Source organism: Symphalangus syndactylus, chromosome 3, assembly GCF_028878055.3.
Source record: "Symphalangus syndactylus isolate Jambi chromosome 3, NHGRI_mSymSyn1-v2.1_pri, whole genome shotgun sequence".
In the NCBI taxonomy this organism is placed as follows: Eukaryota; Metazoa; Chordata; class Mammalia; order Primates; family Hylobatidae; genus Symphalangus; species Symphalangus syndactylus.
The window spans coordinates 66,125,484-66,197,572 of record NC_072425.2 but is presented as its reverse complement, the minus strand read 5'-3'; the positions used below and the strand labels follow the sequence as shown (position 1 = coordinate 66,197,572).

The 72,089-nt window shown below is 39.2% G+C and overlaps 1 protein-coding gene across 18 annotated transcripts; it reads left to right on the top strand.

Annotated features, from left to right (window-relative positions):
* Positions 1 to 30,126: 30,126 nt before the first annotated feature.
* CEP78 (centrosomal protein 78) lies at positions 30,127 to 67,033 on the top strand. Of its 18 annotated transcripts, none has more exons than XM_055272193.2 (17): positions 30,136 to 30,702; positions 35,153 to 35,325; positions 35,422 to 35,494; positions 36,839 to 36,942; positions 38,604 to 38,778; positions 41,789 to 41,902; positions 43,411 to 43,475; positions 43,881 to 43,992; positions 47,002 to 47,137; positions 48,326 to 48,371; positions 50,017 to 50,145; positions 57,933 to 58,010; positions 59,488 to 59,654; positions 60,708 to 60,879; positions 61,193 to 61,240; positions 61,780 to 62,041; positions 66,174 to 67,033. In XM_055272193.2, exons 1-17 carry the CDS (start codon positions 30,450 to 30,452, stop codon positions 66,182 to 66,184), a joined length of 2,118 nt encoding a protein of 705 aa, XP_055128168.1. In that variant the 5' UTR covers positions 30,136 to 30,449; the 3' UTR covers positions 66,185 to 67,033. The 18 variants fall into 18 exon arrangements, with proteins under 18 accessions (XP_055128170.1, XP_055128164.1, XP_055128168.1 ...); XM_055272192.2 differs by having other exon boundaries at positions 30,172 to 30,702; positions 46,999 to 47,137; XM_055272195.2 differs by lacking the exon at positions 61,193 to 61,240 and having other exon boundaries at positions 30,127 to 30,702.
* Positions 67,034 to 72,089: the final 5,056 nt, after the last annotated feature.

Genomic DNA, 72,089 nt, shown 5'->3' with positions numbered 1-72,089 from the left:
ATTAAAGACTTAAATGTAAGACCTAAAACCATAAAAACCCTAGAAGAAAACCTAGGCAATACCTTTCAGGACATAGGCATGGGCAAAGACTTCATGACTAAAACACCAAAAGCAATGGCAACAGATGCCAAAATTGACAAATGGAATCTAATTAAACTAAAGAGCTTCTGCAAAGCAAAAGAAACTATCATCAGAGTGAACAGGCAACCTACAGAATGGGAGAAAATCTTTGCAATCTATCCATCTGACAAAGGGCTAATATCCAGAATCACAAGGAACTTAAACAAATTTACAAGAAAATACAAACAATTCCATCAAAAAGTGAGCAAACAATATGAACAGACACTTCTCAAAAGAAGACATTTATGCGGCCAAGAAACATATGAAAAAAGCTCATCATCACTGGTCATTAGAGAAATGCAAATCAAAACCACAATGAGATCCCATCTCATGCCAGTTAGAATGGTGATCATTAAACAGGAAACAACAGATGCTGGAATGTGGAGAAATAGGAACACTTTTACACTATTGGTGGGAGTGTAAATTAGTTCAACCATTGTGGAAGATAGTACAGCAATTCCTCAAGAATTTAGAACTAGAAATACCATTTGACCCAGTAATCCCATATTGGGTATATAGCCAAAGGATTATAAATCATTCTACTATAAAGACACATGCACACATATGTTTATTGCAGCACTGTTCACAATAGCAAAAACTTGGAACCAACCCAAATGTGCATTAGTGATAGACTGGATAAAGAAAATGTGGCACATATACACCATGGAATACTATGCAGCCATAAAAAAGAATGAGTTTATGTCCTTTGCAGGGACATGGATGAAGCTGGAAACCATCATTCTCAACAAACACAGCAACAATAAGCAAGCACCTCATGTTCTCACTCATAAGTGGGAGTTGAACAATGAGAACACCTGGACATAGGGAGGGGAACATCACACACTGGGGCCTATCAGGGGTTGGGGGGCAAGGGGAGGGAGAGCATTAGGAGAAATACCTAATGTAGATGATGGGTTGATGGGTGCAGCAAACCACCATGGCACATGTATACCTATGTAACAAACCTGCATATTCTGCACATGTATCCCAGAAGTTAAAGTATAATTAAAAAAAAAAAAGAACTATTTAGCTACATAGCATGACATACTAATCTGCCCCTTCGCCCTTCGTTTTGTCTCTAGATATTTTATCAAATGTATTGAATAGGAAATGAGCTGACCTTGTGTCATACCAGTACAATTGCAAGGAAATTACACAGGACTCAAAAATGATGGAATACATCATGATGAATGTGTATGGTGGTGCATTTGATGTTGCATATGGTGGAAATACAGTTTTCTCCATTAGATGGGGAGGTGTTAAAATGTACAAAAATAAACATATTTCACTATTTTTTTGAACGTTAACTTTCACTAGTGCTAATATAAATTTCATTTTCTCTTACATCTGGTAGAACAAAGCTCTAAGATGCCATTCTTGCTTGTGTACTTCTGAGAAAATCATTCAGGAGCAGGGTTGCAGCATATTACCAAAGAAAAACAGCCCTGAGAATGTTTATGATTAGGCCACTTGTAATAGATAATTTCTATCTCTATTCTTGACATTTATTCCCCGAATATCAACCTGGGGGTGGTGGTATATCACTCTACTCTCGATTTTGGAACTTTGAGATATTTTAAAAACCACATCTCCATCTGTGATCTGGGGATAAGAGAATAAACTAATAAGCATTGTGCCTGAGTTACAATTTCTAATACTGTGAAAAGAAGAGGCCACATCAACTGGAAAAGGAAAACAGTCTCGTGGGAGCAACTCTGAGCCTCGTTAATGTAACTTATCATTGGTTCCAAAATAGAACCAGCGGGAATCGTACCAGCCCACTATCTGGAAGCAAATAATTATTCACTGGGAAAGGTAATTAAAATGTGGCAACAAATGAGCATATGTAAGCCATAATATCAGATAAAAAATATACTGGAAACACAGGAAATAAAGTATAGAATTAAAAAAAGACGCTATAACAATGTAAAATTTCCTAGTTATCTCTGCTAGTTTTCTCCTCCCAATTCCAAAATCAATTAAAAATGAAAATGACATGGATCACTTATCAAAATAATATGAAACAAAAGCCTGTTCATGTTTGTAAATACATTATAAAAACCTAGGATTATACCAGTAACGTTGAAATACAGTTGACAAAATATTAAAATAATATGCAATATGTACTGCTTTATTAATAAATAACAAGATCTAGCAGCTGGGGTAACTACCATAATTTTGTTGTAAATTATAATACAAGCTATCTGCAAAACCAGTATGTGATGTGAGCATGTGAGTCTCCATTCTGTGTCTCCTGACACGTTTTTCCACCATCAATCTGAGGGCTAACACATCTGTTTCTGATATGTGGACTCCTGAGAAGAGAAAGCACTGAGAAGGGTCCTGACCATTTCTGTCCTCCCCTCCAAGGTCTCTGAAACTATGATGGAGCAAGTCATTTTGATTATGAAGTTGTTTGTGGGTGCAACCAATCATAAAAGTTTCCTTGAGACTTTTCACAAAATAAGCCCCAAGACTCTTCCAATTCCTTTCTCACAGTTCAGTGCAACCTAAAAGTTGACACTGGATTTAAAAAACCCTTGTAACTATGACATGTGACTACTAGAGAGTCAGACTGCCACAGTGATTTCACTCCCACGTGGAAAGCTAACTAGTCTCTGATGCCTGCCTTGAGAGAGTTGGGGATTGGCTAAGCAGTGAGGCTATCCTCATGGTGATAAGGAAACCAACTTATCCCCATCCATCATTATCCTTCATCATGAGTGGCCAGATGTAGATGTCCATCCAATATGAACTAGTAATTAGAAGACTTGTTCCCTCTCATGCTGACACACACTTATGATTGCAGTTGATTCTCAGTGGGTTCTACGATCCATTCTGCATGGCCTAATTAACCAAGAATACAGAAAAAGCATGGAGAACAAGTCAATGGCAGGTGCCTAGAGCAGTAGCTCTCAAACTGCCACATGTCGCAATCACTTAAGGAGCTTTTGAAAAACTCTGAGTTTAGAACATGCCCCCATACCAAATAAATCTGAATATTTGGGGCAGGATCCAGGGATCAGTACATTATTATTACAATTATGAAAAAAAAGGAAGACAAGTAAAACGACTATCTCATTACCTCTTTGGGTGGTAGGACCACGCATTACTTTTTTCCACTTTCTAATTTTCTTTGCAATTTGAGCTTTTTGTGATAAACGTGTATGGCTTTTATTACATGTAAGTCGTCAATCAACTTTTGCTTTAACAAACACATTGTATTTCATTTTTTGAGGGTGTAAGCAAAATAGTAATCATATCAACCAGTTTTCTCAGTACTTTTATGCCTCTGTGGATGAGCCCAAGAAGCTCATGGAAGAAGTGGAAAAGCTGATCCACACCTTCAAAGATTTAGTAATGACGACATCCATGAGAAATCAAATGAGGATCTGGTTTCCATAGGGCCCCCGATGAATAATATCTCAAGAGTAAATGAATATTGCAGGTGGCTAGTAAATGGCAGTTGCAATGATATCACCTGCAAATCCTTCAGGTTTATACCTGATATGAAATTATGATTATGTGACAAGAGCAAATCTTTCTTATGCAATTGGCTGTTCCTTGAAGATTTTGACTGAGGAATCAAGATACAATATATATTGCATTTCAAAGTGAGTTGCTAAAACAAAATACAAATTTTCAGAATAAATATCTGAACACCAATGACAGAACTCATCCCTCACACACATTAAAAATATAAAGAGGATGAAGTACATAGAGGCTGAAGGTGAAACTGGGAGGAGGATTTTGGAGATAGATGTTGGAGTGCTAGATACCTCAGCAAGGGTGAGGAATAGAAGATATTTCCCACTTAATGGTTTTAAGGAGCCCACATAGAGAATTCAAGATGTGCTACATTCAGTTTAAGGCAGCAGTGTCCAATCTTTTGGCTTCCCTAGACCACATTGAAAGAAGAAGAATTGTCTTGGGCCATACATAAAATACACTAACAGTAGCTGATTAGCTTTAAAAAAATTTGCAAGCAAATATCATAATGTTTTAAAAAGTTTATGAATTTGTGTTGAACTGCATTCAAAGCCATCCTGGGCTGCATGCAGCCCATGGGCCACAGGTTGGACAAACTTGAATTAGGGGACTATATTTGTGTCTGATTCCCACTGAGAAATGTAAACACAGTGAGATAGAAGTGTTTAGAAGCTGATCTAGGAGAGGTGGCTGTGGCCAAAGAAAGTGTATTTCCTGAGGAAGAGGTTTGTACCACTCTTGAGAGGCAGGCAGTCTGGGAGCATCAAGAATCTTTCTGAGGGCTATCTGAAGACTAAGAGAACATCAGCAGAAAGAAGCTAGCCGTGGGTCACTGGATGGTGAGAGGTCGCAAGAGGAGTTGCCAGTGACCAGGTAGAAGAGACATCATTTGCCCACATCAAAGAAACGGAAAGAGAAGCATCCCCCAACAATGGCAGCTTTCATGAGAACCCACAAAAGATGCACATAAGAGAAAAAAACAGCTTCATGCTCCGGCAAGCTGAAGCCATCCACTGACAACATTAATCAAATAAGAACTTTCTCACCCTTTTCACTTCCTTCCCCACCTCCCAGTTCCAGCCTAAGGAAGTCAAGACAGCCTTTTACAGGCGGCCTAATCATAGCCTTGATGGGCAGATGGAGGGAAAGTGCTATGGGTAGGATGGAGAAGTTGACCTTGTCCTGAAACAGTACCACAGTGGGAAAGGCAGGTTGATTGACCTTTGAATGAAGATTAAAGTTTTGATCATCGCCTGGGACTGTAGGAGTTTTCAATCAGGAGAGAGGAAGAACGAAACAGTTAAAGGGGCACTGGGAAATAAGAAATTGTTTTACAGTTACATCACATGAGTTGTCTTTATTCCACATAGTGGTTACACAAAAGAGGGCTTTTCAAATGCCCGTATCCTTTGACTCAGTCATTTCACCTCAGAGAAAGTGTCCTGCTGTAGCTTTGTAGTCGAAAGCAGCTTTTTTGCTTGTTTGTTTATTTGTTTTCAGGATAGATGTTCATCTTTGCTCTTGGAATGTTACTCTGAGGTTTTCTTGGTTAGGCAAATCTAAAGAAGGAATGAAGACTCCATTGTCTGGTAATTAAGATATACTAAGACTTTTATCTCCAAAGGAAAATGGAGCAATACTCTCCCCACGCCAGCCTACCTTTATGAATTAATGAGGTCCATGAGGCTAGGTTGAGAGCCAGTAGGAGGCTAGCCAATAGAGTCATTGAAATAAATTAACCGTGGTACTTCTGGAGAAGTGGTTATCCCTATAAACCCAAAGCGCTAAAGCCTGGGACTCAAGCCTATTCCAGCCCATGAGAGTATAATATAGTGGGGCTGCCTTCTCTTGCAAGAGTGCCGAGGTTACGGAAGGGCTCTAGTCCAGCCCAACAGGGAGCTCCAGCAGCTTCAGAGACACCTTCCCTGTGTAGCAGTTTTTACTTTCATGAGGGCTGGACTTTCAGGTGGGAGAAATTTAATGGAAGGCCTTGGGACTTCCACCTTAGTGACTCAACCAAGTCCCAGTGCCATCTTACCTGGCACTTATTTCAGCTCCAAGGGACAGTAATACCACAGCCTTACTGTGGTTCCATCCCCTGACCTGGGGCCAGGGTGCCTTAGATGCTTTACAGGTGGTCAGATGAGCACCTTAAAGGGCCTTCAGAAGGGTATCATGTGTGCCTTATCTCTGAACACAACCTATGACTTCTAATACACTTTCTCAGCACCACAGCTGCTCCATGAGTGTGGGACTTCACTGCAACTTCTACACTTCCCACCCAAAGCTAGTGTGTAGTGGGCAATGGCCCTGCTGCAGGGTCAGCACACCAAGGCCCTCAGAGTCCCATGCTGGGACTCCTTCTTCTCAAGGCATCTGCAAGACTAGTTCTCACAGAGATAAGGTGACAACCTCTGCTTAATAACCATCTTCAAGTGTATGAGCCTGCTATTTTATTTTAACTTCAGTATTACTTCCCTGCCTTACACAGGTGTAAAATTTCAATCTCCTGGCTACCCTTTTATGGCTTGATGGGCATTTAAGATGACCTCTCTGTGGTTCAGCTTGGCCCAGAATTGTTTGCTTGCATCATTGATGAAGATGAATTTTGTTTACAGCCCCTAGGCTTCATTCAGGCAGACCCTATTTCCAAACAATCCTTTTACAGAGCTAACTGGGAGGCACTAAAGAAAAAGCATGTCACTTAAGTAGGGAACTCATACTGTTGCAGGGGATTATTTCTTGTGGAAAGTAAAAAAAAAAAAAAAAATGCTCTCCTTGTGCTGAGAAGTGTTGGGAAGGACAAAGAGTAGGCCAAGTGGGAGGGCTCAAAATGAGCCTGTTCTCCTCTCACTTCTGTGGAAGAGCTAAGCTTTTCAGTAAACCACATGAGATTACTAAGGCTAGTGCTTAACTTGGGGTTCATGAGGTTTGTAGGCTCTAGCCAATTCTGAATTTCCGTTCTTTCACTGAAGTTGTGTGAAAGTATTGAGTTTATATGAGTGTTTTCTGGGAAAAGACTTGATTCTCAAGGAGATTCATGATCCCACAGCTTCAGACTCTTGCTATTTGAAAGTGTGATCTGAGAATTATCTGTACGGAAACCACCGTATTTGTTAAAATGTAGGTACCAGGCCCACTCATTCAGAACTTTTTTTGATAAATAACAAATACTTTTTTTAGTATCAGTAGTTGCAAATTATTGCAAGGATCATACTTATACTAAAAGTGTATTCATTGTTTATCTGCAATTCAAATTTAACTAGCTGTCCTGTATTTTGATTGACTAAATCTGGTAACCCTAACTGATAATGGGATGGAAGAAACTCCTTTTTTTAAAAAGAACCTCAATGCAAGGGCTGTTTTTTCATAAATAAAATTAATACTACACCACTGATCATTGGACAAGTGAGATTATATCACTTGTTCACTAAGGCCTGGAATACACTTCTAGTCCCAGCCTAGAGAGGATTTTTACAGTCATTGGAAGCAACCATGTGCTTTATATCATAGAGTTTTGCAATGTACAGTGACCAGGGGAATAAGTTTTCGTTTGTGCGCTCCAATCTTGGAATTTCTGACATTACTGGTGTCTCTTTGTGGTCTTAAACCAAGAAGTCTGGTTAAAAAGTTGCTAAGGATGGGTCAAGAAGGCAGCGTTTTCCTTTCTGTTTTAGAGCAGACGCTACTAACCGCCCTTTTGGTAAAGGAACATTGCCACCTAGCAACAGAATCGAGTATTTTCCCCCGGGCTCCAGACAAAGGATTGACCCCAACTGCACATTTTCAAGTGCACACATTTGTGAATTTGGGTTTTGGTTGCCTTCCACGTAGCATTCAGCATTTGTAAGCTTTCCACAGAATGCAGGGAGAAAAAGGCATTTGTCAGTAGAGCCTCAGTTTGTAAGAGGCAAGTGGGAAGGATCTTTTAAAAAAGCCAGCAATATCAATAAGAACGGATTCTCCTTAGTATATACTGGCAAATAGGAGAATAAAACAAGCAAAACTGAGTGGACTTTGTGGAAAGAAACTTCTTTCTGCCAAAAACTGTGTGGATGGAATTGCTATTTATGTTGCAATTTGTAAAATGACTGAGTTTTTGATGCATGCACAAAGCTGAAAAAAATTACTAGTAAATAGTACATAGAATCATATATAAAAATAACGTTACTCAGAAGCATTAAATTTGGCCCCCACTTGAGATCTGAGGATCAACTAAGTGCTCCCTAAGTCCAGCTAATTCTGCAGTCTTAAAACCCATACCATGGATTCATGGTCTCACGGTCTCACGCGTGTTTCTAATATAAGGCATAAATCTTGCCATCACAAAAAAGAAACTATTTAGTTAGAAATTCCCAAGTGTTAGATGTAGGGCTTTTTTTTTTTTTTTTTTTTTTTGTCTTCTTTTGCTTAGTAAGGGGGCTATTGCTATTCAAAAAAAATTCAACTTACAAATTTAATAGTCACTCTTGACTTAGGGCCACCTGTTTTAATAAATAGGCCCTTGTGAGCTGTGGCAACAAGGATTATGTTGCTGTTATAAATATTTACCGTCCCTTACTTGATGCTGAAAATCCAGATTCCAGAGTAGCGTAGTCTTACAGTTGGTTACTAAGTATGGAAGTGTTTTGCAAGTTTATACAACCTCCATCAATGAGGTTATTTTACATATTAAGAGAAAAAATAATTTGAACATTTTAACTTTCAATTAAAACAGTCACCTATTACTTCTTGAACACTTCAAATAAGCCAGATCTTGAGCTACAAGCATACATAAATGAGATAGGTATCCTTATGCCCATTTTACGCATGGAAAATAAAGTTTGGAGAATTTGAGGAATTTGGCTCAGATCGCACAACTAGAAAGTGTCAGAGTTACACTTCTGTGCCACTGGTTGGTCCTCCAGAGGCCCGGAGAGCTACCTTATCAGCAAAAGAAGTAGTTAAATTCTTTCAGTACTTAGCTATATCTTTTCTTAAGCCAGGCTGAAGCTGGTAACACCTATGTATCTAGCCAAACTGCTTCATACTATGTCCAGAGAGAAGGACGGTTGAACTCAAAAGAAACCCATAGCAAGATCACCAGGTCGTGATCGCATGACAAAAGGTGACCCTACCACAGGAGATTCCAAATGTCTCAGGTAGGTCTGTGGACATTGGGTAATGTTCCGGTGATTGAATGTTACATAACAAACCACTCTAAAATTTAGTGGATTAAAAAAGCAACTACATATATTTTGCTCACGAATCTGCATTTGGGGGCAGGGGTGAGTGGGGGTGGTTCCTCCCTGCTCTACTGAGCTTCAGCTGGCACAGCTCAAAGGCTGGGGTTGGAATCATCTGAAGGCCCATTCCCTTAAATGTCTAGCTGTGGGCTGGGGCCTTCGCTGGGGCTGTCAGTTGGATCTTTTGTATGTGGCCTCTTTATCTGTTCTAGGCTTCCCCGCAAAATAGTAGCTGGGTTCCAATGGCGATCATCTATTAGGAGAGAGATTCAAGCAGAAGAGGGATTTTCTTTTATGACCTAACCTTAGAAATCTCACCCCTGGAACCTGTGAAGGTGACCTTATTTGGAAATCACATTTTTGCAGATATGATCAAGTTAAAATGAGGTCATACTGCATTAGAATGGGCCTTAATCCAATGACTGGTGTCCTTATAAGAAGAGGAAAATTTGGACACAGGATACACATGGGGGATAATGTCATGTGGCAGTAGAGGCAGAGATTGGAATGATGATCTACAAGCCAAGGAATGCCAAGGATTACTGGCAACCAGCAGAAGCGAGGAGAGAGGCATGGAAAAGATTCTCCTTTGGAGCCTCCAGGGAAAGCTGGGAACCAGCTCTGTGGACACCTTGATTTCTGACTACTGGCCTCTTGAACTCTGAGAAAATAAATTTCTGTTGTTCTAAGCAGCTTCAGAAGTAACCAACCCTGCTGACACCTTGATTTCAGATGTCTAACCTCAGAAACTGTAAGAGAATCCATTTCCGTTTTTTTTTTTTAAGCTACCGAATGTATGGCACTTTGTTGCAGGAGCTTTAGGAAATGAATGCACTCATGTCTGCTGTATTCTATTCACCGAGACAGCAATAGATTCCACCCAACTCTAAAGGAAAGGTAATATGTCTTCAACATTTGGTGGAGGGTAGCAAAGTTCTGGAAGACAATGAGGGACTGGAAATAGTGCTATGGTTATTTTTAGAAAATACAAGCTATATCCTGGGACATAAAACGTGATTGTGTGCATGTATACATGCTTAACAATGGGGATAGGATCTAAGAAATGCATTATTAGGTGAGTTCATCATTGTTTGAACATCACAGAGTGCACTTACACCAACCTGGATGGTAAAACCTACTATACACCTAGGCTATCTGGTACAGCAGATTGCTCCTAGGCCACAAATCTGTACAGCATGTTACTGTACTGAATCCTATAGGCAGTTGTAACACAATGGTATTTGTGTATCTAACATAGAAGAGTGACAGTAAAAATATGGCATAAGAGATTAAAAATGGTACACCTGTATAGGGCACTGACTGTGAATGGAGCTTGCAGGACTACAAGTTGCTCTGGGTGAGTCAGTGAGTGAGGGGTGAGTGAATGAGAAGGCCTAGGACATTATTGTACACTATTGTCGACTTTATAAACACCGTACACATAGGCTACACTAAATTTGTTAATTTTTAAAATGCCTTCAATAATAAATTAACCTTAGCTTACTTTAACTTTTTTAATTTAAAAACTTTTAATTTTTTTTAACTTTTTGGATTTTTTGCTTAAACCACAAAGGATCGGCCGGGCACAGTGGCTCATGCCTGTAATCCCAGCACTTTGGGAGGCCGAGGTGGGTGGATCATGAGGTCAGGAGATCGAGAGCATCCTGGCTAACACAGTGAAACCCCGTCTCTACTAAAAATACAAAAAAAAAAAAAAAAAAATTGGCTGGGTGTGGGGGCGGGCACCTGTAGTACCAGCTACTCGGGAGGCTGAGGCAGGAGAATGGCGTGAACCTGGAAGGTGGAGCTTGCAGTGAGCCAAGATCGCACCACTGCACTGCAGCATGGGCAACAGAGCAAGACTCTGTCTCAAAAAAAAAAAAAACAAAAAAACACAAAAGGCTGGGCACGGTGGCTCACACCTGTAATCTCAGCATTTTGGGAGGCCAAGGCAGGCAGGCCACCTGAGGTTAGTAGTTCGAGACCAGCCTGGCCAACATGGCAAAACCCCATCTCTATTAAAAATACAAAAATTAGTGGGGCGTGGTGGTACACGCCTGTAATCCCAGCTACTTGGGAGGCTGAGGCAGGGAGAATTGCTTGAACCCAGGAGATGGAGGTTGCAGTGAGCCGAGATTAAGCCACTGTTCTCCAGCCTGTGTGACAGTGTGAGATTGTCTCAAAAAAAAAAACAAAAAAACAAACACCACAAATACTTTGAATATTTTCTTTCTTTATATCTTTATTCTACAAACTTCTTGTATTACTTTTTTTTTAATTTTTAAAAAAGTTTTTGTTAAAAACAAATACATGAACACACATGTTAGCCCAGGCAGGGTCAGGATCATCAATATTACTGTCTTCTACCTCCACATCTTGTCCTAATGGAAGGTCTTCAGGGTCAATAACATGCATGGAGCTGTCATCTCCTATGATAACAATGCCTTCTTCTGGATACTTTCTGAAGGACCTGCCTGAGGCTGTTTTACAGTTAACTTAAAAAAATAGGAGTATACTATAAAATAACAATAAAAAGTATATAGTATAGTTAATACATGAACTAGTAACATGTCATTTACTATCATTATCAAGTATTATATACTATATGTAATTGTATGTGTTATACATTCATAGCTAGGACAGTAGGGTTTTTTTTAATATCAGCATCACCACAGACACACAATCATAAAACATGATTGTGTACTTTTTTAGTTCCATTATAATCATATTTGCCATCCATTTTTGGCTGAAAAGTCATAATGCAGCATGTGACTGTCTAAGTTTTAGTATATTCTTAACTGCATGTTGAAAGGTACTGGAGTTAGAATTCCTTTCTGCCCAGGCTAAGTGCTAAGGTTAGTTTCATAGGAAGGGGTTTATTCTGGGAATGCATATATCCAAAGGCAACAAGAGCTGCAAATGTTTTTCATGTGTGTCTGTTGCTACAAAGAGAGCTTTGAATGGACTTCAGTGATATGGTTTGACATAAAACTAGTGACAATCTGGAACAATCATCCACTTGCCTATGCTATGTTAAATGAATCTGTGGTCCATGTAGCTGGGCTGTGAGGAAGCTGGGCTATGAGGATGCTGAGGGCTCTTCCCTCCCAAGGTGCCTGCCAACTCACGCACTGGTTGCCCTGACATTAGTGTGAGATGTGAGGTTTGGTGATACAGAACTCCAGGGAGTCCATTCCTGTGTGCTCAATGTCAGTGACCCCCGCTGAGGTGCAACTTTTGCACTTTCTGTACAACCCTGGCAAACTGAATGATAGCGCCTGGGTTAATACCTCTGTGAGCCCTGGGTTTGTGCACAAAGCATTTACAAGTTTCCCTAGTAAAAAGATCGTCCCTCACCATTATTCAGCTGGTTAGCTTTTCTGCCTTTACATTTTCCCATGTGGACAGGCACTGGGGAAGGGGAGGGAGCACAGCACTGAAACACCTCTCCTGGACACGTGCCCATCTCCAATGGGGACAGGTCTCATATTAGCTCCCTGAGCATAAAAATCCTGTCTGATTGCTTCATCTGCTATGCGTCTGTGGGGATACGCAAAGATACGAGATCCAGTTAGTCTCTGGCGAGTCGTTGCCTTGGCCGGATGGGGACATGTTGCCTGCTGCGCCCCCTCTTCGCGCTCTCTCGTTTCATTTCCTGCAGTGCGCCATCAGGATGGCCCACAAGCAGATTACTCGGACAAGTACTTCGACGGGCACTACAAGTACCGGCATGTTACGTTACCCAGAGAACTTTCCAAACAAGTACCTAAAACTCATCTGATGTCTGAAAAGGAGTGGAGGAGACTTGTGTCCAACGGCGTCTAGGCTGGGTTCATTACATGATTCATGAGCCAGAACCACAAATTCTTCTCTTCAGAGGACCTCTTCCAAAAGATAAACAAAAATGAAGTTTATCTGGGGATCGTCAAAACTTTTTCAAATTTAATGTATATGTGTATATAAGGTAGTATTCAGTGAATACTTGAGAAACGTACAAATCTTTCATCCATACCTGTGCATGAGCTGTATTTTTCACAGCAACATAGCTCAGTTAAATGCAACTGCAAGTAGGTTACTGTAAGATGTTTAAGATAAAAGCTCTTCCAGTCAGTTTTTCTCTTAAGTGCCTGTTTGACTTTACCTGTTACTTTTGTTCAATAAAGTTTGTATGTTGCATTAAAGAAAAAAAAAAGATATGGGATACAGAAATGACTGTGTCACCAAAGGGCATTCCCTGAGCTCTTTGAAGCCACAAACTCTCCTTTGATGAGAAGTCCTTGAGCCTCAGGTACATGAAAAAAACCACAGCCTGGGAGTCTCATCCCTTGAGGTCTCTAGTCCTGGCTTTTCTTCTAATGGGTGACTGAGTACTTTATTTTATTTTATTTTATTTTTTGTTTTTTTGCCATCTTTATGCAGGATAGTTTGGGAGACAGGGAGCTACAAAAATGAACATGACACGGCCCTTCCCTCCGAGGACTTTGTACTGTAATGTAGGATCAGAGGTTTATGGTCAAGGGAAAATTAAATAAGACGTGCAAGCAAATGTGGTTGTGACAGCCTGATTGGTGACTGCTTCATCCTGTTCACTGTCCAGTTGCTGGGTGACAGCTGAGGATTCTGACTATCTACCCTTTACCAGAAACTGCATTCCCTCAGTCCCCTCCTCCTTGATGCCACCACCATCACCACCTGTCAGAAAAACTCCTTTCCGCAGACTTGAGTAGTTTTCTGCCCTCTCTAGCTTCTGTGTAACACCTCAGCGTTAAAGTGAAACTTCAACCCTATAAGCTTTCCAACTCAAGTTCTACCTTGGTTTTCTGCTCCAGTCTGTCTCCAGATGACCAGCTGTGTGGTACTAGGGTCACAATCCCAGAGGTGAGGCTGTGGCAGTGTGAACGAGGAGATAGGGAAGAGGGGTGACAGGGAGCCAGATGATGCAGTCTTGCTGTGGGTGGTTAGGGAGGCACAGGGCTGTGGGTAGGGGCGTAGGATGATGAATGACATCATCCGACTTAGATTTCAGGTCATTCTAGCTCCCGTGTGTGGAATGCGGGGGTGGGGGTGGTGGGGTGGGCAGAGTGAATGTGGGGAGAACTATGAGGAGGTCATTGTAGTAATCAAGGGGCAGATGCCGGTGACTTGGACAAGAGTGTTGCCTGGCTGCGGGATCGAGGGAAGTGGAGAAAGGTGCCATCTCCTGATGGGAAGATCTGTCAAGAATCTGTGGCCACATTTAATCTACCACAGCTGGGAAGACTAACGAGAAGAAGGAGGTGACTGATCTAAGACCACACATCATCTAAGTGTTAGGATGGGGGACCGAGCCTGGGTTTTCCGTCTTCAGTCCTGTGTGGTTCCTTCCACACCCATGCCGCCTCTTTTGGAAGGAAAGACAGAAATGTGTGCCCAGGAAAAAGTGAAAGCCTCCATCAAAGCCCTGGATATAATGAAATCAATCACATCCTTGCCATCAGAAACCCCACCTGATATGGTGTGGCTGTGTCCCCACCCAAATCTCCCCTTGAATTGTAGCTCCCATGATTCCCATGTGCTGTGGTAGGAACCCGGTGGGAGATAATTGAATCATGGGGGTGGTTTCCCCCATACTGTTCTCATCATAGTGAATAAGTCTCATGAGATCTGATGATTTTATAAGGGGAAACCCCTTTCTCTTCATTCTCATTTTTGCCCTTGCCTGCTGCCCTGTTAGACATGCCTTTCACCTTCCACCATGATTGTGAGGCCTCCCCAGCCACGTGGAACTGTGAGTCCATTAAACCTATTTTTCTTTATAAATTACCCAGTCTCGGGTATGTCTTTATCAGCAGCATGATACCCCACCTATGTGGCACTCACAGAGATTTCTGAGAGGACAGGGAAATGGACCAGACTGTTCATGAGAAACAGAGGAAGGATGGGCTGGGCAAAGGTTTTGATCTCTCCATTTGTGATGCCAGAGGAGAAAGGAGGATCTGAGCATGGTTACTGGGCCCCTCCAGCCAGGCTTTGGCAGGCATCGGGTGACTGAGTACTTTAAATTTGTATTTGGAAAAATCAAATTCAATGATGGGTATTCAGTTTTATTAAATAGATCATTAAGCCAGAAATTAATCTCCTACACTCTAGTCTTTGTTTGCTCTCCAAGCCTGCCCCACTCAGTGGAAGCTAAAGGTGCCTTTTCTAGGACTATCATGCAGGAGTGAGGTCCAGTAGACAGGCTGGGGGCAGACATGAGGGGCCACACTGCCCTAACTCCTTCACCCCTCTAGGAGGAAAGGGCAGCGTTAGAACAAAAGGTGGCTCCTGTGGCTTCTTTCATTGCACATTTATGGAGGCCCCCACACCACCTTTGCTTTGTTCTTTGGTAGCCTCACCCTCTTTGAAATCTTTGAGAGATATTGCTCCACTCAGCCCTTTAAGGCTTTGTCCCAGACAACGCAGCTGTGAATGAGGATGAGGAAGCACTGGGATGCGTTTGGACACTCTGGCGTCTGCTGAGTAGGGTTCCCAGGCTAGTCCAGGACCACCGAGCCCTCAGCATGGTTCATATCGGCTACAGGAGTCCTGGGGGCTATTTATTGTGACTCCTCCGAGTTCACGAAAACCACACGATGGTGACTTGACTTGATGTTTTATTGACTACATACTGTCCCATAAAATGGAGATAGCATAATTTGTTTAACCTTTTCCCTATTGATTAAACACTGTTTCTAAAAGAAAATACTCGAGGAAAAAATGAAGCAAAAAACTTCTTTAGATATTAGTGTGAGTATATTCTCTGAGGCAAATCAAAAGAAGGTTATTTTAGGATGAAGATGCGTGCAGATAAGTAGAGCAGTCTGCCCGATGTTAAACCTAAGAGAATGTTTCAGGAACATTCTGTCTGTGTGTGGATGAACAAAGGTCTGGGAGTCAGGCCAAAATGAGCATGAAGGTTGAACACATGTTGCAATTACAAATCAGTACAAATCTTTGGGGGAACTTCAGGTTATTTTACAATACGTGTATATTGTATGTTTTCCAGCTGTTAGTTTGCCATGCTGTCGTCTGATCACACTAAGAATACGGATGAGGAAAATGAAAACTAAGGCCTCACAATCAGTAGGTGGTAAAACCAGGATTTGAACCGGGTCTGACTCTTTGTATTTGTCTGTTTTCACACTGCTGATAAAGACATACCTGAGACTGGGCAATTTACAAAAGAAAGAGGTTTAATGGACTTACAGTTTCCAGTGGCTGGGGAAGCCTCACCATCATGGCGGAAGGCAAGGAGGAGCAAGTCACGTCTTACATGGATGGCAGTAGGCAAAGAGAGAGCTTGAGCAGGGAAACTCTGCCTTATAAAGCCATCAGATCTCATGAGACTTATTCACTATCATGAGAATAGCATGGAAAAGACCTGCCCCCATAATTCAGTTACCTCCCGCAGGGTTCTTCTCACAACATGTGGGAATTCAAGATGAGATTTGGGTGGGGACACAGCCAAAACATATCACTCCTCAGCCCATATTTTTTCCAATCATAAACAGTGCTGCCTGCACTTTTGTTAAATTTATTAGATTTTTAAGAGGCAGAGTACAAATTGGGATTGAATTTTACTGCCTGGCCCAGAAGAGGGGAAGTGACTAGTGAACAGGAGCAATGAAAGTTGCTTATCAGCAGGATGGGCCTCTGCAAGAGAATATTAACTGTTTTTTAAATTTAAAAATACAAAACTTAGCCAAAGCCTCCTGAGTAGCTGGGATTACAGGCGTGTGCCACCATGCCTGACTAATTTTTGTATTTTTAGTAGAGACGGGGTTTTGCCGTGTTGGCCAGGCTGGTCTCAAACTCCTGGTCTCAAGTGATCTACCCGCCTCAACCTCCCAAAGTGAACTCTTTATTTTTTAAGTAAATTTTTGTTTTTATTTATTTTATTTTATTTTTGGAGACAGGGTCTTGCTCTGTCACCCAGGCTGGAGAAGAGTGGCACAATCTTACCTTACTGTAGCCTTAAACTCCTAGGCTTAAGTGATCCTTCCACCTCAGCCTCTCCAGTAGTTAGGACTACAGGTGTGTACTACCATGCCCAGCTAATTCTTTACTTTTTGTTGTGTTGTTTTTTCTTGTAGAGAAGGGGTCTAATTATATTGTCGAGGCTGGTGTTGAACTCCTGGCCTTAAGCAGTCCTCCCACCTCAGTCTCCCAAAGTGCTGCAATTATAGGCATGAGCCACCATAACAGCCTATGTTTAAGTAAGCTTTTAAATAGAAATTTAGCATTCCTACAGAAAAATACAAAATACAAAAATCAGAAGTAATTTAAATCAGTGAATTTTTATAAAGTATACTAGTGTGACCAGACCTTAGCACTCCAAACTCAGAACAATACCAATACCCTGAGCCCCACCAATATTCACTATAATCCCAACTTCTATCACTATAAATTTATTTTACCTATTTCTGGACTTCAAAAATAAAATCATGTCATGTAGTAGGCAGGTTCTAAATGAGTCCCAATGATACCTACCTCCTAGTACTAATGTCCTTGTGTGAGCCTCTCCTCTTGGTACAGGCTGGAACTAGTGATTTACTTCTACAAAAGAGAATGTGGCAAAAGTGACAAGGTGTCACTTCCAAGATTGGGTTACAAAAACCCCTTTCTTGTTCTCTTGCTTGCTGCTCTGATGGAAGACAGCTGCCATGTCATCAGCTGTCCTATAGGGAAACCCATGTGGCAAGGAACTGAGGGAGGTCACCAGCCAACAGCCAGTGAGGAAATGAAGCCCTCAGTCCAACAGCCTGGGAGAAACTGAATCCTGCCAGCAACCACAGGAGCGCACTTACAAGCAGATCCTCCCTCGTTTGAGTCTTTAAATGAGACCTCAGCTCTGGCCGCCATTTTGATTACAGCCTTGAGAGACATCTTGAGGCTGAAACACCCAGCTACCCTATACCTGCATTTCTGACCCACAGAAACTGAGTTAATCAAAGTTTATTGTTTTAAGATGCTAAGTTATGTGGTAATTTGTTATGGAGCAGTAGATAGCTAATTTATAATATGCAATCACTTGTGTCTGGCTTCTTTTATTCAACATTAAATTTGAGATTCAGTCATAATTTGCATATAGCAAGAGTTCATTCACTTTCGTTATATTCCATTTTATGAATTCGTCACAATTTATTTATTCTCTTCTTGACAGACATTTGAATTTTTTCTAGTTTGGGGTTGCATAGCTAGTGCTACTTTACACATTTTTCCTTGCACCTTTTGGAATGCATATGTTCACACATATCCTGACCATATACTAGAAGTATGATTGCCAGATCATAGGCTATGCACAATGCTGGCAGTTTCTAAAGTGCTGATGCCAATTTACTCTCCCACCAGAAGTTCATGAGAGTTCCAGTTGCTCCACATCCTCATTAGCTCTGGCATTTGCATTTTAGCCATTTTGGTGGGGATGTAATGGTGTGACATTATGGTTTTAATCTTCATTTCCCTGATTAATAAATTAATTTTCATTTAAAACTTTGATTAATTACATTAATTAATTTGTATTTCCTTCATTAGGGAAATACAAATTAGCACCTTTTCATGTCTTTTATTTTGGATATTCTCTTTTGCAAAGTGCTTATTCAAGCTTTGCCCATTTTTGCTGTTGAGTTGACTGTCTTTTTTTTCCTAATGGATTCTCACATAAGCTGGAATCAATTTCTTGTCACAAATAGGTTTTGAAAGGACCTCCTGTCATTCTTTGGCTTGCCTTTTTACTCTTTAGCAGTGCTTAATATTTCTTCTTCTTTTTTGTTTTCTGAGACAGATCTTGCTCTTTCTCCATGCTGGAGTGCATTGGCACAATCTTGGCTCACTGCAGCCTTGACCTTCTGGGCTCAAACAATCCTCCCACCTTATCCTCCCAAGTAGCTGGGACTGCAGATGCATGCCACCACGCCTGGCTAATTTTTTTTTTTTTTGTATTTTTTGTAGAGATGGGTTTTCACCATGTTGTCCAGGCTGGTCTGGAACCCCTGGACTCAAGTGATCTGCCTAACTAAGCCTCCCAAAGTGCTGGGACGATTACAGGCATGAGCCATTGTGCCTGGCCAGAATTTCTTCTTTTATATGCACTGCAATGTATGTAGATTTTCCATTACAGTTAAGATTTATTTTCTGCTTGAGAAATATTTGCCTACCCCTATATTATTAAAATGTCTCATGAGTGTGCTTCTAGAAGCTTTATTATTTTACCTTTCATGTTTAGATCAACAACCTCTCTGGAATTGATTTTTGTGTGCAAGGAAATAGAAGAATCAGAATTAATTTTTTCCATGACAACATTGACATCACGTTTATTGAAAAAGCTATCCTTTCTCCACTGTAGTGTCAGCTTTTTCATAAATGAAGCGGCTATATATGTGTGGGTCAGTGTCTGAACCTTCAATTCTGTCTCATTGCTCTGTTTCTATTCTTGTGCCAATATCACATTGTTGAAATTATTATAGCTTTGATGAATTTTGCTGTTTGATGGTGTAAGTCCTCCAGATTTGTTCTACTTTTTCACAATGTCTTAATATTCTCTCAAAATTTTTGTATACATTTTAGATTTAGCTTGTCAATTCACACACACACACACACACACACGAGCTAAAGAAATTTTGATTGCTCTTTCATTGAATTAATAGAAGTTTGGAGATTATTGACTTACAATATTGAATTATTCAATCAATGACCATGATGTATCTGTCCATTTAATTAAGTCTGATTTGATTTCTCTCAAAAAAGTTTTTTAGTTTTATGTATAACATTTTTGTAAACAATTTTTTTGTTGTCATTGTTATATTTATTCCTAGGTGTGCTTTTTTTTTCTTTTTTCCTTCCTTTCTTTTTTTTTTTTTTTTTGAGATGGAGTTTCACTCTGTCACTCAGGCTGGAGTGCAGTGGCATGATCATAGCTCACTGCACCCTTGAACTCCTGGGTTCAAGTAATCCTCCTGCCTCAGCCTCCCAAGTAGTTAGGACTACAGGTGCTTGCCAGCATGCCCAGCTAATTTTTTTGTAGGTACAGAGTCTCGTTATATTGCCCAGGTGGGTCTTGAACTTCTAACCTCAAGCAATCCTCCTGCTTTGGCCTCCTAAATCACTGGGATTACAGGTGTGAGCCACCATGCTGGGCCACATTTAAAAAAACATCTTATTGTAAAATAAAACACAGATTCAGAAAACACAAAAGACAAATTTGTAGCTTAACAGTATTATAAGACAAACACCCTTGTCATTTCCACCAAAGTTAAGAAATAAAACTTTGCCTGAAGTCCCTCCATGGGTCCTGATCCAATCATAACCGAATCTCTCCTCCAAGAGCCAAGACTCTTCCTGACTTTTGTAATTAACTGTTCCTTAAATTTCTGTGTAAATGCACCACTGGAGTTTGACTCCCTAGACAGTATGTTTTCGTTTTGCCCACTTTCAATAATGACGTTCAAGTTCCTTTTTATCTATAGCTCAGCCTTCATCCCTTTATTACCCCTAAATTTGTCAGGTCATTTGGCCTGTAGTTTTCCAAATCCAGGCCATTTGACCTGTAGAGTTTTCCACAACAGGGATTTTGCTGAATACATATGCATGATGCAGTTCAGCACGTTCCTCTGTCCTCTGTATTTCCTGTAAAGTCACAACTGGATCCAGAGGCTTGATTAATCCTTAAGAAAGACTATAGACAGTGGCATATTATTTCATCAGGAAGCATTTAGGATGGGTGCTATGGCTGATCCCTGTAATCCTAGCACTTTGGAAGGTGGAGGCGGAGGATTGCTTGAGCCCAGGAGTTTGAGACCAGCCAGAGGAACATAGTAAGATTGTCTTTACAAAAACAAAACAAAACAAACAAACAAATTAACCAAGTGTAGTGGCACACACTGTAGTCCCAGCTACTCAGGAGATTGAGGAGGGAGGGTCTCTTGATCCCAGAAGATGAAGGCTTCAGTGAGCTGTGATCAGCCAGTGCACTTCAACCTGGGCAACAGAGTGAGACCTTATCTGAAATAAAAAAAAAAAAAAAAAAAAAACCACACACACACACAAACACGAACAGTTTTTTGAATAAACATAGGATTATTAGATACTCTTTTTTTCCTTGGGTCAGTTTTGTTATGTTGCTTTTTTTTGGAGCCAGGGTCTCACTCAGATGCCCAGGCTGGAGTGCAGTGATGTGATCATGGCTTACAGCAGCCTTGACCTCCTGGCCTCAGGTGATTCTCCCACCTCAGCCTCCCAAGTTGCTGGGACTACAGGTGCCCACCACTACTCCTAGCTAGGTTGCATTCTTTTAAGAATTTGTAATTTTGGGTGCATTTTCCAATTGAAAAGCATAAAATTTATAATTTTAACAGTTTTATTGAGTTATAATTCATATACCTTAATTTTATTTATTTAATATATACAATTCAATGGTTTTTACTATATCCACCGAGCTGTGCAACCATTACCATAATCCAATTTTAGAAGATTTTTATCCTCCTCCCAAAGAAAAACATTACACTCATTCCCCATTCTCCGCAACCTTCTCAGCCCTGGACAACCACTCATCTACTTTTTGTCTCTAGAAATGTGCTTATTCTGGGCATTTCATATACATGGAATCATATAGCATGTTCTTCAGTGAGTGGCTTCCTTTAATTTGCATAATGCTTTCATGAGTCATCATCCTGTCACTTATATCAATACTTTATTTTCTTTTTATGGCTGAATAATATTTCATTGATAGATTTTGTTTATTCATTCATCAGTAAATTGACATTTGGGTTATTTCCACTTTTTGGCATTATAAATACACTTCCATAAACATCTTTGAACATGTTTTTGTGTGGACATGTGTTTTTATTTTTCTTGAGTATAAATCTAGCTGTTGAAATGATGGGTCAGGGTAAGTCTATGTTTAACATTTTGAGGAACCCTCAAACTGTTCTGCAAAATAGCTGCACCATTTTACATTTCCACCAGCAATGTATGAGGGTTTCAATAACTTTTTTTAAGACCTAGCATATGATCTATCCTGGAGAAAGTTTTATATGCACTTGAGAAGAATATTTTGCTATTGTTGGGTTGAGCATTCTATAAATGTTTGCTAGGTCTAGTTAATTTATTGTGTTGTTCAAGTCTTTTATAACCTTGTTGATCTTCTGCCTACTTGATCTATCATCTATTTACAGCGGTGTATTTTTAATTTTGATTTTATTTATTTATTTAGAGACAAGGTCATATTCTGTTACTCCGGCTGGTGTGTAGTGGCAGCCTTGAACTCCTGGGCTCAAGCGATCCTCCTGCTTCAGCCTTCCTAGTAGCTAGGACTACAGGTGCACACCACCACACCCGGCGTTTTTTTTTTTTTTTTTTTTTTTTTTTTTTTTTTTTTTTTTTAGAGAGGAGATCACGCTATATTGCCCAGGTTGGTCTCCAAATCCGGACCTCAAGCAACCCTCCCATCTTGGCCTTTCACATCTCTGGGATTACAGGTGTGAGCTACCATGCCTAGCCCTAACGGTGGTGTATTGACGTCCTCAACTAATATTGAATTATCTATTTCATCCTTCTATTCTGTTAGTGGTCTTCATGTATTTTGGTACTCTCTTATTATGTGCATATACGTTTACAATTTTTGTGTCTTCTGATGGAATGATCTTTAATTACAAAATGTTCCTCTTTATAGCTAATAATATTTTTCATTTTAAAATCTATGTTTTTCTGGTATTAGTATAGCAATTCCAGCATTCTTATTTTGGCCATTTGCCTGATATATATTTTTTCACCATTTTACTTAGAATATATTTGTATCTTTGTAATGTGTGTCTTCTGCAGATAACATATATTTTGATCTTTTAAAAAATCCAGTTTGACAATATCTGCCTTTAGATTCAATTGCTTATGCATTCACATTTAATTTTGCTGTTGATATGGTAGGATTTATGTCTGTCATTTGCCTTATGTTTTCTACAGGTTTCTTTGTTGTTGTTCCTGTATTCTTCCTTTCCTGTTTCCTTTTATATTGAGTGGATATTTTCTAGTGTAACATGTAATTGTGTTAATAATCTCTAATTGTATTTCTTTAGTTAATAGTTGCCCTAAAACTTATGGTATTCATCTTATCAGAATCTACTTTAGATTTATGCTAACTTCATTCCAGTTAAATACAGAAACTGTATTCTATATGGCTCCATTCCCTCCCCCCATTTTTTTTTTTAAAGACAAGATCTCACTCTGTCACCCAGATTGGAGTGCAGTGGAACAATCACGGCTCACTGCAGCCTCAACCTCCTGGGCTCAAGCAATCCTCCTACCTCCTGAGTAGCTGAGACTACAGGTGTACACCACCACGTTGGGCTAATTTTTGTATTTTTGGAGAGACAAGGTCTCCCCATGTTGCTTAGGCTGGTCTTGAACTCCTGGGCTCAAGTGTTCCGCCTGCCTCAGCCTCCCAAAGTTCTGAGATTACAGGCATGAGCCATGATGCCTGACCCCCTCCCACCATTTTTGCCATTATTACCTTTATATATCTTACATATCTGACAGTACATTGGTATTATTATTACTTTATATCATCTTGCATCTTTTAAAGAAGCTGAGAAAAGAAAGGCAAGAAAATAAATATTTATGGAGTTCGTTGGGTTAATCCATTTATTGTCATTTCTGGTTCTCTTCATTTCTTCCTGTAGATTCAAGTTACAAACCGGTGTCAATGAGTTTCTCAACACTGTGATAGCAATAGTTGAGTTCCAAAGTATATTTCTCTCTTTCCCCATAGAAATTCTTCCACAAGTTCAAAAAGTTTTCAAAAGTGAAAAAGCTTACACCAAGTTTGTCAAGTTTGCAAATATCTTTGAAAATGTTATGGCAACATTGTCCAAGATGCAATATTCTTCTGTGAGTTCACGCCACTTGAAATATCCACACATACTGTAGATACAAATTATATCTGTGACGGGTTTTGGCCCATGGAGTGTGAGCAGATGTAATGCCAGCAAAGGCTTTAAATGGGCTTGCATGTTTGGGCTCACCTCTTGTGTTTAATGAGTATGGTTCAGCTACTACAGGCCCTGGGAGGTGTTGCCCCACAGTTAGACCCTAGAGTGAGATGTGTGAACAGAACTAAGACAGACCCAAAGCATGAAGCAAAACCCAGCTATCTGGGGGTCTCAAGCTGAGTCACTACAGCTAACCCACAGATTCAAGAAAAACAAATTCTTATTGTTTATATGTCATTGCGTTTTGGGGTGGTTTGTTCCACAGCATTATTGCAGCAAGGACTAACTAATACATCTTCCAAATCATTATTACATAGGTTGTCACCACCATGCCTATATGTGAAGCAACTGTGTACTTAGAAATTTTGAGAATTCCTAAACTCTTGGCACCTCCTCAACACTTCAAATGCTAAAGGTTTCTCCAGATAAATTTGGTAATGTGCCATAAAAACATCTTCATAAATTTTTGTTAAATATAATAATTTATTTCTATTCAATTTCTCCTTGTATAAAATGGTTTTTAAAAAAATAAATCTAAAACTTTATTTTTTAGACATAAAAAATTGCACAGGAATATCTTTGTAGATAGAAGTTACTCATGGGGGAAAATTATAATTAAAATGGGCATTTACTGAGTGTCTAGCCTTGGTGCACCAGGTGCCTCTAAATGCCAAGTGAACAAAGGCATTTAAAAAATACTGGATCTTACTCTCTCGACTTGAGAGGGAAAATAAGCTGTTCTAACGTGGCAAAGGAATGCTCTTAGCTGTCTGCAACTGTTTGTGAGTTTGGGCATTGTGTTGCTATGAAGCAGCACACTGTCCACACATAGCCCTAACTACAGAAACTTGAACATAAAAAAATAGAGAAAGAGCCAGAGAATACCTTCTCACAGAGATTCATTCATTCATTCATGAAATACTTACCGATCAGGTTGACTATGTATATAATACTATACTGAGTACTGCACAGAACACAGATCAAACCTTTCAGAGAATTGAGAGTCCAGAAAGAGAGACAAGACAGAGATGCCTCGTGGCAGTTTCGGATGTGTTCCACTCACCCATTCGCAAGTCCAGAGGACAGAAGGTAACCACATCTTGCTTGGATACACAGTAAAATTTGTCAGAGAATGAGATATAAGGGTAGCGACCAGAAGAATGTATAGTATTATAGAAAGCTGGAAGGGAACAAACATGTAGATATAATTAGACCCAGAGATACAAAAGCCTGGAATGTTCCATGAAAGTCAGATTATGGAGGGTCTTAGATGTCAATCTTAAGAGTCTGGGCTACATTCTGACATTCTGTTGGCAATGCATGTCATGGAAGGTTTTGGAACAGAGGAATGGCATAAGCAAAGAACCATGGGAGGTGTAATAAGGGATGTAAGGAGAGCCTGAATGTAGGAAGACATGCTGTTCTCTGAAGCAATAATTTTAATTCATGTGTAAAATAATAAATGGTGAAACTGAATAATGGCAGTGCAAATAGAAGGAAGGGAAGAGTATGAGAGATGCTATAAAGGATAAACTGTCAAGTCTTGGTCATTGGTTGGATACATTCATTTATTCATTTAACAAATATTGTCAGGAATTGGGCTAACTACTGGAGATGCAAGAATAAGTGGCGGGGTGTGGTGTCTCAGGCCAGGCATGGTGGCTTACACCTGTAATCCCAGCACTTTAGGAGGCTGAGCTGGGCAGATCACGAGGCCAGGAGTTCGAGACCAGCCTGGCCAACATGGTGAAACCCCATCTCTACTAAAAATGCAAAAATTAGCCGAGCGTGGTGGCTCACACCTGTAATCCCAGCTACTCGGGAGGCTGAGACAGGAAAATTGCGTGAACCCGGGAGGCAGAGGTTGCAGTGAGCCGAGATTGCCCCACTGCACTCCAGCCTGGGTGACAGAGCAAGACTCTATCTCAGGAAAAAACAAAAACAAAACAAAACAAAAACAACAGAATAAGCAAAACAGACATGATCCCTTCCTCAAGGACCATATGGTAAACATTTATTTCAAAATGAATGCGAAATAGAATGAAGGTTATCAACAAGAGTTACATGGTATTATGAGAGCTTATGATAGGGGATGTGATGAGTCAGGGAGGGAGGAAATGCTTCCTCAACAAAGTGACACGAGCTGAGATGAGAAGATGTGGAGGCACCAATTAGGTGCAGAATGAAGGGAAGGACATCTCATGCAGAGGGGACAGCATGGACAGTGGTTTATTGTAAGTATGCAGGCCTGAAAGGAGACTACTATAGGCTGGACTGCTGAGAATGAAAGAGACTAGGATACAAGACAAAGCTGCAGAGATCATACTCCAGCATGCCCTGAGGATGCAGCACCCTGGAGACTAGTGCTACTCAAAGTGCCACTGGACAATGAGATAAGGAGCTTGTTCTAGAATGTAATGCAATACACTGCTCTTTTCATGAAGAAAGTCTAAGCAGTACGTTTAGTGAATGTGTGATTTACATTCTGAATTGAGCTCCTCATCTTATAAGAACAGTAACAGTTCTAAAATCAATAGCCAGTCTGTGGACTCCACATTGAGTGGAGCACTATTTGAGACCATTGTGAAGTTTGTCTTTATCATGAGAGCAAAGAAAAGTCACAGAAGGATTTGCAGAGGAGGTGGTGGTGGCTGCAGTGTAGAGCATGGATTGGAAGGCAGCTGAAGTCAGAAGAAAGAAGACAAGAAAGTTTACATTTGGAACTTTTTTCCCTGGTGAAGTAAGAGGTGTCCTGTTCAGGGATGTAGAATGAAGTGTCATGGTGTATTAGTCTGTTCTCATGCTGCTAATAAAGACATACCTGAGACCGGATAATTTATAAAGGAAAGAGGTTTAATGGACTCACAGTTCCACATGGCTGGGGAGGCCTCACAATCATGGCAGAAGGCAAAAGAGAAGCAAAGGCACGTCTTACCTGATGGCAGGCAGGAGAGCTTGTGCAGGGGAACTCCGATTTATAAAACCATCAGGTCTCATGAGACTTATTCACTATCACAAGAACAGTATGGGGGGAACCACCCCATGATTCAATTATTTCCACCTGGCTCTGCCCTTGACATGCAGGGATTATTACAATTCAAGGTGAAATTTGTGTGGGGACACAGCCAAACCATATCAAGTGGCAACATGAAAAGAATGAAGGGGAAGGAATTGGAACAGTCACTGTGAGTAGCCATAAGGAAGGTAATGGGAAAAAGAAATGGAGACCACATGTCCGTTAAAGTAAGACAGCTTATGTTGTTGGCCAGGTTGACATTGTTCTGTGCCTGGATCCATCAAACCTCACTGCTCTGGAAGCAGGTACAGAGAGGATGAATGTTAGAATGAGCAGATGACATTAGCATTGTGGTTCTATGGAAAGGTAAGTGGGCTAGGAAGTCAGGGTATAACATTGTCTGGATTGACTGGGAGTAGAGTACAGTGAACAAGCGCTTAAATGATATCATTTACCTGTATTCTACTCACTCACTCACCAGATCCCCTGAAGGAGGAGAGCTCATCTCTTACACCACCCAGTAGAACGTCCCTCCCAAGTCATGCACCTGCAAGGAAGCCAAGGCATTTTGTCTTGGGCCAGGTGTGAGCCTGGTTTGTCAGAGGATCCCGGAGGTGCCACAGAGAGACAGTTTTCATTCAGTGTTCAGGGAAGTGTGTGGGTGAACCCACCAGATGCTGAAAGGAGAACTGGAGCCACTCTTTTTTTTGAAGCAACTATTAAGTCATAATTTAACTGAAGCAGAGAAGAGATTATCAGGCAAGGCTTGAAAGAAATCTTGCCACACTAAAAATAAGTAAGCACGGGAAACATAAATTTTAAATGAATATGTTAAAGATTATTAATATGAGGAAGACTTCTCTGAGCTGCATTCATAGGCAGTGGCCACAGGGTGCTAGCAATAGCTTGTGGGGATAATAGGGAAGAATGTTCCTACAATTAGTCATTAGTCAGCACTTTCTCTGTGCTAACACTGTACTAGGCTAGGGAATGTAAGCACGAATGAGACATGGTTCTTGCCTTCAAAGGGCTTTCAGACTCTGGAAGAAAAACCATCTAAAAAGATGTTTATCCTTGGATGTTCTAAGTGTTATGCTACAGGGATGTCAGGGAGCACAGCAGTGAGGTACTAAACAAGCAAGGGAGGAGAGATGAGGGTTAGAGAGAAACAGGCTTTCTAGGGAATGTGCCCCAAACCAAGGCTGGGAAAGGAATGGAAGTTAGCCGACTAAATAAAGGAGCAGCCTATGAAAAGACCCAGACAGCAACAATAAAACATCAGAAACTTCAAGCAGTGCTGTGTATCTACAGAAGACATGCCAGGAAGAATGTAGCAAGGAGAGAGACAACAGAGATGGTCAAATTATGAAGGAGCTTGTATGTCAAGCTACGTGATACAGATCTGATCCTGAGGGCAATGAGAAATCTTGGCTTTCTAGGGGGCAATCTGATGGATGAAGAGAACGATCTGTGTTAGAAGTCATCTGCCTAGAGTGGGGAAGTTAAGGCTGAGAAGACAAGAACACCCACAGAAATTGTAAAATGCCAGAAGGGGTGAAAGCTGAGGGCGGAAACCTGACGAACAGCAACACTTAGAGTGGGTAAGCAAGAGAAGCCGAAGAATGAGACTGAGGAGAAGAAATTCGAGAGGTAAAGAAAAAGAAATCAGGTGGCTTCATGGGAAAGAGGGAGGAGGGAGCTTTAAGAAGGTAACGGACACTACATTAATTGATGCTGGAGACTAGGAAGAAAATGGATAGAGCAACAAAGAAATTGTAAAGTTGGAAACAATTTAAATTACCATCAACAGAAAACCAGACACATTACTGTATGTTTCTACATGGAACACCTATATACAACAGGGAAAATAAATTAATATCTCTATATGTCAACACTGATGGACCTAGTAAAGGTAACGATAAGTAAAGTAGGAAAAGAAAATATAGAATGTTATATACTGCTTACTTACATATGTAGCAGAAATATAAAGACGTACATTGCAATGATGAATACCAAGTTCAGAAGAGCAGTTATCTCAGAGTCAGAGAGTAGTCGTGATTGGGAGGGTGGTTACACAAGGCTCTTCAACAGGAATGGTAATGTTTCATTTATTAAGCTGGTTGATGAATATACAAGTGTTTACTATATTATGATTTGAGCATGTCGCACATAAAAATAATTGGTGACCATATCTCCGGAATTTTAGAGGTGCGGGCATGTGTGTGTTGGAAATAAGTTGGAGTATTCGGAATGCAGTGGGTGGAAAAGAAATGCAATAAACACAATGTTTAAGGCTCTACCGGAGGACTATCATTGCTCTAGCAATTGGATACAAATAGAAGGAGAGGTCAATTATCTGGATTCTTCCACTTAGCTTCCACTTAACTTCCCCGTCCCTCAGTTTCCCCTTTTGTAAAGTAGAATATAATAGTATATTCCTTGAGGAGATGTTAGGAGAATGAAATGATCTCATACTTAAACAGTGCTTAAAATAATCCCGAGGACATTATTCCAAATAAAAACTAGTTATAAGGGAGTTAGCCAACATCATAGTCAGTACAAAACACATTGATTCACAGCAAACACAATAAAGTCCTGAATTCATGAAACACTCTTCAATTTGCCAGGAACCGTGTGAGATATGCAGAAACTACAAAAATTAAGGCTTATTTGTAGACATTAACACAGACATAAAAGATTTAATGACCGCAGTTCACGTTCAATCAGCCGTTCCTACATCTCTTCAGTGCAGTCTCTGTGCTGGCTGGACACTGCAAGCACAGACACATTCCTCAGATGTTTAGACTATTTTTTAAAAGTGCGTTGTTACATCCACATTTCACTTTTTCTTTTCTTCTTTTTTTGAGACGGAGTTTCGCTCTTGTCGCCCAGGCTGGAGTGCAATGGCGAGATCTCGGCTCACTGCAGCCTCCGCCTCCCGGGTTCTAGCGATTTTCCTTCCTCAGCCTCCCGAGTAGCTAGGATTACAGGCGCCCGCCACCATGCCCGCCTAATGTTTGTATTTTTAATTGAGACGGGGTTTCGCCATGTTGGCCAGGCTGGTCTCGAACTCCTGACCTCAGGTGATCCGCTCGCCTCGGCCTCACAGAGTGCTGGGATTACAGGCGTGGGCCACCGCGCCCGACCACACATTTCACTTTTATTCGGATCGATCAGTAAACTCTTTCGCAAACCCTCAAACTCTCCTGACCACTCTCTCAGGTAGCAGCGAGTTCGCCCGTCCTCAGGAGGCGGGGCCTGCGTGTCGACGCACAGCGAGCACGTTGACGTCTTGGCGCACCGTCCGCGGCACCGCCCACCGACTTGAATCCCCGCGCCTCTGAGGACTATGAGGCGGGCGCCAACTGCCTGTGCGGCGGGGCCCGAGGCAGCGCGGGAGCGGGGCGTTGAGGGGCCGGCCTAGCCTGGGACTCTGGCCTTGCGTCTTCCGACCGAATCGCCGCTCCTGAGCCCGGTGCGGGGCCGCCGCCATCGCCTGGCCGTGGGTGCCGGAGCGGCCAGGCGGCGACTCAGGGTTCCTGGGTGGGCGCGGGCGGCGTCTCAGCGGCGGGCATCTCCCGAGGCCGCCCTCGGGCCATGATCGACTCCGTGAAGCTGCGCCGCGACAGCGCGGCGGACTTCTTCTCCCACTACGAGTACCTGTGCGCCCTGCAGGACTCGGTGCCGCTGCCCTCCGTGCGCGCCTGTCTCCGGGAGGGCGTGCTGGATTTCAACGCCGACCGCCTCCGCGGGGTGGACTGGGCGCCTCTGCTGAGCACCCTCAAGATCAATAAAGACCTGCCCTTGATCTCCATTAAGAGCTTCTTCCAGCCCTGGCTGGGGGACACAGGTTTGTAGTTCCCGCCTCCAGGGCCCCTCAGTCGGTGCGGTGAAGTGGGTTTTTAGGTGGGTGGTGTCCATTGCCGGGGTATGTGTGCAGTAGACGGAGTGTGCGGCCTGGACACTCAAGAGCTAGGTGAGTGGTTTAAGGTCTCTAGGACTTCAGCGTGCTCATCCGTAACATGGGCTTAATAACGAGACCCAGGTTATGTGCGCCTTTGCAAGGATCCCCTGCGCTGCTGATGCCTGCAGAGCTCTTAGCACAGTTTGGGACGTCATTAAACATTTGACAGATGTTACCTATTTTATTGAATGACTTTGATTTGCCTGATGGAGAACTAAGCAGGTAGGAAATTAATACATGTCAGCCTTTGTCTTTTTTTTTTTTTTTTTGAGAGACTTTCACTCTGTCTCCCATGCTGGAATGCAGTGGCGAGATCTCGGCTCACTGCAACCTCCGCCTCCCGGGTTCAAGTGATTCTCCTGCCTCAACCTCCCGAGTAGCTGGGATTACAGGCGCGCACCACCATGCCCGGCTAATTTTTGTATTTTTAGTAGAGATGGGGTTTCCCCATGTTAGCCAGGCTGGTCTCGAACTCCTGACCTCAGGTGATCCGCCCGCCTCGGCCTTCCAAAGTGCTGGGATTACAGGCGTGAGCCACCGCGCCCGGCCTGTCTTAATTTTTTAAGGTGTATATAAGAAGTTTGTAAAGTGCTTTACAAATAGAAGCCATTTGTAAATGTATAGTGGTATAATTAGGGATTCAGACTCTGATTATTCGGAAAATATGTTAGGTCAACCATGATATATGACAAAATGCTGTTATTCTTTTGAGCACTTAGCATTTTGTACATAATGGAGGCAGCTTCCTATAGAAGCTGACTAGGTAACAGGAGGGAACAGTTTGTGCCAAAGTTTTGGAAATAGGAGAGAGTATGCAAGCTGAGGTACAGGAGTGGAATTTAGGGTTTGAGAAAGAGCAGAGAGAGTTGAGGCTGGAAACCTTCTGGGGGCCAAACAGGGAGGGTCCTCGTTTGTCCTGTCATGGAATTGGATGTTTATCCTGAAGGTTTTGGGAAACCGCTGTAGGATGATGAGATGGAATTTCCATAGGAGCTCACTCTAACCTCCATATGGAAGGCAAATTAAAATTGGAAGGATGGTGAATTGTAATCTAATGGCCCAAACTAAGGTATAGAAAAGAAGGGCTGGGGCCGGGCACCGTGGTTCACGCCTGTAATCCCAGCACTTTGGGAGGCCAAGGCGGGTGGATCACCTGAGGTCAGGAGTTTGAGACCAGCCTCACCAACATGGTGAAACCCCCATCTGTACTAAAAATACAAAAAAAAAAAAAAAAAAAAATTAGCGGGGCGTGGTGGCGGGCGCCTGTAATCCCAGCTACTCGGGAGGCTGAGGCACGAGAATCGCTTGAACCCAGAAGGTGGAGGTTGCAGTGAGCTGAGATTGCACCGTTGCACTCCAGCCTGGGCAACAAGAGCAAAACTCTGTCTCAAAAAAAAAAAAAAAAAAAGAAAAGAAAAGAAAAGAAAAGAAGGGTAGGATTTCAGATATCTAAGAGAATGGATGGGGCCTGGTGACCAGTTAGAAGAGGAGGGCAGCAAGTGTGGGTGACAGTTTACAGCAGCGTCTGTAAGTGAAACACAGCAGCATCTTTTCATGACACACAGCCGAGTTAACTCAAATGAGATTGGGGGTGGGAAAAGGATCTCAGTTTGTCTTTGGTGTTTTAAGAGGGTCCTGTGGGACATCCAAATGTGTCTGCTAGGCAGATCTGGGCCCAAGATTTAGGCTTTGTGGGGGGACAGGTATTTGAAGGCATGGGAGGGACCTAGATTACCCACAAAGAAGATCCAGATAACTGTAGGTCTGAAAGGTGTTTTTTAAGTGGATATGGACGTGAATATGTTTATAAGCTGAGAGAAAGAGGGAGGGTGTGCGAACTGGGAGAGGAAATGGTTGTTGATGTGTTTAAAAACAACCTGACCACTTGGCGTGTGCCCGGCCCTTTTCTAGGCTCTGGGGTTAGCACCATTTCTTCTGCAAGGACAGTTCAACACATCTGCTTCTGAAAATAAGTCAGATTATTCTCTACATCTCATTCAGGTGCAGGAACTGTTCTGTACCTCTGAATGGACTTTACTTAACCAAAGTAATAACAGGAACCAGGCCAGGTGCGGTGGCTCACACGGGTAATCCTAACACTTTGGAGGCCAGGAGTTTGTGACTGGCCTGGGCAGCACAGTGAGACCCCTGTCTCTACAAAAAGTAAAAAATATTAGCTGGGCTTGGTGGATCTCTTGAGCCCGGGAGGTCGAGTCTGCAGTGAGCCATGATTTTGCCATTGTACTCCAGCCTGGGTGACAGAGCAAGATCCTATCCATGACCCTCGCCCCACAAAAAATAAAAAAACCAGGAACCAAAATAAATTAAAGATGGGAGGGACCTCAGAGTCAAGGCTAGCCTACTAGATCTTGCCTAATATTTTGCACTGAATGTAAGAAAAACGTATTACAGAGCATTCTCGTCAGATATTCTTCACTGAACCTTCTTTATCTCTTGCATCCAGTGGGTCTAGGTTGTAGATTTTAACCTCCTACATGTTGCTTGTCCATCCTTAATTACATTTTGCCTGGACTATCGCAGAAGCTCCTAGCTAGTTTTGCTGCCCCTGAGCTTGGTTTTTCTCAGTTCATCTGCCTACTTTGGTTCAAGTGATCTTTCGAAAAGGAAAAGACGTGCTTAAAGTGGCATGCCCACGCAGGACCAGTGTTTATTGGTTGCTTGTGTTCTGCACAGAGGCACTGAAATCCCTCATGGGGTTAGTTGGTCTTGAGGAAGGGGAGCTTTTTCTCATTTCTTTTATCTCTTTGGTACTCCAACAGTGAGGTACATTTTTCTAACCTGCTAGGGGTATCCTTAATGTGTCAGTGGTAGCCCTGGTCCTCATCACCTGTGAGGTAAAGGTCAACTCCCCCAGGCATGCTTCTCCCTGCCTCTCTGTAAATTTCTGACTCTTCCCGCTACAGCTCTGGGCTTTAGTCAGATCCACCTGCAGTTTTCCAGTGCCCGGCAGGTGTCAGGCTTAGATGCCTTTGCTCTTGCTGCTCCCTCTGGTTAATGCATCACCCACTCTCACCCCATGTTTTCATTCTCATCTTTCTAGATTCAGCTTCAGGATTATCATGAAGCCATCGTTTCAGTGCAACTTCTTTGCTTCCATAAGAATGTCTATGTATGTAATTTGATATATCTTTTTTTTTTGGATCAATGATAATAACTCAATCCTCTATTTGACAAAGAAGAAGGAGAAGGAAGAGGAAGAAAAAGAAAGTGGGATAAAGGATCAGAAAGGGAGGAAAATAGAAAAAATTAGAGTATGACTCCAGGGTAGACCTGTTTTGTTGTCGCTTGGTCGGTTGGTTGGTTTGTCAGTTGTATTTTTCATATGTTTCGCCATGTTGGCCAGGCTGGTCTCGAACTCCTAGCCTGAAGTCATCAACCCGCCTCGGCCTCCCAGAGTACTGGGACCACAGGCGCGAGCCACCACGTCCAGCCCCCACATTGCTTCTGGCCTCTGTGGTAAACCTCCCAGATGGGGCAGCCGGGCAGAGGCGCTCCTCACTTCGCAGACGGGGCGGCCGGGCGGAGGCGCTCCTCGCTTCCCAGACGGGGCGGCCGGGCGGAGGCTCTCCTCACATCCCAGACAATGGGCGGCCGGGGGGAGACGTTCCTCACTTCCTAGACGGGGTGGCGGCTGGGCGGAGGCGCTCCTCATAACCCAGACGGTGGGCGGCCAGGCAGAGACGCTCCCCACCTCCCAGACGGGGTGGCAGCCGGGCAGAGGCTGCAATCCCAGCACCCTGGGAGGCCAAGGCAGGCGGCTGGGAGGCGGAGGCTGCAGCGAGCCAAGACCACGCCACCGCTCTGCAGCCCGGGCAACACAGAGCACCGAGTGAGCGAGCCTCCGTCTGCAGTCCCAGCACCTCTGGAGGCCGAGGCGGGCAGACCACCGGAGGTCAGGAGCTGGAGACCAGCCTGGCCGACATGGCAAAAGCGTGCCTCCAGCCAAAGGAGAAAAACCAGGGAGGGCTGGTGGTGCTCGCTGGCAATCCCAGGCAGCCGGCAGGCCAGGGCAGGAGAATCACAGGAGACGGACGCAGGGAGTCTGCAGCAAGCCGAGTGTACTCCAGCCTGGGCCACAGAGGGAAGAAAAGAAAAAGAAAAAAGAAAGAAAAAGAAAGAAAGGAGGAAGGAAAGGAGGAAGGAAAAGAGGAAGGAAAGGAAGGAAGGAAGGAAATATCTTGTGTGGCTTGAGTTTACATGTGTCTGTGCTTAAGAGGACTTTAAAGGACATGGCTCATTTCTATGTCTTAGCACATGTTTTGGAATGATACATTGTATGATTGAAGTCACTAACTTTCGTTTATCTTTGTTTTAGGTTCTGACATAAATAAATTTTGCAGAAGTCGTGTTCCTGCGATAAGATACAAAGATGTGACCTTCCAGTTGTGTAAAGCTCTTAAAGGCTGTTTAAGTATATCAAGTGTGCTAAAGAACCTGGAGCTAAATGGACTAATTCTGAGAGAGAGGGATTTAACTATTTTAGCAAAGGTAAGCTTTGTCTCATTTGGCCTGTAGACATTTGATAGTTGCTTTTAGAGGACAAAAAACCTCAATAACATTTTTAACTTTTCCCCCTCATTAAAGGGATTGAATAAATCGGCTTCTTTGGTGCACCTGTCTCTTGCAAATTGTCCAATTGGAGATGGAGGTTTAGAAAGTGAGTTTAAATCTCATTTAACTCTTATCCTATCAGGCTGGTTTCATGTTTCCCTACATGCCATGTTAATTCCCATCTGTACCTTTTTCTTACTACTGCCTCATGTGCTTGTTCAAACCTTGGTCCAGTCTCAAGTCTACCATGAAAGCTTGGCATGCTGAATATAATCTGAACTAACTTTACTTAAGTTTGTGTTAAACCACAGACCACACAAATATATACCATCTGGTATTCTCTGTTTTTTTGTGTTTGTTCATCTTTTAGAGTTTTTCTTCAAGAAATATTTATGGGAAGGAAATAGCAAGATGTAAAGAGGCCGGGCGCGGTGGCTCACGCCTGTAATCCCAGCAATTTGGGAGGCCGACGTGGGTGGATCATGAGGTCAGGAGATCGAGACCGTCCTGGCTAACATGGTGAAACCTCGTCTCTACTAAAAAAAATACAAAAAAATTCGCCAGGCGTGGTGGCGGGTGTCTGTAGTCCCAGCCACTAGAGAGGCTGAGGCAGGAGAATGGTGTGAACCCGGGAGGCAGAGGTTGCAGTGAGCCAAGATCGCACCACTGCACTCCAGCAAGACTCTGTCTCAAAAAAAAAAAAAAGAAAAGATGTAAAGAGAAAAATCCTCATTACTTTAAATAATTAAAACATATATACAATCAATTTTAATGCACTGTGGTATGTTCCAAAATAGGAAATATAAGCAAAGTGCTGTATAGGAGCGTATAAAAGGCTGACAGACTTGGGGGGAAGGGATTGGAATCATGGAAATAATCACAGAAGGTGACTGTTGGTTGGGATCCTGAAGTCTTGACTTGTGTTCGTTGTGTGGAATAGTGGTCTGGAGGGGTAAGGAAGCCTGCATTTCAATTTGAGGGAGCAGAGAGTTAAAAGGCCTCTGTCTTCTATTGTTCTAGTACATTAGGTGCTCTAGTATAACACCTAATAAAATTCTGGGTTTATAGTTGACACTGAATTGTTGGTTGATAACAGATTGAGGTCTGCTCTTGGAAATGAAAATAGGAAGAGTTTTATGTTTTTTATGTTTTTCTTTCAGATGTCTCAAAAAGTATATAGAACTGTACCGTGGTCGGGAGTAAGGTTTCAGTATTCAGTCTGTTCAATTTTGGCATCTAAATAGAATTGAACTATTGCAATAAACTGGAGTAACTCTTTGTTACTGACATATTTTAGAATGTACCAATCAGTTGCTTAGGTAGATTGTCGATAGTGATTTTAAGAATATAACTATAAAATAGAAAAGACATAAGAAGAGCAAATAAATCAAGATTGACTAGATTGTATACACTCTTCATCTTATTGTATGTGGTTGTTTTTCCATTTTAGTTATTTGTCAAGGTATAAAGAGCTCTATCACTCTTAAGACAGTCAACTTCACAGGATGTAATCTGACATGGCAGGGAGCAGATTACATGGCCAAGATCTTAAAGGTAACTTTATGTTCCAACTTCCATGAAAATGTGTTGTATGATTGCCACACATTAATATTTTGATACAAGACAGCAGTTATTTTTGTCTTTTGATACATACGGGCATTGCAGTTTTAATTTTGTTTAAAGAATGTGACCAATTTTCAGCCTGGGGTTCTACCATTTAGTAAAGGTAGTATGCTTAATCTTAGAAATAGGAGACCTAAAATATAATAATTAGGTTTTTCTGTAAATATGGTTTGTAAAACAATAGTTTTAAAGGTGCCTTAACAACTTTATAGTAGTTATTACTACTGTATTTAGGATAAAATTACATAATAATGTGACATGAAGGCTTTTTAGTAATTTGATGGTATAGATCAGGGGTAGTCAAACTATGGCCTGTGGACCAAATCTAGCCTATCACCTATTTTTGTAAATAAAGTTTTGAAGCATAGTCATGCCCATTTGTTCACATATTAACTATTGCTACACCCTACACTAGGAGAGTTGAGTAGTTGCAAAGGAAACTATATGACCCACAAAGCTGAAAATGTTTATTTTGGGGCCTTTACAGCGCAAGCCCACTCTCCGTGGGATAGACGGTGGTTACACATGTGGATTCTGAAGCCAGATGGCCTAGGCTAAAACCCGAGCTCCCTCCCATTTAATAACTTGTGACCATGGGCAAATTAATTAACCGCTCTGTTCCTCCATTTTCTCATCCATAAAATGTGTATAATAAGAAAACCTGCTGTGTCTGTCATTCTTAGGATTTAATGAACTAGTGTGTACAAAATAGTGCCTGGCTATGTAAGTGTTTGCTGTTATTTCCTCTTACTGCTTTTATACAGTTATTATGAATAGCAAATGACACCAACAATTTCCATTTGACAGTCATAGGAGCTTTGAATCTTTCGTTGTTTAGAATGTAATAAATTTTTTTTTCTCTTAAAATCAGTGTTCCCTGTTACCAAAATTTACTTTATGGATATAGATAAGTGATTATGTCTTTAAGATAATACTTGTGGTTAAAACTCAAACCACCAATTTCCTAAGGCATATCAACCTTGCTTTGTGTATTCTAGGCCTCTAAATTTGGTGTGCATACCCTAAGTAATATGTGAGATCCCTTGGGTTAGGAGAAGAAAATATTAACCTCTATATTTTTATATCATTTAAAAAAGATCTGTTGTTTCTGTTTGATTTGTAATATACATAAAATATGTATATAGAACTTCCTTTATATAGTTTATTAATAAAGAACATACATGTTAAATGTTTACTTGTGGGATGTCCAGTCAAGTGTTTAGAGACCACTGGAGGACAGAACGATATGATTTAGAGGCTCAGCAATGATAGAATTTAGAACCAATACCTTCACTTGGCATATAAAGAAAATAAAATTCTTAGAAGTTAACTAAGTTGTCAGTTTACATAAAGTAATCAGTAACAGGTCATTAGTGGTTAGGGTCACACAGCTAGTCAGTGACAGACTAGGATCTGGGTCACCGACTCCTTACTCAAAATCTACTATTTAATCAGTCTCTCAGATTAACCCACCCGGCATATGTACCTGGTGTGTGTGTAAAACTCTGATGTAATCAGCTGTACTTAGTTCCTTTTAGTGTTCCTATCTCTTTATCCAAGTGTATTAATTTCATCTTATTAAATCTTTGAAGTATCAGACCATGAGAAGGCATGAAGAAACCTGGGCTGAGAGTCTTCGCTATAGGAGACCTGATCTTGACTGTATGGCTGGCTTAAGACGTATCACATTGAATTGCAACACACTCATTGGTGACCTAGGTGCAAGTGCTTTTGCAGACTCTCTCAGTGAGGATTTATGGCTGAGAGGTAAGTTAAATAAACTTGTAAGATGGAAAATATTGAATTTTTTGATATTAAATATGCTTAACTCTTGGCACAGTAATGTTGTCCTAAGGTTTTTTAAAAAGCCTCTCTTTTCTAATAGGTTTTATTTTGTTTTTAAGCCTTTGTAAAAGTTACATATATTCTTTATAGAAAATATCAAGTAACAAGAAAAATAGTACATATAATCTCAATGCCTGGAGATAAAATGTTCATTTTGGTGTATACACTTTCAGTATTGTTTTTTCCTGCAGATACATTTGTGTGCTTAGAGTTACAAGAACAGAACTATAGTGCACTTACCATTTTGTAACCCTGCTTTTTTTATTTAATGATGTATCATGTAGTACTCTATTACATTGAGGCATAATAATTTAATTCCCTGCTATAGATATTTAGGCAGTTTGTGCTTTTCCCCTGTTATAAACAACTCTGTAGTAAACTCCTTATGTATACATCTCTGTGTCCATTGAAGTTACTTTTTTTTTTTTTTTTTTTTTTTGAGGCAGGGTCTTTGTTGCCGAGGCTGGAGTGCAATGGTGTAATCATACCGCACTGTAGCCGTAAACTCCTGGCTCAAGTATCCTCCCACATTACCCCCCTGAGTAGCTGGGACTACAGTTGCACACCACCACGCCAGGCTAATTTTTGTGGAGACAGGGTCTTGCTGTGTTGCCCAGGCTGGTTTCAAACTCCTGGGCCCAAACAGTTCTCTTGCCTTGGCCTCCCAAAGTGCTGGGATTCCAGGCATGAGCCACTGCGCCCAGCCTGAAGTTACTCCTGTAGGACAAATTAGTAAAGTTGAGTAACTCAGTATAATATGTTTCTTAAAGACTTTTGATACGTGTCACCAAATTGCCTTCCAGAAATGCTGTGCCATATTATAGTCTCATAAATGCTGGATTGTGTCTATTGTAAAACCTTAAACTTTACAAAAATGAGAACTCCCTTGCTTTTTCTTTTTTAATGCAAATGGGATTGCTCTCTGAATTTTATAACTTTTTTCACTCAGTCTAGCATATCTTAATAAGTTTACATTTACCATATCATTTTTAGTGACTCTTCAGGGTTCCATTTGTTAATATGCAATAGTACACTTAGCTTATCCATTCCTATTAGATGTATAAGCTATTTCCAGTTTTTCATTGTTATAAACAGTACTTTGATACCTGTCGTTGCCCGTGTCTCTTATAATTTCCTTCTGGTAAATTCTTAGAAGGAGAGTTGCTGTGTTAACAGAGTCTGCACATTTTAAAGGTTTTTTTAAAATGTGACCTTCACCAATCTGATAGAAGCATAATCACATTTAATTGTTTTAGTTTATATTCATTTGATTTACTAGTGAGATTTACTGGTTATTTTTATTAATTTGGCTAGTTGGATAATTACATCCTGTGCTCAGTCTTCTGCAGCAAGAGTTTGTAAAGGTTTTACCATATTCTATCAGATCCATATATTTGACTTATTTCTGTGTGTCTTGTGGTGTCTTAGTTAGGGCTTCATAGAATATTCTATATTATATATAGTATATATTATATAACTCTGTTATAGAAGCATATAACAGAATTATATTCTGGGTGGCTTAAAGAGAAGACATTCATTTCTCACAGTTCTAGAGTCCGAGAAGCCCAAAATCCAGATGCCAGTAGATAGATGTCAGGTGAGGGCATTCTCCCTAGCTTATGGAAGGCTTTTATATCCTTAAATGGTGGCGAGAGAGAACTCTAGTCTCTTTTTTTTCTTATAAGGACACTAATCCCATGATGGCTCCACTCTCAAGACCTCAGCTAAACCTAATTACCTCTCAAAGGCCCCACTTCCTAATACTACTATCCTGTTGGGGGTTAGGGTTTCAATATACATTTTTGGGGAATACAGACATGTAGTCCATAACATGAGGTTTTGAAAGACTTCAGTTATTTTATGTAATGGTATACATGTGCTTTTGCTCTGATGTAATCTTTTTTTATGCCTGTACTTTTGTGATTATCCTTTTGAGTTTAAATGAGTAGATTGTTCAGCCTCAGTGTTACTAGTATTCATGAGCATTTGGTTAGTTCTTTGACCTTTTACTTGAGGGAGAGTTCTTGACCATTATTTTTTCATGATAGGTTTTTAGTATATAATCTCTATAATCTCTATTCACACATTCTTTGGATTCATTATTTCTATCTCCTTAGAGTTCTTTCTTTGTCATTTTTATTCTAAAACTAACAGTTCTTACATTTTTTTTTTGTATTTTCTTTTCCCTTTTTTAATGTAATTTTTTGAGAGTCACTTGGAGTTTGAATTTGAATTTGATGATGAATCTCGTGCAATTTCTGAGCGCCACCCAGTTTTTGCCTATGAAGTTTACACTGCCCCTAGCATCCTTGTTAGTTATGAACAAATATTCATTCTGTGATGTTTTATGTAGAGTTATTTTTCAACTCTGTAATTGTAAAATATGTTGGGTAATTTATTGGTACTAAAGGGAGGGTAATCATGACACATCTATGAAGAGGGTTTCTTTTTTGTATTATGTGTGTGCATATGGTTTTGTATTTTTATTTTTTCAATACTCAAGATTAAAAACTGGCCATGAGTAGTCTTGGGCAGGAGTCTTCCAGGCATGAATAAGTGGGAGTTGTCTGTATGTTAAATCTGTATAGAATTGGCCGGGCAAGGTGGCTCATGCCTGTAATCCCAGCACTTTGGGAGGCCGAGGCGGGTGGATCACAAGGTCAGGAGATTGAGACCATCCTGGCTAACACGGTGAAACCCTGTCTCTACTAAAAATACAAAAAAAATTAGCCATGCGTGGTGTCAGGCACCTGTAGTCCCAGCTACTCAGGAGGCTGAGGCAGGAGAATGGCATGAACCTGGGAGGCGGAGCTTGCAGTGAGCGGAGATAATGCCACTGCACTCCAACCTGGGCGACAGAGTGAGACTCCGTCTCAAAAAAAAAAAAAATCTGTATAAAATTAGCAAGTGACCCTTTGTCTTTCATCGAAAGCTCTTGACCTGCAACAGTGCGGCCTCACCAATGAAGGAGCAAAGGCTTTGCTAGAGGCCCTTGAAACCAATACAACTCTGGTCGTTCTGGATATAAGAAAAAATCCACTCATTGGTATGTTGCTACAATATTTTTTATTGACTAACAAATAGCAAAAGAAAAAGAATTTCTCATGTATTGAGAGTTTTGAAAACTTAATGTGTTTCCTTCCCTAATCTTACACTTTTGTAATCTTGCACTTTCTTATGTTTTTAGTAGATAATTTACTGATGAAAAGAGTTATACTTAAATTGCTCTTGGCAGCTACTCTGAATAGGAGTGAACCTAGATAATAAATCTACTTCCACCAAGTGCATTGTTTTCTTCTTGTGGAACTTCTGAATTCTTGGAAATAGTATTTCATTCATTTGTTGATTTGACAAGTAATTTTTGAATACTTCTATCTGCTAGATACTTGTTTAGGCACTAAACATACAGCAGTAAACCAGCTAGACAAATTCTTGGTCTCATAGAGCTTACATTCCAGTTGAGGAGTTATAGGTAATGTAATTTAGGTAGTAGGAAGTGCAAAAATACCTTAAGGTAAGAAGACAGATGGGGGCAGGTGGGACTATATTAGATAGGTTTGTTAGGGGACAGCTTCACTAAAAAAGTGACGTTTGAGCAGAGACCTGATTAGGAGAGGAACAAGCCATGGAAGATGCAGATAAAGTACCTTCCAGGATGAGGAAGCAATGAATATGTAGGTACATAGGTGGCAGGGTGGATGGAGTATTTAAGGAAAAGCAAGAAGGCCAACATGGTTGGCGCACCGAGTGATGAAGAGCCCGGTATGCTACAAAGTCAGACGACTAGCCAGGGGCCTGATCTGGTAAGGTTTGAAGGTCACGGTAAGGACTTAGATAATTCTAAATGAGCTGAAAACCATGGGAGGATTTTGAGCTGGTAAGGTTATATTCCAAGTAGTAATTCAGTCAGACGACTTGGTGTGGAGAATACACTTGTAGGGGGCTATAAAAGGGAAAGAGGGAGGCCAGTTAGGAGGCTCACACTGGTCCAAGTTAGAGATGGCTTTGGCTTCACTTAGGGTGGAAGGTTGGAGGTGGTAAAAAGTGGTTGAAGCAAGGTGTAGCTAACAAGACTTGTGGGGTATAAAGGAAATAGTAATTTTTTTTAAAAAGTCCTAGGTGATTTTGCATACAACTGAGTGGTACTGTTTATAGAGAAAAGGAGGCTGTGGAGAAGAGCAACTTTGGGGGTGCAACATGACTTTGATTTGGGTATATTAGGTGCCTTTTAAGCATCTAAGTATCTGGACAGTGTTTAGGCTTTTGATTTCCTATTTAGAGGTATCTAAAGCTACTTTAGTTCCAAAGTGTTTACACTTGATCTTTGCTACTGCCAAAATAGTAGCCATTAGGGACAATATGCGTGTAGGAATACTTTGTTTTTGAGGAAGAAGTTAGAATACTCAAAGGGGGAAAAGGTATATAATTACATTATATGGAATTCATATTTAATTTCATGGGAAAAAGCAATAATTGGTTGGCTTTTGTTTTTAAATGGGAATAGCCACTCACTGGGAAATAATTACTATAATTTCAATTTTTATTTTACTTTAGATCATTCTGTGATGAAAGCAGTTATCAAAAAAGTTCTCCAGAATGGAAGGAGTGCCAAATCAGAGGTATATCATGTTTTATTTCTCCAGAAAGAATTCTTATTTAATTGCTTTTCTTCTGGGATCTCACTGTACTGCCCAGCCTGGCCTCAAACTTCTGAGCTCCAGTGATCTTCCCCCTTCCCAGCTTCCTAGGTAGCTAGCACTGTAGGTATATATCATTGTGCCCAGCTTTTCATCTGTTTTGAATAAAATGAAACTATTAAGGCACTTTTCTGCCATCTTAAATTTACAGTCCAATCAAATGTCTTTTCTGTTTTTGTAAATACCGTATGATTCTTTAATTTTGGGTCCTAGAACTGCTGATTTCAAACCTTTTATTAACTTAGAGTATATTAACAATTTCCATTTAAGATGTAGCCCCATAAATGATCTGTAACTGAAATGTAGTGTTTATTCTCTCCCTTTTAGTACCAGTGGATAACTTCTCCATCAGTGAAGGAACCATCCAAAACTGCTAAACAGAAAAAGAGAACTATAATTCTAGGAAGTGGTCACAAAGGAAAAGCTACTATTAGAATTGGTAACCTTTTCTGTCTTGGCTTTTTAATGCTACTAGTGTTCTAGTGTGTTAAAATTAAAATATCTTCTTATTGTATGATATTGACAGTAACAACCAATATTGACTCCGTGCATATTATGAGGACTGTAATTGTTCTGATAAGATTATGAGAATTTATGGAATGTAGAAATAGTAAATGAATCATTAGGAAAGGGATGCTAGTGCTTCCATTTAAAAAATTACCCTTATTTGTTTTTCATACAATATTCATCATTTTGGATATCTTTTCTGATTCATGATTACTTTTGATACTTTGCAATTGAAATTTGGGATGCACTTTGATGACAGTTTTAGCAGTGCTTTTGTATGATTTTGTTGTTGTTAATGAAGAATTATCCTTTCATACTATAGAAAACAAAATTTCTTCTCCGTTCCATTTTTTTTCCCGTTTCCTCCTCCTTCCTTACAAATTCTTACCCAGAGTTGTTGAATCAGGTAGCACTTTGCTTCTTTCAAAGATGAAATAACCTTAAAATGTATGTAATCCTTGGAAAACAATACTGCAGGTAAGTTTATTACCCAGAGATGGAACATTTTAGACAAACATTCCCTAAATGTTTGCTATTTATGGTTTATTTAATCTGCCAAATAATAGTCTAGAATTTTGAAATTGTCTATAATTTTGTGACCAAGAATAATGAAAAAAAGACTTTATAAACTCTTTATCAGCTAATGGCATAAATTTCACATTCTCCTGAATATATAAATTTGGTATAATCTAGTTCTACTGATATTTTCATATTCTTTTTTAAAGAGTCTAACTTTTGTAGAACACATTATCTTTAGTCATAAGTAGCCTTTTTTTACTGATAAGAATGAGTGACAGTGGAATAAGTTAAGCCAAATCTAATATGAAAGTGACCTTTTCTTGTAAGTAACTTTGAATTTTGAAACAGTAAAACCATGAAGACTAATACAGAGAAAAAAAATTAATGTTTTTATGTTTGTAATCTGCCAGTTTCCCAGAAAAAGGTTTGTGGTGACTTTAGTTACATACCCTGTACATTAAGATCACCAAACAATTAACACCAGATAATCTTTTATTTGGATGCTACTTGAAATTTTTAAAAGATATCACTTGACTTAATATCACTGAACTGTACACTTAAAAATGGCTAAGATATAAAACATTTAACATAAAATATAAAACATTAGAAATGCTATACTTTTAGTGTCTAGTGGTATATAATTGGACATCACTGAATGAGAATAAAAAACAAAAATCTTTTTTCTTAGCATGATTAAAGAAATTGGAAATGTGACTGAAGTTTACAAGCTCACTGAGCTATTTTAAGAGTAACTTTATTTCTCGGGCTTTTTTTGTATTTGCCTCAGTAATTTGGAGACACAGAGGTAAGCCAAATCAGTGTCTGGCTGTATATTTAATAGTTAGGTGTCAGTGAGTATAGGGGTTATATAATTTATGTAAATTATGTCACATTCATATTGCAATTACGTGTGCAGACAGAAGATAGGAAACTATAATTTTTTTCATCTAACAAGATAAGTAAATTAGTTTGGTTTTAATTAAAATTTATATTTGCAGCCGGGCACAGTAGCTCACGCCTGTAATCCCAGCACTTTGGGAGGCCTAGGCGGGCGGATTGCCTGAGCTCAGGAGTTGGAGACGAGCCTGGGCAACACAGTAAAACCCTGTCTCTACTAAAATACAAAAAACTAGCCGGGCGTGGCGGCGTGCACCTGTAATCCAAGCTCCTTGGAAGGCTAAGGCAGAAGAATTGCTTGGACCTGGGAGGCGGAGGTTGCAGTGAGCCAAGACTGTGCCACTGCACTCCAGCCTGGGCGACAGAGCGAGACTCTGTCTCCAAAGAAAAAAAAAAATTTATATTTGCATTACTTTCTACACATACCACAAACAATGCACAGGAACTTTTTTTTAGGATAATTATATTAAAAACAGCACACAATGAACTGAGGTCCTATATATTTATAAGAGGTATATAAATTTGTCCAGAGAAATTGCACGGCACGATGTGGTGATTATCAATAAGTTACACTATGGGAAGTATTTGTCCTGTATTACCACGTGCACATTCTTGTAGATGCTGTCCTAAAGCTGCTAAAGTAGATCTTCCATAGTAAAATAGATTGGAAGGATAAATATAACCATTTTAAGAAACTTAGATTATTTGTTCTCAGTGATATCAGAAACAATTATATATTTAAATGTGAATTTTATTAATATTAATAGGTAGGTCTAGCTTTTGCTACCAAATATTTCATTAAAAAAACTTGACTCTTTAATACTGAAATGTAGGATAAGACTTTACACTTCATTCTGTTATCCAGTAGGTTTAATTTGTTGTCTTTGTGTTCTGTAAAAGCAAATGAACACTGAAGGTGGACAGACTTATAGGCGGCAACATTGGCTCACCTACTAACCAGCTACCTTCAGTCTTACAACTTGGATAGTTTTTACATGATAAAATTAATCTCAAATTGAAATTTTGTTCCAATTTAGAAGGTTCTGTTTGGTAGGAGTCATGGGTGGATCTATGTTCTATCCTTGAGATTCAGGAATGCCAAAAATATTCTGAGATTTAATAACTTAAAATTTCTGCATAATACATAATGAAGTGTATCACATATAATCTTTCATTCTTTAGGTTACATGTTTTACTTACCTTTGCGTGCTCTGCATGTCTCATATATTCAACTTATATTTTAGTTAAAGTGATAACTTGTTACTCTAGACAACTTATATTTTTATATATTTATTACTTATATTTAAATATATTAAAAATATATTTATTCTTATATTTATTACTGGCCTATGTAAAAAGTTATTTACAAATTGATCCTGATTTAATGGACTTGGTGTCATTGTCAGGGACTTGGTGTCATTGTCAGGTGCCTATTTGTATTCTTTTTAAGAGTATGCACGTGTGCCTATTCATCTGTAGACCTTTAGTGCATCTTGATTCTTTCTTTTTAACACTTCTCGAGTAGGATTGGCTACAAAGAAACCTGTAAGTAGTGGCAGAAAACACTCCCTTGGTAAAGAATATTATGCGCCCGCACCTCTACCACCTGGTGTGTCTGGTTTCTTGCCATGGCGTACTGCAGAACGTGCAAAAAGACACAGGTAGGGTATTTTTATTTCCTATCTTTTAGGATAAAAATGGGATTCAAAATTCTTTATTTTGGAGCTTCTATTATGTGAGAGTTCTCTGCTTATGTCTGTAGGGTAAAAATGACTCATGTGGCTTCTGCCTCATGAATACTTTAAGGAAGAAAAACAAAAAATAATCCTAAGTAGGGTTTCAAGTTATTAAGTGTCACAGCAAGCTGTATCCCTGTGGGAGTCCAGAGGAAACTGAAATTATCTCCAATTGTGCAGGTGAGAAAAGGTTTCATCTAAAGTATGTGCAGTTAAACCAAGTCCTATAGGGCAGAAATAGGAATTTGGATATTTAAGATTGGGGAAAGGGCATTGTAAAGCATAGGAAATTGTTCAATGCAAAATGATAGGAAGTGTTGATTAGACTTAATCTAACTCAGCCAACTGGCCTAACTCATTTTAGTGAATCAAACCAGATATAACTAGTTTTAGCCAGTTACCTAGGGGGTAGCTATTCATAATAATTTTTGTCAGAAAAGTCTTTTAAAAATGTTGTACTATAATTTTTTGCTTAATAAATGAATTAGATTACTATAAATTATTTTCAAATGACTGACTTTTAGTATTCAAGAAATTGGAGATTAACAATTGCTTAAGAAAACAAAGAGAATTGATTTTAAATAGGACTGGAAATAGGTGCTATGTAAGATATCTGTTCAATTGCTCAGATTAAATTGACTATGTATAATCTTTATTAGGCAACTGACGACTATACTTATTTCACAACTGGTAATGTGAATTATTATTGCCTAAACTGTAGTGCTGAGGCCCCAGTCTTTACACTTTCATTTAATAACTTCACAGTTTCATATCTTCTTGAGATACTGACTAATTTCAAGTCCCATCTTGGTCACAAGGAGTTGTGAATTAGAGAACAATTAATATCACCAGTTAAAGAAGTTAGACTGGAAATCTGAACCATCCTAAACATAAGAACTACCTGCATCTTCAGAGTCTTATCCCAAAGCCGTTCTGCTAAATTGTTCAATTTTCTCCATAGCAGAGCTTTCCAGGCCCTTATTTGGAGGTGATTTATTTCTATGCACAGTTATGTATGGATAGTATACATAATACTAGCAAGTGTTATTACCTAGTGTTAACTGGTGGTGTATTTACATCAAAATATAACTTAATTTATCGATATCTTTTTAGGGGTTTCCCATTAATCAAAACACGTGATATATGTAATCAGTTGCAGGTACGTAGTTACCATGTTTATAATATGTAGGGGATTGAAATGGGAAGGGTGGAAGATCATTCTCTGTGCTCTTTAAACTGAATAGGGTCTTAAAAAACATTTCCCTCCCTGAAGTAAATTCATTTAAAATTTTCTGGGTTCTCCCAGTGCCACAGTATAGTCATGTGGATATGTCACACAATGGAGGCCTTGTGGTTTCATCTGTGTAGACAGGAAGTCATTTCTCTGGGTGCACAAATCAGCTGTTGCTCCCAGCAAAACAAATTTGACCACCATTTCTCACCCGACACATGGAGCTATCATAGTCAAGAATGTCCTTAAGTTTAAAAGAAATGTTCTTGGGGGATACATATTTTTTATATATATATATATATATATATATATATATAATTTATATATATATATATAATTTATATATATATATATATAATATATATATATATATATATATAAATTCCAGATTCTAAAGCTAAAACAAAGCAACCAGTCCTAAAGCCTCTGCTTTCTCAGAGCTTTTCTTTCTCCCTTGTCAGGATCAAACACATTCCCTGTCATTCTGCATCATGGTATTAGAGCAAGCGAATTCTGTCAGAGTATCAGATTTTCCTTTTCAGTTGTTTTTAAAGACTGTAATTTCTCTGTAAAAGATAGCACTACTGAGATGAAGGAGCACCTGTGTGTCCGTACTGCCCCTTGCATAGCCAAAAGTAGGGGCGTGCATCTCATTCTACCATCTAGGATATTCAGGTACTGCAGGATTTATGCTTGTAGTAGATACTGCACTCTCGTGACTTCTCTTCTGTACAGTTATGTATCCCGGCACTTTTCTTTTTGTTCCGTGGACTTTTTATGGGATTGTGACACAGTCAATTTTGAAATATTTGGAAACATATTGAACAACATTCCAGTGGTGTTGAAACTTGACAGGAGAATTGCATTGTTATTACAGTAGTTTTGGCTTAAGAAGGAGGAAAAGATGAGGTTTTTGATGTCTCAGTTTTAGTTGTGTGCATGTATTTGGTTAATTTTTTTTTTAATTCTAGTTTTTATTGTATTTTGTAGAGACAGGGTCTTGCTATGTTGCCCAGGCTGATCTCGAACTCCTGACCTCAAGCAGTCCTCCTGCCTTGGCCTCCCATAGTGCTGGGATTACAGGCCATTCTACTGTTTATTATTCACAGTTTAAATTATTCTTCCAATTCTTTGTGAGGCCTCCACTGATGGATTTTTTCTCCTAAAAATCATCCTGTCTTCAAGACTCTGTGTGTGATGGTAGAGAATAAATTTCTCATCTGCAGTTGATCTGAGAAAAAATGTTTACCCTGCCTCCTCACTTGGTTTATGTGAAAAAAGTGTAATAAAATAATATGGGTTATTTTTGGAAAGATTTTATGTAAAAAAGAAAAAAATAATATGGGCGATTCCAGTATTAATTATAAACCTTGTGTGAGAGAATTATTTCAGTGACATAGCAAGAATAAGTTAGTGTCTTTTTACTTTGTTATTGATTGTGTTAGACTAAGGAGTAGTGATAGACATTTACAGAGAATGACTTAACACTTCAGAAAGATCACTTTGATTAGATGTCCTTTAGTATTTGGTATTCAGTTTATATTATTATACAATCTTGTCCTCTTTCTTTAAGCAACCAGGTTTTCCTGTGACTGTGACAGTAGAGAGTCCTTCATCCTCTGAAATTGAAGAGGTTGATGATTCTTCAGAGAGTGTTCATGAAGTGCCTGAGAAAACTAGTATAAAACAAGAAGCATTACAGGTACAAAGCTATCACTTTAAAGATATGGAGAAGATCATTTCAAACTCTAGTTAGTTTTTGGTGAAAGCTTGATTATGCACTGGACAGCTTGCATGGGAATTCTGTTTTCCCCTTCCTTCTATCTCATATCCCTTGAATGGTTCTTTATCATAGAACAAGATAAAAGGGAGGACGTCTACACTCTAAGAAATAGAAATTGAAACATGTCATCAGTAATATATTTTCCTTTCCTTGGAATCATAGAATGTTAGATTTAGGGAAGGCCTTAATGATCATAAGATAAACTCAAAGAAATTAAGCACTGAATGAAGGTAACCAGCTGATTCAGGGCTCTTTGGGAGGCCTTATCTTTTTGTGTGTGCTAGGAAGTCCACAATTAATTTTTAAAAATTAATACAATTTTCTTTTGTGCGAAACTTACAAATATAGAAGTAATTATCCCTTTTTAATATAGTTACATGTAGCTTATAAACAACAGGAATGTATGTCTCACAGTTCTGGAGCAGGAGAGTCTAAGATCAAGGCTCAGGCAGATTTGGTGTCTGGCGAGGGCCTGCTTTCTGGTTCATAGATGGCTTTTCACCGTGTCTTCACATGGTGGAAGGGCAGTTATCTTATTTTTATGTGACTATGGAAATCACTTTTTGATTTTCAAAAAATGAAGCCTGATTTTCATTTTTTAAATTAAAATTGGTGATATTTATATAGAGAAATTTTAAGATAATTACAAAAATGATAGAATATTAGAGGGAGAAATCTATAGATAATGTAGAATTGTCCCTATTATAAATGAGCACGTATTGTTTGTAGCATCTAAGTGGTTTATGACTAAGTTCCAGAGGAAAAACAAAATCCTAGAATGTCTGATTCATCTTCATTATTGTTTTAAATGTATTGTATTTATTTTCTTCACCAGGGGATTAGGAAATTGTATTCTAAAAGTGATTATAGCCATTGGGGAGACCAAGAAGGTTAGGAAATATAACTTGGGAATTTCTGATTCAAGATGCACTGAGAATTCTCTCAGCTCTTTTCTATTTTAAGAACTCCATAAAATGATGTTATCAAAATTTCTAACATATGTAAGCCTACAATAATCAAGAGAATTGAGGAGATTTCAACATATTTTTGAAATAGAGATGACAGATGGAAATGAGTATGAAACCGAAGCAGTGGAACAGAGGAAAACCATCGCCTAGAATATACACAGGGGAAGCCTACAGCTCAGAGGGAATCTAATCTAACTCCAGAAACAGCTCCATACACAGATATGCATATAGGAAAAAGGAAGGGAGCTAGAAATGTGACTAACATAGAGGGAGCTCCTTGACAGTTTGTATATGGAAGAGTTGACTCCTAGGCTTACCTTCACTCTCCTGAGATGAGATCATTTGACTTTGAAAAACAGTAAAGTAACTGGGGAGAACTAGGGTAGATAGTGTAGATTTTGCACGCTAGAAAAGGGTAGCTGAGGATATCCTGCCATATTGGCTACCCACTTCTTCATGCGTAAGAGAAGCTAGTCATCAGCTCCCAGTGATCCTCTGCTCCCTTATTCTTAAATAGAAAATAACCATGGTTCACCTGATAGTTGAGTAAAACTCACAACATGACAGGGAAAATAAAAGATGAAAAATATGTCCTGATAGGACCAGAGCTGATTAAGAGAACAAAAATACTTTAAGAAAAAAACTCTGCTTAACATCCTTAGGTTTGTTAAGCACAAGTACGAAAGATACAGTGCCTGTAAAAAAGAAATAGGGTGTTGTTTAAAAAGGAATAGCAGAAAGGAAGGGTGGTCTCTTGGAAATTATAATGGTTGAAATAAATTCAGTAGGAATTAAGGAAATTTCTCAGTAGGTAAAACAGAAAGGCAGGAATGGAAAATACAACAGACATCACACGGTAGCGAGGTTGCATCCAGGAGGTCTAACATATTACTGTAAAAAATCTCAGGACAGAAAAAAATGGATGGAAGGAAATTACAAAAAAAGAATTAAAAGAAAGCTTGCCTTAGATAGACACATATAAGTAGACAGTCTTCACTGTAAAATTTCAAGATACTGAGGAAAGAAAGAAATCCCGAGAGAAAAATACCAGTCACCTAAAAAACAATAAAAACCAGACTTTATTATACTTCTCATCAGCTACCATGGATCTTGGAATTAGAAAGATACCTCCAAAGTTTTAAAATAATTGACAACCTGGAGTTTCCCATCCAGCCAAACTGTCAGTCGTAAGTTGGGGCTGAATAGGACGTTTTGGACCTCCTGCGCTATACTTTTTCTTGTTATTTGAAAACATAGTCCCGCAAAATGAGGGTATAAACCAAGAAGGAAGATAATAGGATATCAGGGATCAGTGGTTTCAGTGTGGAGAGCAGCAGGTCTGGATTTGAGAGGCTTCCATTGGTTGTGTGACTGAGAGCTTAAAAAATCCTTGAAGCATATTACTATGTATTAGGCACTGTTAGAATGAGGGAGGGGGAAAGAGAGAGAAGAAAAGAGGGAGGGAGGGAATCAAACTCCAGAGGAGAAAGTTCTGTTGGCACGAACATAAAACAAATTACACTATGGCAGATTTTTGAGCTACCACTGATGTACAAAAGGGAAAAAAATCCACTTGAGCTTGTCTGCCCTTTGCACAGCAGTCGGTGACCACCTGTCTAATTTGTTGTACAAACCAGAACACTTTTTAATAATGTAAGCAGGTGCTGTTAACACTAACATCAAGACAAGGGTTGTAAACTGGAACAGTCCAGGGCAACTTAAGATAGGCGGTCACTCTATACAAGGGCTGTGGCACTGAAACTGTATAGAAGGCGGTGTAACCTGTATATACACAGCTACAATGTAACTCTGCAGTAGGCAGTATTAATTTAATCGTAGTAGTGGAAATACTGCTGTGGTCTGCAGCTTTGATTATCAGTTTGCATGTAACAGCAATAATAACTAACTTGTATCAGATTTAGCACGTATTGGACACTGTTCTAAGTGTTTTGCTTATATTAATTCATTTGATCCTCAGAATAACCTGTGGTAGGTGTTACTATTAGTCCTACTTTTCAGAAAAGAAGCTAAATTTAAGTAAGCCCAAACTGTACTTAAATTTAGAGTTGGATCAGGGATTTGAGCTTAAGCTTTCTGCCTGTTCTCTTAAACACTGATCTATCTGTCTCTCAAAAAACAAACAACTCTGCATATAGAACAGAATATAAATATTAACTTTAACAGTGTAAAAGCTAAGTTTGGAAGGTGGACACAGGTGGAAAGAAGGGACAAAAGTATATATGTCCTTATTTTACAAAGCAGGGCATTGAGAGAGTTTAGAGTTGATAAACAATTTAGATTTTTAAGTAATGTATATCACTAGAAGTTGAAGAGATCATGACCAATGGAAAAACTAATGGTGATACAACTTTATTGAGAGGAATAAGTAAATAAGTAAGAATGAACCAAACTCTTATTTAGTAAAGCAGGAAGTTAGTAAATAATGTCTAAAATTCGGTCATGTAGTAGTTACATAATATGTTATTTAGAACTAGAGAAGGATTAAAAAGAAGAATGGTTGACATCAACCTCACACACAAAAAAATCCAAGTAGCCCATAAATATGGAAAAGTGTTCAGCCATAGCCATATAGGTAATCAGAGAAAAATGAACTGAAATCAGTATGAGATGCAACTACACTCCTATCAGATTGGCAAAAAATAAAATTTTATAGTGGCAGGTATTGTAGACCTGGAGTGTAATAAGAATCTTCCACCCTGCTTATACCGGAAGTATAAGTGAGCACACCTACTTTGGAAAGCGTTTAGCATTGTCTATCAATTGAAAGTATATAAATACCTTGGGACCCAACAAGTCATCCGAGGTTATATGCACCAGAAAAACAGGTGCAAAAGGGTCCACGTGCATCATTTGTAATAGTCCAACCTGAAAACAACCCAATGTCCATTAAGAATTAAAAATTAGATTGCATTTGTACACTGAGAAAACTATAAAAGTAATAAAATTGAATGAACAAGAGCTACAGGCAACAACAGATGAATTGTAAGAACAATGTTGAAAGAAAGACAGAAGATACAGAAGTCTGCATTCACTGTGATTCCCTTTAAGTTAGAAGTAGGCAAAACTAGAATGTTAGGGATGCATGCATATAAAGGAAATGATCATTAGGAAAATGAGGATGGTGTTTAATTCTGGGAGAAGGAGAGGGGCTTGTGATGAGTAGAAGATATGGGGGATTTCAGAGATGCTAGCTGGTTGTACTTGCAAACTTGGGTATATGGCTACGTGAGTATTCCCTGATAGTGTGTTTTATGCACTTTTCAGTATGTATAGCATATTTTGTGATTAAAAAAACCTGCTTAAAGAAATGGTTGCCTCTGGAAAGCTGGATGTGTGAGTGAGGAGGAGAAGATTAACTTTCATTTTAAGCTCTTCTCTACTAATTCTATTCGTATGTTTATTCATTTTGCGTTGATCATATTCTGTACACCAGGCACTCTTCTCAGTTTTATATGTGTGTTAATTAATTTACTCCTTTCAAGAGTCCTATGATACATGAATTTATCTCCATTTTATAGATGAGGAAATTAAGACCTAGAGTTACTGAACTTGCCCAAGGTTATATAGCTGATGGGTAGGGCCAGAACTTTGCCTCAGAGAATCTGAATTTCCAAAAAATAACCTAAAAGAGAAATTTAAGTACTAATTAGAAAGCAAAGAAATGCACATTTAAGGAAGACAGTGCACATTTAAGGAAGACAGTAACCTTTTATCTATTAGAGAAAAACACACATTCTGTCTTTAACACACACATAAATCTTATATTGGCAGGGATTTTCTTTATTCAGCAATTATTTATTGGTTGTCTGCTTTGTGGTACACATAAATGCTGGGGATAAAGACTTAATAAAATATACTTCCTTCTCTTGAATATCTTGCACTTTAAGTGGGAAGGTAAGCCAACAGTTAGAGTAGAGGTGATATATCCAAGTGATAGACTGTTTCATTGCCAGTAGCAGTATAAAATCTTAGAAATCTTTTGGAAAGCAATTTGGATGTAAGTATTGCAGAGCCTTAAAAATGTTTATTTGCTTTGACCTAAAATTCCTTTTTTATTTATCGCAAGAAAATTATTCTAAATATGGGAGAACAAAACCTTCATGCTTAAAAGTGGTTATTTTATTTTATAATGTTGAAAAGTTGGAAACAGTCTTGTTAGCCATAAAGGAATGATTACATGAACCAATAAGCTGGCTCAGTGGAATATTTTATTTAGCCCACTAAAAAAGCCAAAGTTGGCCAGGCGTGGTGGCTCACGCCTGTAATCCCAGCGCTTTGGGAGGCCAAGGCAGGCGGATCACGAGTTCAGGAGATCGAGACCATCCTGGCTAACATGGTGAAACCCTGTCTCTACTACAAATAGAAAAAATTAGCCGTGCGTGGTGGCGGACACCTGTAGTCCCAGCTACTCAGGAGGCTGAAGCAGGAGAATGGTGTGAACCTGGGAGGCGGAGCTTGCAGTGAGCCGAGATCAGGCCACTGTACTCCAGCCTAGGCGACAGAGTGAGACTCCGTCTCAAAAAAAAAAGAAAAGTCAGAGTTATGAGTTCTCTGATTCAATGTTAAATGGAAGAATGTCTAACATAAAATTGGATACACAGTCTTCCCTCAGCATACTCGGGTTATTCCATGACCCCATCCTCCAGCATATACCCAAATCCATGCATGCATGCTCAGGCCCCACAGTTGGCCTGTGGAACCAGGGTATATAAAAAGTCAGTCCTCCTTATGAGGTTTTGCATCGGAGAGTAGTTGTTTTTTTTTTTTGTTTGTTTGTTTGTTTGTTTTGAGACGGAGTCTTGCTGTGTCGCCCAGGCTACAATCTCAGCTCACTGCAACCTCTGCCTTCCGGGTTCAAGTGATTCTCCTGCCTCTGCCTCCCGAGTAGCTGGGATTACAGGTGCGCACCACCACACCCAGCTAATTTTTATATTTTTAGTAGAGACAGGGTTTCACCATGTTGGCCTGGATCTCCTGACCTCGTGATCCGCCTGCCTCGGCCTCCCAAAGTGCTGGGATTACAGGCAAGAGCCAGCGTGCTAAGCCAGAATACTGTATTTTTGATCTGCATTTGGTTGAAAAAAATCTGCATATAATGGGCCTGCATACTTCAAGCCCTTGATATTCAAGTGTTGTTGTACAGGATAACATTTGACATTTCTGGGGTTGTGTTCCAGAAAAGAAATAAACTTTTCCATGTATAGAAGGGAAGAAGGGGAGCAGCTGTCAGGGAGGAAAATTACTACAACACTTTATCATTAGTCGTTTTTAAGTAGTGGAATGTTAAGTGATTTTACTTCCTAATTGTTTCATTTCATATTTCCTTATTTTCTTTAAGGAGCGTGAATTACTCTTTAAAGGAGTAATGAGGAGGGAACTTTCCTAAAAATGTAACATTATGTTCTCACTTCCTCCACTAGAGGGAGAAACAATTTCATGTAATTGTGCTTTGATGTGATTTTTAGAACTAGTTAGGAATGGAGGATTTTATTCTTCTTTCTCCAATTGTGATAAGTTTTTTGCTTATTTGCATGTTTGGTTAGAAGTTCTTTGATAACAGTTCTAAATATTAAAACCATTATATAAATAATAAGTAGTGGAATTTTGCAATTTCTTATTCCTTTTTCCCATAAAAACTTGGTTGGCTTTAACTGATAATGAAACATTAAAGAATTTGTAGTTATTAGTGCATTTACTGATTTTTCAAACGTGTTCTGAGTATAAAAATATATGCCCTTGAGAAAATTTTTGAAAATCGTGAAAAACATTGAGGGAAATAAAAACCACCTCTGCATGGTACACACCACCTGGATATTTTGTAATTTGTCCTTTTATCTTAAAAGGGTATCAAAATATTTTATCACATCATTGAATGCTCTTCCACATCAGAGAATCTTACTTAGCTTATGGACCATCTCCCAAGAAAAACGACCATTCATTAACTCTGGTTAAGACCCGTATCATTGTTTTTAGTGGCTCCATAGAGCATTTCATCACAGGGGTGTGCTATTTTTTTTTTTTTTTTTAACCAATCACAGTTTGGAGGCTTTTAGTTGTAAACAGTCCTGTGACGTTGTGTTGGTAGATAAATCTTTGTCCACATGTTTGGTGATTTCCTTAAGGTAAATTCCCAGACATAGAATTGGTAGTATTTACTAAAGATTACTCCAGAAAATGGCACCAATTTCCTTTCCTAATGTAAGTATACAGTAGAGTTCCTTCCCTCAACACTCTGGAGGGAACTGGAGAATCTCCATCATGTCTAATTCCTTTTGTATTTCAATCTTTACCAGAAAGAGCCCTGTCCCTTTCAATTGGTTACTTGACTTTTAATTTGCTGTTACATAATTCAGGTGTGTTAAGTGTATTACTAGGGCTTCCTATTATAAGGGATCCACAAATAAGAATATAATTTCTTTTTCATAGCCTTAATTTTTATTTCTGACTCAATAAATATATGTGTATGCCTTCTATGGTGAGCTGTCACAAATTTATTTTGGAAAGAGTGGAAATAAATCTGTAATGTGCGAATCTGATGTTTTTGGTAATTAATTTCCCTAGCATGGTATGATATTATACAAGCAGTAGGCTATAATCCTGATATCTGAGTTCACTTCTGGCCCTGTCCCCAAACACTCGGTGAGCTCAACAGCTGGAAGAGTTCTGGGGATCATATTGGGAATTAATTATAATATTTACTTTATTACTTAATACTAGGAAAAACTGGAGGAGTGCCTAAAGCAGTTAAAGGAAGAAAGAGTAATAAGGCTTAAGGCTGATAAACGAGTCAGTGAGGTAAATAAAAGTTTTCTTACCTTTTGAGAGTTTTTTGTTTTGGTTTTGGTTTAACTTTAAGTCATACATACACACACTTTGTAAACTTTAAAGTGAGAAAATATAGTGTATTGCAAATTGGTCACAGTATGTTAATGTTTGTATTTACTTATATTTGGTGATCGTGTGATCTGTATTCCAAAAAGCATGTTTTTTAAAAATGTAAAAATTGTAGTTTGTTTTCTTTTCCTCTGCTTTTATATGACTGGAGCTTATTTTCTATTCATGATGCATCAATTCAAGAATGCATTTATTAGGCTTATACGGTATATACAATTGCATAAAAGATGGGGATGAGACTATCTACTGAAGGTGAATTAGGAAAATGAACAAATAAGGTAAAAGATAATGGAAAACTGGTAAGAATGCAGTGAAAGATAAAAATCTATACCATGAGGATTAAATTAGGTGAATGTGCATAAGAGCAGGGCATAAGCTAGAAAGTTCTACATAACTATAAGTTATTATTACAAAGCAAGTTTAAGGAGGAATTTTTGAAAGTATATCCATTGGTTTGAAAGACAGTTAATCATTCAGTAAAGGTTGAGCACCTGATTGTATAAGGCAAAAGGTGCATTGTGAACACAATGGCCTTTCTGAGAAATACTAGAGTTAGACTTATGTGTAGTATTAGATAAACAGATTTAGTGTGCAGGAGAGTACATATTTTCAAGAAGCAAAGGGGGAATATTGGTGATTGTACAGTTAGTAAATTGGGTATGATTTAGGACTTTTAAATTTATATATTAAGTATTTTACTGGCAAAAATTAGTCCTTAACAGCCAAATTGTAAAATGCTTACTCTTTATTTCATTGTCTAATTTAAGAGAAGCCTTAAACAGCTAACTTTTAAATATAGAATGATCCAGGTATGTATTTAACCTGTTAGAAATGTTATCTTTTTGAGGCCGGGCGCAGTGGCTCATGCTTGTAATCCCAGCACTTTGGGACGCTGAGGCGGGCAGATCACGAGGTCAGGAGATCGAGACCACGGTGAAACCCCGTTTCTACTAAAAATACAAAAAAATTAGCCGGGTGTGGTGGCGGGCGCCTGTAGTCCCAGCTACTCGGAGAGGCTGAGGCAAGAGAATGGTGTGAACCCGGGAGGCGGAGCTTGCAGTGAGCCGAGATAGCGCCACTGCACTCCAGCCTGGGTGACAGAGCAAGACTCCGTCTCAAAAAAAAAAAAAAAAAAAAAAGAAATGTGATCTTTTTGAAAGATCATTAATGAAATACTATTTATATTATTTATGTAGGAGGTTTTGTCAGTTATCTTCAGGTTTTGATTATTATGTAATATGGTCTGTCTTTACTGGTGGAGAGTTAGATTAACTGCAAATTAATTACATTTTTAAAATGTTTTATTTTAGTTTCATAAAAACTATTTTGGTGATAATGAGAAAAAATCATGTCACACATTTTCAATCTTCTTTTATAGCTGGAACATGAAAATGCCCAGTTAAGAAATATAAATTTCTCTTTGTCTGAAGCCCTTCATGCACAGTCATTGACAAATATGATCCTGGATGATGAAGGTGTTTTGGGCAGCATTGAGAATTCTTTTCAGAAGTTTCATGCTTTCTTGGATCTCCTTAAAGATGCTGGGTTAGTTACTTTCTCCCTATGACATTCGTCCCTCCATGACTTTAATGGTGTTTTGCTGAGGAACTTGAGCAATTTTTATAGCTTCCTGAAGTCGTATTTACTGTGTAATTATAAGTAATACACTTGATTTTTTAAATGTGGAATTAATTTTAAAAGAAATGCAAAATGACAAACCTGCCTTGGTTGAGGGCCCAATATGAAAGAGTAAACTTATCTGGCTTGGTGGTTTGCACCTGTAATCCCAGCTACTTGGGAGGCTGAGGCAGGAGGATCACTTGAGCCCAGGAATTCAAGGTTAGCCTGAGCAACATAGCAAGAGCCCATCTCTTAAAAAAAAAAAAAAAAAAAAAAGAGTAACTTGTAGATAGAGTAATTGGTAGCTGTAATTCTTGTTAAAGACTAAATTGAAGGTAGTTTTAATTGAAAGTATTCAGGAATGTATAGGAATTTTTCTTTTATTCATTTTTCTTGTTAAATAAGTTTGAATTAAAATTAACTTTGTCTGAGATATTAAAATTGTTATTAATCTGCAGGGTAGATAGAGATGTGGATCAGTGGTCCTCAACCAAGAATGATTTTGCTGAAAGAAGATACTGAAAGAAAGAGTTGGAGATAGATAATTAATAGAGTTATGTTTTGTAGGTGAACGGTTTGGTGAGGAAAGGAACAAACATATTCTTGAGGACTGGAGGAAAGGTGGTATAGATGTGTGGGGATGAAGATGAGAGGCAGTAGGTGTGTGGTAGAAACTGCAGCTTCTACTGAGACAGTATGTAAAATAGGGAATAAGTAAGGAAATGAAGTCAAAAGGTATCTAATACATTGTTGGGGGAAGAGAGTGCTTAAAGGATTGGATGATCTGATATGGTTTGTCTCAGAGGATAAATGTGGGAAGGTCTGAGAAATTGGGAGGGATGGAGGTGTGGTCTGGAGTAGGATAATGGGTTTTAAGATTTTAGAAGTATTTCATGATTGTAGGTTCGGGGAAATGTAAGCTGTTCTTATGTGCTTCTAGTAATCCTTGCCTTTTCCTCCTTTTCTTCTCTTGACCAGGCTTGGGCAGCTTGCCACAATGGCTGGGATAGATCAGTCAGATTTTCGATTACTAGGTCATCCCCAGATGACTTCTACTGTTAGTAATCCACCTAAAGAAGAAAAGAAGGCACTTGAAGATGAAAAACCAGAACCAAAGCAGAATGCCCTAGGGCAAATGCAAAATATCCAGGTAAGTGAATAGAACAGAACTTAGTGATTCTACAAGTGATAAGCAAAAAAGAGAATTACTAAGTCAGAGAGAAAAGAATAATGATCTGTTCACATGCTTGGACCAGAAGCATCTTTGGGGTCCTTTCCAAGACTGAGATTAGTAAGTTTGTGCCCATTTCATTATATTGTATTGTTGTAAATAAAAAATAAGAAAGTTCTTTTGAAAACTTATGATTTAAAGTAGACTATCCTCAGTGAAGAAAGGAAAGATTAGAGAAATGATTTTAAATTTTAAATTTTATAAATGTCTATTCTATTCATATTTCATCTAGGTTTCTATTTGTATGCAGTCAGCTTACAATGAAGGAACACTCATGAAGGTACAAGTACTGATATAGATAATTTTTCAGAATAAGTAATTCATATATAACAAACAGGCAGTATATTATAGGCATCATCTAGTTATGGGAATGGGAGGGGCAAACCTGTCTGCCACAGGAGTCCCCTGCTGCTTTTCCTCTGGCCTTACTTGGAGCCCCCATCTCCCATCTCAGCCAGTCTCAGACTGGTCTTGGCAACTGACGACTTGAAAACTCAGTCTACTTACAAATTGGATACTGCTTACATGTGCATAGAGGATAGGAAAGAAATTAATTTTCTTATAGAGTAAGGTTCTATTTTTTTTAATGAGGGAGAGATAAATTAGTAATAATTACACAAAACACAGAAGTCTGAAAATGTGCTGGACCTACCCCTGGCTATAGCTAAGTTAAGTTGGCAATCACTTGGCAAGATATAATTAGGGGAAAAATGACCTGAAAATCTTCTAAGATCACAGAATAACACTGACGTTTTGAACTCGACTTTTTAATGGATGGCTTTGTTCGTCACTAAATTTTTGTTTTGTTTTTCCTTCTAGTTTCAGAAAATTACAGGTGATGCTAGAATTCCTTTGCCTCTCGACTCCTTTCCTGTCCCACTTTCTACTCCAGAGGCCTTAGGAACTTCCAGCGACAACCTAGAAGTCCCAGCCACTGAGCAGCGGCAGGAGTCTTTTGAAGGATTCATTGCTAGAATGTGTTCTCCTTCACCAGATGCGATTTCTGGAACTGGAAGTCAAAGAAAAGAAGAGGAGTTGTCCAGAAATAGCAGATCTTCTTCAGAGAAAAAGACCAAAACAGGTGAATATACCAAAAAACACTCTGGTAAGCAACACCCTGGAAAGGACCTGCATTTCTGCTCTGACTGTCCTGAAAACCAGAAAAGCAAAGGAACTAGGGAAACTAGTTCTTTGGTTAATGAACCAATTAAAAATAGGTCTTTGAAAAAATACGTTTCTGTCAAGAAATAAAATAGAATAGTGACTGTTTCATCCAAGACAAATAAAAGTAAATCCAGTCCACTAGAACATTCTGAAAGTGATACTCTTGGATCTGATTTTGAATTTCAAGAAAGCATCCATTCTCTATCACGCCTTTCATATGACTAAATCTTTTGAAATTATGTTTTTGCCTTTAAATTTTAATAAATTTTCTTATGTTTTTATTATGGCATATGGTGTCTTAAAATATAGGATTGGAAGCCACTAAAGGAAGATTTCTCTATACTTTTTATTATAATGAAATTTTTGGTCTGTTTTTCCCTTTGATAGTTTACAACATTGATTCAGCAATTGTTTACTGAGGGGCTAGTATGTATAATATCATTCTGGGTGCTATGGCTTTCAGCAGTGAACAAAACAAAGCCTTTAATCTCAAGGAACTAACATTCTGTGGAGGGAGAAAACAGAACAACAAAGCAGAGTACGATGAATAGAAAGGGATGGGAGTGAATAAATGGAATAATTTTACCGTTTGGTTAAATGTGGAAATAAATACATATCACATGGCCAGAAGCCATTGACATATTCTAATATATAACCAGAGCAGCAAACATGTCTAGATGCTTAAGCATGTTCATGGATTATAGCAACCCTGTAAGATAGGTAACTATTAATATTATTATGCCCATTTTATAGATGAGGAGTCTGAGGAGACAGATTATGTGAATTGCCCAAAGTTGCACAGCTGTAAATAGGTGGTAGGGCTGGGATCTGAACCAGAACCCATACTTTAATCAGCTATCTTGTTTCACTGTTAAGAGAGGAACCATTTAAGGAAGATTCTGAGAAAAAAGCCAATGAACACTATAAGTAGAAAAGAGTGGGGCTATCAGAAAGCACACCTGGGTTGAATTTTTTAAAGGCAGAGTTAGTAGGAGTATGGATATAAATCTTTGGAGTAAATACCCCTCCCTGGTAAAATATGCATATATAAGTCCTTTCCTACAACGAGACTATGACTTGAGAGATGAGAAGAGAGAAAAGCTGCGTGTCAGATTTCTTCTGGATGGTCTTGCCTGATTGTTATCAAAAGGGCTACTACAATACTACTGAGTTCATTAATCATGGATTGACTGTTATGGGAGTGAAACAATAAACAAGATGTAATCTTGGCCTTTTAACAGTTTAGTGAAGGGGAGATACACAAGCAGATGTCATAATACCGTATATTACGCTCTATGGTGGGAATGCTGAGGGAGTTTAGTCAGTGTTTGGGGAAGAAGGAGGAGAGCAGTGGGGCCAAGAAAGGCCAACTAAAGAGACCAAAGGTCGTGTTAATTTCTAAGCTAAGTCTTATAGTAATGAGTTACAGGCTGGTGAATAAGGAGGTGAAGGGGAAGGATACTCAGGGCAGAGGGAATAGCATGAGCAGAAGTACAGAGCCGTGAGTGTGAGTATGTGTGTTTGAGGAACCACAAACACAAGTAGTTGAGAGTTACCGAAATGTCATCAGGCATTGGCAGATGTCGCTCAAGGAGGCAGCTAGGGGAACAAGATCGGGTCTTATAATCCACATTGCATGGAGCTGGTTCTTTCTCTTCAGTAAATAATGAGCTAGTAAAGAATGGAAATTATATGCTCAGGCTTGCATTTTAGATCATTAGCTTTAGGCTGATACATTAAAGAAGTATGGAGATCAGTTTTCCACACTCTTCTGAAGAGCATTTGTCTTTGATTTTTAAATGGGACTTATCCTCCCACTTCCTCTCCTACTGAAATAATTTTTAGACAAACATAAAGGAGACCCTTGCATAAACAGAATTAAGCAGGTTTCTTTTCTTTTTTTTTTCTTTGAGATGGAGTCTTGCTCTGTCGCCCAGGCTGGAGTGCAGTGGCACGATCTCAGCTCACTGCAAGCTCCGCCTCAGCCTCCCCAGTAGCTGGGACTACAGGCACCCGCCACCATGCCCCGCTAATTTTGTGTATTTTTGGTAGAGACAGGGTTTCACCGTGTCAGCCAGGATGGTCTTGATCTCCTGACCTCGTGATCCACCTGCCTTGGCCTCCCAAAGTGCTGGGATTACAGGCGTGAGCTACCATGCCCGGCCGCAGGTTTCTTTACAGTAGTACTTCTCAAGGGTGCTAGAGGCTAATGTTCATTCTGAGTCTTCAAGACAGGCATATGGTATGCAACCCTTCTCAAATATACTTGTTTATAGAATCCTTTTTTAATAGGAGTGCCTAACAACTGGTGCCACGAAATGCCAATTTGGTAACTTATGACTTAGCAAGAAGAGAAAGGAATCTAAAATAAGGTATAGATGAAGGGAGGGAATAAGTTTTAATCTTACTTTGGCAATTAAATAAGATTTGGTTATGGGAAGTAAGGAAAAAAGTGGCAGTGGGTGGACTTGTGTTTCTGTGACTAAGATTGGGTGGTGGTATCATTGAGGCTGAGAATGCGGGATAAAGAACTGCTTTGGAAAGAAGAGTTTAGTTTGGAGCAGGTTGAATACATCACCTCCAGATTTCAGGAGGAAATGACTGGTAGATGATTGGATGTGCATGTGAAGACATGGAAGTAAAGAATTTGAAAGTGATCAGTACATATAAGCAGTAGTTAAAATCATAAAGTTGATGAGAACACAGAATTGTGGGGACTGTCAAGGTTTAAGTGATAAGCAAAGAAAGGATTCTGAGAGAGACAAGTGATAAGAGTGTCAAGAAGGAAGAAGCAGAATACAGTGTCACAGGGCAGAAAATAAGTGTCCATGGGATTTTGGCAGTTAGGTCCCAGGTGACCCTAATGAGAGCAATTCACTGAATTGGCTGATGAAAATGCCAGATTGCAGTAAATTGAGGGGCAGGAATGCCCTGAGGGGACAATGAAGACTAGGTATAGGGCTACTCTTTGAAGGAGTTTGGATGATAAGAGGAAATGGAGTTAGCTGAAGAGAAATTTTTTAGAATAAGAAGGACTTCAATGTTTGTAAGGTGAAAGGAAGGAACCAAGTAAAGAAGGAGAGGCTCATTTATGCAGCAGGATCTCAGACAAGCAGGGAGCATGAGATACTTTAACGTTCTTAAGACTAGAAGAGAGATCTGAACAGATGGGGATGTACATATTTGAATTCTTGATGAACTTGAGATGACTCCCATACATGCAGTGCAAAATGGTTAGATAAGTAACTTAGAGAATCTGGGCAAGAAATATGGATTAGAAAATAAAATCAGGGATGGGGTCACATTGTAAAATATGTAAAAGTTATCGTAGAGTTGGGGGACCCTGGGAAGTGTGGACAGAGACAAAAATGGGAAGAGTCAGAAGTTACATGAGTTTATACCTGATAACCCCAGTTTTCTTTAACCATGGATTTTTACAAGACCTACACACAATCACATAATTATAGTTTCAAAATTCTTCCATATTTTACATATATTTTATCAAACACTTAAAACCATAACATTAAGAGTTATAAATGTGGATATTTTGCTGCTTAATATATACAATTTTAGCCCTGCAAATAATTGTTAAACTTTCAATATACCTGAAATAATACCATTTAATTTTGAAATATGGTATTTTCATTTGGTTTAGAGAAAGGTATAAGTGTGTTCCCTTACTGAGAAATTATTATGCATCTTTACTGAGTACTTACCAGCACATATACAATCTGTATGCAAACAGGACTCTTTTCAGAAAACAGTCAGATGCGATACTGTAGCAAAGAGCTTGTCATCCTGTCTTAAATTCACATATAATTACTAGTGGTCAAAAATCATCACTCTTGCTTGCCCATCCAGTTCTATATCCAATAATGAGTTCATCCAATTTCAAATAGGTATTTACAGAATCTCTAATCTCAAGACAGTAACACTTGATTTTCAGAGGATCGGCATGATAGACGATTGGTTTTTTGAAAAATTCTGATTATAAACTACATGCTGGAACATTAACATGGATGACTGAACACATTCTTTTACTCTTCTAGAATCCCATTGAAATGACTGGAGAAATATTAAAATAAAAATAATAGCAGAGTTGGAAAACCAGAAATTTGAACAGTGTGGAATTTCTGGAAGATAAGAAGCAGATGATTTAAGTACCAGTTAATTAAAGGGTGGAACAGCTAAGCCATTCCACTCAACTTTGGAGCATCTGATTCTGGAGTTTGCCACCAGGCTAAGAAAGCAGCTATCTGAAGTGGGAGCTCTGACCCAAGAAATGCTGGGATCGGAGAATAAGGGAATTATCCAAAATGGCTACGAAGAGGAACTGAAGTTAAGCTGCCCACATGATCTCTCTAACTATGATGACCCGCCACTTCCATTTATAATCACCATATAAGTGCCTGTAATCATTTGTGTTCATTAAAAGTGAACCAGAATTCCCACTTGGATGAAAAAACAACACTTCAAACTTTAATCTTAGGCCCTCATTTATAAATATGGACAACCAAGCATCATCAAATTTGAAGAAAACCAGTAACATAAAAGGAGGCATGAAATTAAAATTAACCTGTTCAAGAAGATAGTTACTAGGAGAAACATGAAATTTTTAAATTAATGAGTCAAAATCTTCAGCAATTCCTAAAGATACTGTGTTCATAAAGAACAGGATGCCATGAAAAAAATATTTAAGAGTTTCTGGAAATTAAAAATTTGATTATAAAACTGAAACACTCAGAAGATGGACTATACAGAATGGATTCAGTTGAAGCTTAAATTTATGAAATGGAAGATATTAATTGGTCTTAGACGTTTCATCAGCAACTAAATTACTTAGAAAAAATCTTTCTCAGAGTGACTAAGCAAAATGAACAATGAATCCATTAAAGTGTGGTTTTTGTTTCTTGGGTTTTTTTTTTTGAGTCAAGGTCTCACTTATGTCACCCAGGCTGGGGTGTAGTGATGGGATCACAGCTTATTGTAACCACGAACCGTTGGGCTTAAATGATCTTCCCACCTCAGCCTCCCGAGTAGCTGCAATGTACCACCATGCCTAAGTTTTAAAAAATTATTGTAGAGATGAGTTCTTTCTTTTCTTTTTTTCTTTGTTTCTTTTTTTTGAGACGGAGTCTCACTCTGTTGCCCAGGCTGGAGTGCAGTGGTGCGATCTCAGCTCACTGCAACCATCAAGTGATCCTCCTGCCTCAGTCCCCCAGTAACTGGGATTACAGGCACATACCACCATGCCCGGCTAATTTTTGTGTTTTTAGTAGAGACAGGGTTTCACCATGTTGGCCAGGCTGGTCTCGAACACCTAACCTCAGGTGATTCACCCGCCTCGGCCTCCCAAAGTGCTGGGATTACAGGCATGAGCCACTGCATAGGCCAAGATGGGTTCTTTCTTAGGCTCGTCTTGAACTCCTGGCCTCAAATGATCCTCCCACCCTGGCCTCCCGAAGTGCTGAGACTACAGACCTGAGCCACTGTGCCCAGCCCCATGAAAGATGTTTAGATCAAATAAACTGATAAAGATATGAGACAAACTACTTCAGCTTTGTGACCTGCAAATCCCCTTTTATAATCACCAGAGGTGCCTGTAGTCAGAAAAAGTCTAAATAAATACTAATGACATATGAAAACAAAGTCCAACTAAAGTTCTAGGTTTGAACATGAATGGAGGCATGGCAGGAGACAGAAAGTGGAAGCTTGTCCTAGATATTGTCTTATTCATGGGAAGGATACAGGTAGTGTTTGATTCTAGGTGTTGATTGAAAAAATATATTAAAATATATATAAAGTTAAGGGTATGTTAGGATAGGTTTAGGTGATACTGCATTAACAGCTCCCAAATTTTAATTACTTTCAACAACATAGGTTTATTTGTGCCCATGCAATTTGCCTTTGGCAGATTGGCTAGAGGCTCCTATTCAATATCAACTTCAATCTGGGAGCGAGGCTGGTGGAATGTCACTATTTGGAACATTGCTGTTGCAGTGTCCAAGGAAAGACAGTATGATGCAGCATATATTGTGACTTAAAGCTTCTGTCTAGATGTGACATATGTCACTTCTGTTCACATTTCTTTGGCCAAAGAAAGTCACATGGTTATGCCTGAATTCAACAGACCAGGGAAGTGCAGAATTGCCATTTGCCATGAGAAGAGAGGGAAGCAAATGTATGTCAACAACTTTAATTGCTACAAAACTACCTGGAAAGAGGGAATGGAATTTTTAGATCCAACAAGACAGGAAAGAAAAAGAAACAAGCTACATAGAAATAAAAAATCCACAATATAGCAAGATCAAGTTTTTTACTCATAATAAACATGAACAGGTTAAATTCTGGAATCCTTAGGCTTGAGTAAAAACATGAAATCCCACTGTGTGCTATTTGCAAAATCTAAAACGCTGTCATAGATTATAAAGAGATGAACAAAAATATACCAGGCAAATGCTAAAGAGTAAATGTGGCTGTGTTAGCTGCAGACTAAATAGAACCCAAGGTGAAAATTGGTAAAGGGGACAAAAGATTCTTTTGGCTGATAAGTACAGTGTTGCAGAAGATTTTTTTTAAAAATATATCTGCAATTTAAAAACTTCATGTTAGGCTGGGCGCAGTGGCTCACGCCTGTAATCCCAGCACTTTGGGAGGCCGAGGTGGGTGGATCACCTCAGGTCAGGAGTTTAAGACCAGCCTGGCCAACATGGCAAAACTCTGTCTCTACTAAAAATACAAAAAAAAAAAAAAAAAAAAAAAAAAGAAGAAAAAAATTAGCCGGGTGTCATGGCCCATGCCTGTAATCCCAGCTACTCGGGAGGCTGAGGCAGGACAATCGCTTGAACCTGGGAGGTGGAGTTTGCAGTGAGCTGAGATGGCACCACTGCTCTGCAGCCTGGGCCATAGAGGAGACTCCATCTCAAAACAAACAAAAACCTTCATCTTAAAATTATAGAGTAAGAATTTAGAAATACAAGGAAAAACGGACAAACCAGTTATAACAAGGAGTTTTAACACATCTCTTTTCAGAATCAGTGGATCAACTGCTGCACACACACTAGAATGGCTAACATTTTGAAATGCTGATAAATATGCAGAGCAACTGGAGTTCCTCACAGCTGGTAGGAATGCAAAACGACTCAGTCACTCAAAACAGTTCGGCAGTTTCTTTAAATGCTAACATACACATACCATATGACCCAGCAGTCCCACTCCTGGGTATTTAGAGAGATGAAAAGTTAGTTCACACAAAACCTGTGCATGGATATTTATAGCAGCTCCATTCATAGTGACCAAGATGTCTTCCAACAGGTGAATGGATAGAGATGCATCCATATGATGGCAAACATGCCACAATTTGGATGAATCTCAACATCATGCTGAGTGAAAAGCCAGTCTCAGAAGGCTACATTCTGTATGATTCCATTTATATGACATTCTTGAAAAGACAAAACTACAGTGACAGAACAGATTGGAGATTGCCAGGTGTTGGGGTTGGGAGGAGTTGATTACAAAGAGGCTGTACAAGGGAGTTTGTTTATTTGTTTGTTTGTTTTGGTGATGAACAGTCCTGTATCCTGATTGTGGTGGTGGTAACATGAGTCTATACATATGTTAAAATTTATAGAACTGCATACTCTCAAAAAATTAGTTTTACTGTATAATAATATTAGAGCTTAAAAAATTCATCCCTCTTGCCCATCAGTAGATCAAAATATGAAAGATACCATTGAACATAAATATTTTGTATCCATGATGAATACAAAGTATATTCTCCTGGAAAACCAATAGAACATTCATATAAATGATTCCTATGAAGGTAAAAAACTTACAAAATTCAAAGATCATACAGATCATGTGCTCTTTGTATAATGTAATAATAGTTACAAAAGGCCTGTCCACTTGGAAATTTTTAAATGATCTTCTAAATATTTAAAAGAGAAAACAAATTGCAATTATTTAGAATTAGTAAAAACTTCTTTAAAGCTGAGGAATTGTACCAAATAGGTGTTAGAGGAAATTGTATAGATTTTGATTTACTTTCCAGGAAGAAAGAAGACAAAAGAGATGAATTAAACATTTAAAGCTAAGAAAGAGATAAACCAAAAGAAAGGTGAGGAATTGGTAAAAGCAGAAATGAATAAAATAGCAAATTTTGATCAGTGAAACACAGGCTTTTAAAAATGAAAGATAAACCTTTGTAAAATATGATAAAGAAAAAAAAAGCAAGAAGTAATTAACAAAAATTGCCAGCATTAGGAATAATTTTAGAAGGATACCTACAACTAGAAGAGATATTTTTAATTGAGAGTACTCTAATAATTTACTATAATTGTATAGTGTTAAACCAATAAATTTGAAAGACTAGATGAAATGTGATGACTGTTTATGGATTGTAAAAATTGATAAAAAATAGAAAATGTAAATAAATGAAACATCTTAGGAGAAATTGAAAAAATAGGACAAGAACTTATTTTTAAAAAGAGGCCGGGCGTGGTGGCCCACACCTGTAATCCCAGCATTTTGGGAGGCTGAGGTGGGTGGGTCACCTGAGGTGAGGAGTTCAAGACCAGCCTGGCCAACATAGTGAAACCGCGTCTCTACTAAAAATACAAAAATTAGCCGGGCGTGGTGGCGGGTACCTGTAATCCCAACTACTCAGGAGGCTGAGGCATGAGTATTGCTTGAATCTGGGAGGCAGAGGTTGCAGTGAGCTGAGGTCACACCGTTGCACTCTAGCCTGGGAGACAAGAGGGAAACTCTGTCTCCAAAAAAAAAAATAATAATAATACAGTTAGAAAAACTTTAAAGGGGCCAGGTGTGGTGGCTCATGCCTGTAATCCCAGCACTTTGGGAGGACAAAGTGGGAAGATTGCTGAGACCAGCAGTTTGAGGCCAGCCTGGGCAAGACCTCATCTCTACAAAAATTAAAAAACCAAACAAAAAAACCCAAAACTTAGCCAAGCATGGTGGTGCGTGCATGTAGCCCCAGCCACTCAGGAGGCTGAAGTGGGAGGATTGCTTGAGGCCGGGATTTGAGGCTGCAGTGAGCTGTGATCATGCCACCACTGCTCTCTAGCCTGGGCAAGAGTGAGACTCCGATTCAAGAAAAGAAAAAGACCTTCCAGGGGCACATTTATTTGTAAACCATTCCAGAGGATAGAAAAGAGATGTAAAGCTCCTTAATTCATTCCATATGGTTAGCATAATCCTTATAGCAAACTGCACAATAAAACACAAGGAAAACTAAACCAAATTCAATTAATGTAGGTGCAAAAATCCAAAATAAAACTAGCAGTTTGAATTCAGCATTGTAGCAAAAGATGTATCATTTTCAAGGAAGATTTATACCGAAACATGCAAGATCGAGTCAAGAGTAACTCACTGTAGCTCACTAAATTAACAGATTAAAGAAGTATAGTCATCTTCACAAGCTGAAAGAGCATGTGATAAATTCAACATCCTCTGGTGTTCTTAACAATCTCGAAATAGAAGGAAACTTCCTTAGCTTAGCCTCTTGGCTTCATTAAATATACCTAACAGAAATCTACAGGAAACAAACTTGGTGAAAAGTTTTTGCTAAGACAAAAACAGTACTAAAAAGTACACATTTTGGGAAATGAGACAAGGCTGTCGTTATTTGTAAATATGACATCTTTTTTTTTTTGGACAGAAAACCCCTTGTGATGATCTACCGGCATGCTATTACAGCTAATAAAGCTTAGTAAGGAGGCTGTGCACACCAACACACAGGTATGAAAAGTGTGTACACCAGCAATAACCAATTAGAAAATGTATGAGGAAACAGACTCGCATCCACAATAGCTGCAAGAAGTAAATATTATCTAGAAATAAGATTAACGAGAAACGTAAGGCCTATATAAATAAAATGATAAATCTATGCTAGAGGGTATAAAAGAAACACAAAAATAGAAGTATGCCATGTATAAGACCCAACATAA

Bases quoted from the DNA above. Each gene is read 5' to 3' on its own strand.
- CEP78 (XM_055272185.2), top strand. From the start codon at position 30,450: ATGATCGACTCCGTGAAGCTGCGCCGCGACAGCGCGGCGGACTTCTTC. The intron at 35,326-35,421 runs GTAAGCTTTGTC...CCCTCATTAAAG, and splicing joins ATTTAACTATTTTAGCAAAG to GGATTGAATAAATCGGCTTC. The intron at 50,146-57,932 runs GTACAAAGCTAT...ACTTAATACTAG, and splicing joins TAAAACAAGAAGCATTACAG to GAAAAACTGGAGGAGTGCCT.